This window comes from Medicago truncatula, chromosome 7 (assembly GCF_003473485.1).
Source record: "Medicago truncatula cultivar Jemalong A17 chromosome 7, MtrunA17r5.0-ANR, whole genome shotgun sequence".
NCBI classification, from domain to species: domain Eukaryota; kingdom Viridiplantae; phylum Streptophyta; class Magnoliopsida; order Fabales; family Fabaceae; genus Medicago; species Medicago truncatula.
Window position 1 is genome coordinate 2092880 of NC_053048.1, and position 52343 is coordinate 2145222.

The window sequence follows — 52343 nt, forward strand, 5'->3', positions numbered from 1 at the left end:
AAGAGGTGCAACCGCCGGTGAAATATTCATGGGAACGTGGGAAAAGAGACGTTACTATTCGTTTGAACAGGTCTTAGTTGCTACGGACACCCCCTCGCAGGGAAGGGGTGTGCTGCGAGTAATTTGCCAAATGCATCATTTTGGCTTGGTTTGTTAATGAGCCTAAGCAATTAAGTCCATGTCTTTGACCGGTCCAGAACAGTTAGGATTCTTCGAATCCCTTCTGTATACATGTTGTTGGATAGTAAGTAATATAAATGTCGGGTTTATTTATCTTAGGTAGAATATACAAGTGATGAGGTTGTTGGGACGTTCCTACTTAGGTAAGGAACCACCTGACTCAATAGGTTTTAGCCACTTAGTACCTAATTAGGCTTATCCCTCCGATGGCTAACAGCACCTGCTGATCGCGCGGTGATCATTACAACGGGGTCTTGCTGATTCAAAGGTAATTGAAACATAAACTTTATATTGGCTTTCGAGTGTTTCCGAAGGCAATGAAGGTAAAGGTTCCCTTAGGTCTTCCCATCTATGAATCTTAGGACACTTATAGCACTCTCTTTCTACGCTTTCTTACTAGTTCTACAAATGGGCAGCCCTAATCTACGTCTACCTTACTAAGAGTTTCAAGAGAATGGTCTTCTAAGGTTATAGCTTTAAGTCGGACAACTAGGTGCTTGATTCTCTAATTACTAACTAGTTAAATCCTAGCTTCGATAAGGCACCACCTGACCCAATGGGTTCTAGTCATTGGGTACCTACATCTAGGGTAAACAATTCCTATGGTATCTTTGGCTAGTTAATAATCACTTACTTCCTAGACATATAGTTATCAGTAAAGGGATATAAATATGAAGATATAAGCATCCAGTTAGTGATAGCAATATTAGGTCATGTCACAACCTAAGTACCTAATCTAGGGTTGCACCTCTCGCAGAAATAAAACTACTTCCTAATAAAATTTAATAGTGAACAAGAGAATAAATAAATAAAATAAACGACATATTAAATTAAATAAATATCCAACAAAAATATACAGAAGTTCATCTTAGAACTCTAACCTAAAAAGATTTAGTTATACATGGTAATTGAAAACAAATTACTAAAGATAAAATCATACCCTAGAAAATCATGGAGAAGATAGATTCTCTCCCGAAGCTTGATAAGTCATAATTGAAGTGGTTTTTAAGTGTTTATTTTAGTATAATTTTATGTCTTTTAATTTCATTTTAGAACTTTGGTACTTCAAATTTGTTTGTTTTTACAAGTCTGATTTGGTTCATATTTATGTGCTGATTTAGTGCAAATTTATGTTTCGATTTGGGTTGTTTTTATGACCTATTGTTGTGCCTTATATTGTGGAAGTATTTCCTTTCTAGGGGCTTTTTTTTTTTGGATAAACCAGGGGAGAGAACAGGCATCAAAAGGTAGCTTCGACATCCCAACTAGGTTGGCACCCCGGAGAACCTCCATCCTATGCCGCCAAACTCAAACTATTATTAAAAAAAAAAGGGAAACATATACAAAAGGGGGGACTAGGCCAAGACCCTCAAAGAAAAAAAAAACGAGAAAGAAAAGAAAAAGGAAACAAGAAACAACAGACTAAGGGAGTCTGTAATTGGGTAGACCTACTCTATCCCCGAAAAAATCCGCAGTCACCTCATGAGGTAACGTAGTGAAACAAACAGTGTCGTGAGCTGCATGCCCCATGGCTGCCAACTTGTCCGCACAATAATTGCCCTCTCAGAAAGTATGAGATGAAATGACCCGGATACTCCGGTGACGAGCATTGCCCACCTATTACGCATCAGAATCGGAACCAAGGAGGTGTTATGAAAAACCATAAGAGCACTAGTGGAATCACTTTCCAACCAGAGATGGGTCCACCCATTAAGAGCCGCAAACTCTAAAGCAATAATAAAACCCATAACTTCTGAGTTAAAAACAAAATCAATGATGAGGTTACAGGTGAAGGCGCCAAGCAAAGAGCCTAAATGGTCCCTGAACAATCCAACACAGGCAGCATGGTTGCCAATAACCGAGCCATCAGTGTTCACCTTAAACCACGGAGGGGAAGGCGCTTTCCAAATAACGGTAATAATGTTAGACACGTGTCTCTGGTGTGCTGCCACAAAGAAAGAATCAAGTAAAGGCCTATCAGAAGCAATAAATTTTCCAGACGACAGATTACCACTCATTGCAATGGCTGAATGCAATCGAACCTGAGAGGCGTGAAGGGTCACTATATCAGAAGAAAACCTTATAGAGTTACGGAGAATCCAAATAATATGTGGCGTATGAACAATCCCCACAACAAATATGTCAAAGACCTGAGAGGAGTAAGCAAGCGGAATACAGGAAAGCAAAGCTAGAACAGATGATTTATCAATTGTACAATCCAACTTACTTCCAAGCCAACTCCGAAGACTAATAGCAAAGGGGCACCTGAGGAACAAATGCTCTGAGGTTTCATCAGTGATTAAACAAAAGCAACATACTGAGACTATAACAAAACCCCGAGTGCGGAGGTTCTCATCAGTCGGCATCTTTCCATGAAACAAACGCTAGAAGATGAAAGAGTGAGAAGGAGGGACGCAATTCCTCCAAATCGAGTTCGGCCAATCCAACACATGAGCAGCCTGCTGCAAAAAAGAGAACGCTTGCTTAGCAGAAAGAGAACCATAAGGAGAATGAAGCCAAGCCAAAGTATCCAGGAGGTGCGAAACCGGCAAAATAATAGAGTTCACAAGGGCATCCACATGGGGGACAAGGCGCAAACAATCTGGAATGCTCCAGCCACCATCCACAATAATGTCTTCGACCTTTGAGTTAAAACCAACATGAAGAGTCGGATCAATGGGTAACAAGTCCGCAAGAGGCTCCCCCAACCAATTATCCGTCCACAGGTTAATAACATTACCGGAACCAACAATCCACTTGGAATTTAATAGTACCATGTCGACATGCGTCTTAACACCAGGCCATACAAAGGATTTAAAATAAGATAAACGGGGCTTCCCATTACAAAGAAAACACTGCCCACATAAAACTGCCCACTGAGAATTTGATGATATCAGGTTCCACGCCAATTTCAGCATAAATGAATCATTGATAAGACGGGAAGGCTTGATATCAAGAACCCCAGAGGACCAAGGTCGACACAAAACCTTCCAAGAAACTGTACAAACCTTTTTCGTGTGTGTATTACCACTCCAAATAAAATTCTTGAGCCAAGAATCCAGCAATCGCAAAAGACGACAAGGCCACATGTAAACATGAAAAGAATAAACTAACATACCTTTCTAGAGGCTGGCTTTTGCTATGTATAGAGAGGACAATCAGACTTGTAAATCATCTTTCAATCTTGGAATATTTGTGACAGTTGTTTTCCATTGATTTAAATTGATCAAAGCTTTATTTTCTTGTTCTTTAATTCCTTGTTTTTTACAATTCCGCACTTTTACATTCAGCAATCTACTTCCATGTCTTTCTATTCCGTCAATTTAATTTCTTCATCTACCATGACCATGAGTGAGTAGATCTCTAGGTATTGGGATTCTTGGATGAGTCTAATGAGTTAATTTCTATAAAACCAAGCCTAGAACCCTAATCTTATTTAAATCTATTTTCATTGTTTTCAAACTCAGTAACAAGTATTAAACAAAGGACCGAAATGTGAAGTTTAATAGTTGTTATTTCATCATCTCAAATATCAAACGAAGGATCGAAAGATGAAGTTTGATATTGGAACAAATGAAATTAGACAAGACGACACAAAACTTGATGGGAACACCCCAAATGAATAGTCTTATGAAGTATTGAGGCAATAAGTTTCGCTCTTAAAGGATTTCAATAACAATCAACCATGAGAATAGGCGTGATTTTTATTGAAACACACTCATGGATTCTGAAAGGAACCATAAAATATATTAGACAAACTCGTCTTTAGAAACGAATTTAATTTAAGAGGAAAATATAGGTTTGGATTGTGAGTAATTTGTCATTACGATGAACAATAATCCCGAGCCACTTTTAAATTCTGAATTTTATTCCAACGTTTTGTTAAACCTCTAAACTTTGATCTTTTCAGCTAATCATAATTAGAAAGAAAATCGGTAATTACAACAACTCCATGTTGAACGATATCTTACTACTTCAATAGAACCATGCGCTTGCGGATTCACATCAAGTTTTTTTGCGCCGCTGCCGGGGAGTTAGTAATATTGATCAACTTTTTAGTACCGGTTAGCTAAAATTTTTCTTTTTCTTTTTACTTCAACTTTTGATCGTCAAGCTAATGATGTTAAAAGAGCGCTGTGTGGGAGGCAACCCACGAGTTAATGTCATTTCTTTTGTTTTTGTTTTGCAGAATAATAAAAGAAAAGCTGCATAAAGGAGATGTCCCAGAATCAACAAATTCCACATTCAATAGGTGCACCCACATGAGCAACATTAAATCATGTGAATTTTTCCCTTTTTCGCAATTTTATCTTTTTAAGTCATTGATTACAATGCTTAGCCCAAATATGGGAGAGTCAATAAAGTGTCTTGTTTAAGTTTAAGTGTCTAGTTTAAATGCCTGTTTTTGAATTCCCGTTTATTTGAGTTTTTGCTTGTTTTGTAAGTGAATGGTGAAGTGTAAGCAACGTGTCTGTTTTGTGTTTTGTAATGTGATATATAAAAAAAAAAAATATATATAAGTTTCTTCCAAAAGGTTGTTTAAGGATGATTATGTACATGAAAACAAAAAATTTGTGTTTTGAGTGCTCTTGCTATACCCGTATCAGTTTCAATGTGAAATTCTCTCTTTGAAAAAAGCAAAAAAATGCAGTCTTTGAGTGAGTGTGTAGGTAGATATTTTAAGGAGCACGTTCTAACTTCAACGATAAATTAACCCTCAAAAGTTTAATTTTAAGAGTAAAAGTAGTATGAGTTTGTGTGGGGAACAAAAAGTTCAAAAATAAAGTGACCGTAAAGAAACCGATAATGGTTGGTCACCAAGACATTAATTAAATGATCAAGTGCCTAAAATTAGTTGATTATCAAGAGGGACGGAAGTAAATATACGAGATAAGGATACACTGTCTTATTTCATTTCATTGTCAATATTTTAGAGTACAAAATCATGATTTCAAAGTCCATAAAATTTCAAAAAGAAAAAAGAAAAATACAATTATTCGGTGCATGCACAAAAACCAAATGACAGCTCCTCGAATATTCCAGTATAAAGTATAATCTGCAATTATTTTGCTAGAGCAGAAACTCATTCATCTAACTAGCCTCTGCTGGCAGTGGCCTTTACGACACCTACCAATATAGTTTCTCCCATTTGGACAATCTTTATCTGTTATACAAGTTTCAGTATTTGCTACAAAAGCAGAATCACATACTATTAAGACAAGAAACAATGAAATAAATAGAATCAAAACATAAACAAACTTCAGAGTTTCAGCCATATTTTTCGTTCTTTGCATTTAAAAGATAGGATAAGATTTGATATAAATATAGTGTATAAAATTTATGCTCTAATAAAAATAATTAAATGTTTGAATATTTTTAAAATTTTAAAACCCTTCATAAAATTATAATAATAAATGTCTCTTCAGTATATAAGTGGGTTGTGTTTGTTCTTTCCACACCTAGAAAGAAGTTCAACTATTAAACTTGATAATCATAAGCATTGAATATTATTTGACTAATTTTTCGGATATTACTTTATCCTTTCGTTATAATAAAGGGAAAAAATATTTTTGAATATCATAATATTAACTACAAATATAATGCACCATTGAGATTGAGACCATATTTATGCACAAGTAGAATGCACTTAGGATCAATTTTATTTTTTTTATTTAATCATTGGATCTTAAATAATAAAGTTCATAACTTTTTTATCCTTTCGTGATAATAAAGGGAAAAAAATAGTTTTTTGAATATCATAAAATTATCTACGGATATAATGAACCACTAGGATAGAGACCGTAACGTCTGTTTTGATTAATTAATTATTTTGTTGAGTTTAGAATATATTTATATGATTTATGTGATTTAAGTGATTTATGTGATTTAATGAGGTGTTGTGACTTATTTTATTGTTTAATAAAATAAGATTTGAAAATAAAAAAAAAAATATTGAGATGAGGGGTTGTTTTGAGATTTTAGAGAGTTTTGGGGAAGAAAGAGGAAATAAGATAGAATAGATATAAATAGGTGAGAGCTAGGTTTAGAAAAGTTTAACGTACGATCAATTTTGGAGAAAATGGAGAAAAGTCAAGAGAAGAGAGAAGAACCAACAAGAGGCTGCGATTTCAAATTCTTAAGGTAAGGACGAGACTAACATTCAATCTTATTAAGTCTGTAATTCTGATAGTTGTATTTAACAAGTGTAGGATTAGTTTTAGACAATTGGAGAATCAGGTTAAAGTGAGGAATTGATGATTAATTGATGAAAAAGTGTTAGATTGATGTAGAAACTGTTTACAGACCTTAGATAATCCATAGTTTGATATTTGGAATCAATGTTAAGCTTAAAACCATGCCTTTAGGTGGATTTTCGTGAAAACTGCAATTATGCCAGAGCAAACATTCATCGCTCGCCTCCCGAGTGATGATCCTCGCCCTCGCGAGTGGTGATCTTCATTGTTCGCCTCGCGAGTTGCACCTTGCAGCTCGCCATAGCGAGTGTGACCAGTGAGTCGACCATGATTTTGTAAATTGATCCTTTAGTCGAGCTCTAGATGTTTTTTAGTGCCTGAATATGTATAATAATGATTAGGCAAGTTTTTAGATTGAGATTGAACCTGGGAAAGTTTAAAAATGGATTTTTGGATGAAAAATGTCAAATTCCCGAGAGCACCTAGTTTCTTGTTTGCCAAGGCGAATGCCTAATTCTTGAACTCGCCATAGCGAGTAGAGTGGCTCGCCTTGCGAGCTGCCCAGTTTCAGAATACCTTGTTTAGGGTAGGAATGGAGGTTATATATGATATTAATGATGATCTGTGAAGCTTTTTAAGATGATTTGATGTTGTTAATAATGTGATATATTTGTATATGCATTACATGAATTATATATGATGTTTGAGATGTTGTTCATTTGCATTGATATTGTTATATCATGAGCTGTTTTATATACTGCCTATGTTGTTGTTAGTTTATTAACTAAGCTGCATGAGTCGGTCTAAGTTGAAAGATGTTGTTCCAAATTATTGAATTTATATAAGAGGTCGATGTTTCTAAGATGTAAGTTGTTGAGTCCATGCATACTCATTCATTGTTGGGGGCTTGATGCCCTAGAGCTTTAGCTCAATTAAGTTGAGGGCTTGATGCCCTGGAAGTATATTAATACTTAATATGTTGAGGGCTTAATGCCCTAGATTGGTACCACATGCATGATTAAGAGGTCTAAGTTGCATAGTCAAATTGAAGTCACATTGTCGAGTCGAGTTGTTAAGTTTTGTTCTATACATGAGTTGTTAATGAAGTATGATATGATTATATTATTATCTATGATGAGATTATGATGTTGTTATGTTGTTAAATATAATTGATGAATTATATGCTTAATATTATTGTTTTGTGAAATCTCACCCCTTCTGCTTGGAAATGTTGCTCTTCGTATGAGTAATTTGCAGGTGATCGAGAATAAGTAGTTGTTGATTGCTGTCGTGAGTGGCTATCTCTCACTGTGTCTTTAGGTGCTCTGATTAGTAACGGGATGGGAACTTTTGTGGCTATTTTCTATTCCTTACATATTTGATTATGAATTTATATGATTAAGTTGTTAATTGGATTTTTATGAGATGTTTTGATGAGGCCTTCGTGCCAAGACTATTTATGTTGTTGAATTAAATCCGCTGCGAAGTTTTGAATATTTATGTTGATTGATTTATGAAGGATAAATTGTTATTTATTCCATTTATGAATTTTAAGAAGTGTAACATTCCGTTTATGTGGAAAACTCTGATTATTTAAATTAAATTTTTTATGTTGGAAAAACAGGATATTAAAGAGACCATATTTATGCACAAGTAGAATGCACTTAGTATCATTTTTTTTTATTTAATCATTGGATCATAAATAATTATCGTTGGATCATAAATAATATGAGACATTTGCTAAAATAGTGTGTCTGAACTGTACCACAAAAGTTCTTGACTATTACTTTTCTCGCCCTCCTCTGTTGTCGGGCGCCCTGCATAGAAGACACAAATACCCCTGGTCTGGATTATGTAATTCGAAATACATTGTTAACATTTCTTTTTTTTTGGTTACAACATTGTTAGCATTTCCGGAAAACAAAATCTGAACAGTTACATTATGTGATTTTTTGTGTTTTCTTTAATGTCAAATGTCTCTGTTGACTGTTATATAACCTCCGCATAAGCTGAAAAGCAATTGCAGGAGTTATATGAACGGTCAACAATGACCATGACACCACAAACACTCCTAAAAATCTAATTTGGATACAAATCAAAATTCAATTACAACTATTTTTATTAATGTCCTAAATAGTTAGCACATCTACAAAATTACACATGAGTGTATTTGCATTATGGTGAAAATGTTGATTGAAGAAGCTTTGACCGAACAAAACGATGTTCATCTGAAGTCTCTTCATTACTTTGATAATATTTGGTGATATGTACATCCTAAGGTTGATAGCCATTTCATTTTGACCTTGAGCACAAAAAAGTTTTGCTTCTTCAATCTGCCATCCGGAACCAGAGCAATAATCATAGCTAACTCATCAAAATTTGAGGCTTAAATAACGCCTAAATTAAGGTGGTTCGCATAGATTGTGTATGAGATAATTAAATAACATTGGCAATCCACAATGATGTAATTAAATGAAGCATCTAGCATATATATATATACGAATTTGTAGAATAAGATCATGTGATCTAGAAGTCCTAGCTCAACTGGCAAAAATGCCGATATTGTTAGGCCGGATGCCATGACCGGGGTTCGAACTCCGGTACCTCCACTTGTGTGTGTGAGTTTATAATGGCTTTGCCATTTCGTCTATCTACCAAAAAAAAGAATAAGATCATGTGCAAACCTATTTCATGTCACTCAATAAATACTATCCTTTTATGTGTGTTTGGTTTGCAAAACAGCATGTACTGTACATAACAGTACAATATAGAACAGTACAACACAAGGCAGAACAGCACATGATAAATTTTTTATGACATTGAGTAATTTTTTGTTTTATACGATTTTTTTAGGGACAAAATGTTATTTTGATATTTTAGACAACTTGTACGTGGGACAAAAAGTTGTGTTGTGGTTTGGTGAGGGACAAAAATATGAGTTTTTGTCCTGTCCCTTGCCTCCAGTTTATCTTGTACCTGAAACAGTTTTACAAATCAAACACTGAACAACTAGAGTTGTTCTGCACTGTCCTTCATTTTTTAGCAAATCAAATGCACCCTCGTGGAGTCGAATCTTCATCACATTGAAAGAGTCTAGCCTTTTCAATTAGATCAACCGAGTTAATTGTCCACTTTGTGTTTATTGTTTTGTTACTAACTAAACACTAAATAAAAACTAAACGGATAGGATGAATTCTTAATTAAATGTACCAAAAATAATAAGGGTTAAATATATTTTTTATTCCTATAAATATGTCAACTTTTTGTTTTAATCCTTTTAAAATTTTCTTTCAACTTTTACTCTTTATAAAATTTTCAATCACTACTTTTGATCCCTATTAATAAGTTAATTTTTGTATTTTTTTTTTTAATGAAATTGTGCAGAAATGTGTAGAATATTGTAAAAAAATATTTCCAAAAAAAAATTAGAATTTTTTTTTTTAACAAAACACAAATTAAATATAAATTTTTAACTGTACAAAATTCATATTAAATTCATATTTTGTTAAAAAATTCTAATTTTATTTGGGAGAGATTCTCATAATATTATGAATTTTTCTGCAAAATTTTATTCAAAAGTATGAATTGTACATATGAGTTTACTGTAAAGGAGGGACTAAAAGTGAAGATGAAAAAAATTAGGGATCAAAAATTGAAGAAATTTTTTAAAAGGACTAAAACGAAAAGTTGATATATTTACAGGGATAAAAAACATATATGAAATAGGGAGGGAGGTGCAACAGACAACAGGGTCCTAACTCAAATAATTAGATTGGTTGACATAAAAAACATTCATATCCACGTCACCCTGAATTTTCAGCAGTCAAATCAACCAATTAGAAAGAACTAAGAAAGAGACATTTATTTTGTTCTATTTGGAGCTAATAATTATTCTCTACCAATAAATTTGGCTAACCACCTTTAATGAATTTGAGACTTTACTTAAAAATTCAGGCTCAATTCCACTCAAACCAACATATATTTGTATTACATTTATATCAACATGTTATGGTTAATAGAAATGTTATATATAAAGACATTGAGAACTCTCTACTCATATCTAAAACATGCCTTAGAATTAATATAGTCAACCTTATAATTAAATTCAAAAGGTTCAATTCATTTGAATGGCACCCTCTTCAAGTTTTGTTCCTGTTGTTGTTTTTCTTGGTTTAGTTTTAGTACTAAGTTTTTTAGGGAAACATAATTAGTGAACTTATAATAGATGTTTATATTGAATATTTTTTATTTTTCAAATTCTGATTTTCTTAAAAATCATCATTTATTTACCCAAATATTAATTGGTGTCATAAGCATAAACGTCAAATAGTAGTGGTTACTAGAAGTTTGATTGACCCAACAAGGAGAGGGAGGAGATTCGAAGAATCCTAATCGCCATCATCATTCTAATTTAGCGGTACTTTTATTTACTTTTATGTTTAACAATAACAACTCTTTGCAACTCCCCTGTTTTTAATCAAGTTTAGTTTAATTGTCTTGCAAAAGCAACAATTCATGTGGAGAAGATAACTTACTACTTTATTAATTGATATGATTTGACGCGCTTTCCGAAATTATCATTGTCTAAAAATTTGAATGAATAAATATTATTTTTTTTTTAAAAGTAAGCTACAAATTATTTTTCAACTTAACTATTAAAGTGATATTTTTAGATGGTTGGATTGAAAGAAAAAAAAGTTTTATATGTCTGAAATGCAGATCATGGCAATACCTTTAAATTTATGACATAAGAAGACATCTATAAATAATTCTATTTCATGCCTTATTTCATTGCATTGCAATTATCTCATAGTATAAAATCATAATTTTAAGGTCCTTGAAAATAGGAGAAAAAATTATTAGGTGCTTACACAAATACCAAATGAAAGCTCCTCAAATATTCTAGCATACAATATATTGTACAATTCTTTGGTTAGAGCAAGAACTCTTTCATCTCAACCTGCTACTCATACAAAAGCCTTTCCGACATTTACCTTTATAATTCTTCCTGTTTGGACAATCTTTATCTGTTTTACAAGGACGTGAAATAGGGTAATAAATAGAATCACATCCTATTACGACGAGAAATATGGAAATAAATAGAATCAGAACATAAACAAACTTCAGAGTTTCAGCCATATTTTTCACTCTTTGCATCTAATGTAGGATATGATTTGATCTATTTATAGTGTATAAAATTCATGCTCTCATAATCTCATAATCATTAAATAGTTTAAACATTTATAAAATTTTAAAAACTCTTCATAAAATTAAAATAATAGTAAATGTCTCTTAAGTATATCTATGTGTTGTATTGGTCCTTGATCACACTAGGAAAGGAGTTCAAATCATAAAATTGCAAATGTGAAGAAAAAAGTAATGAGAAGTTATAATTTAAATAATATTCAATTCTTATCATAATCAATTTTATAATTTGAAGCAAGAGCCAACACAGCAAATTGATATCTTTAAGAGGTGTTGATGGTTGGATTAGGCAAGTGTGACAAATCGTTCACTAAGTAATACAATGATAAGTAGAGTATCGTATCCACATAAGTTGTCGTTTCATACAAACAATTCGTGTTACTTATTTTAGAACAAAATAATAAATAAAAGAGATAAGGGTTTAGAGATTAGTAATTTTTATATGTTTGCAACACAACAAGTTACCTGTTTTGATTACAAAATGTTAAAGTCGATTAGGATTCTTTGAATCCCCTCTATTTATTTGTTGGATTTACGTAACAGTCAAGTCTTATTCGAGGTAATTCATATAAGGACTATTTAATGAGTTCGTGGGACATGATAACCTAATCAGTTTGTTAAGTTGCACCTGCTGGTCGCACGGTGATACTTATGTGCAAGGTTTATACTATCTTGGTCGATTAAGGTCTATACCTCCGCCTGTTGAGTTGTACGTGTTGATCACACGATCATCTTTACGTGTGCGGTTTATCTCACTCAAGGGTAATTGAAACATAAACAAATGGTAGATTTCCTAGAATTCCAAAGGTATGATGGCCAGTGTTCCTGAAGGTTCTCTCATTTATGGATCTTAGAAGTTCATAACACACACACACACTCTCTCTCTCTCTCTCTCTCTCTCTCTCTCTCTCTCTCTCTCTCTCTCCCTCCCTTAGTAGTTCTAGAAACAGGAAGCCCTATCAGTGTATACCTTACCAAGGAAAGAGAGCGGAGTTATTGGGCTGATTTAAGTCGTGAAGTCATAGTTTCCTTAATTACTAACTACTTACTACTTGATTTCAACAGATGTTCATCAATATTAGGTATGTCACATCCCAAAGTACTTACTATTAGGTAGAGCTGTCAAAATGGGCCGGGCCGTAAGGGCCGGCCCGAAAGCCCGAATAAAATGTAGGGCTTGGGCCGAATAATTGGAGCCCGAAATTGAAGAGGGCTTTTTAGCCCGGCCCGTAAAAGCCCTTGGCCCGTTAGGGCTAGCCCGTCCTGGCTCCGGGCTGCCCGGAAGCCCGCAAAAAGTACAACTGTTTTTTTTTTTTTTTTTGTGGTCTGTGTGTGTGAGAGACTGATACGGGCTCGGGCTGGCCCGTTAGCCCGGCATATTTATGTATGTTCCGTACTTAAAAGAATGGAAAAGGGAAGAAAAAAATACAGGCCAGGGCCGGCCCGTTAGCCCGGGAGCCCGTATAGGGCCGGGCTCGGGCTCATTTTTTGCAGCCCATATTCAAACCGGGCTTTTTAGCCCGGCCCTTAAAAGCCCTTGGCCCGGCCGGGCCGCCCGTTTTGACAGCTCTACTATTAGGGTACGCTCGCTTTTGGTTTGTTTCACTAGTTAATAATTAATTACTTTCTGGTTAGTCATATATAAATATCAATATTAGTCCATGTCACTACATAAGTGCCTAAATCAGGGTTATACTTTAGAGGAGACAAATCTTACACACGACAATAAAACTCAATAGCAAACATAAAATAACTGAATAAAGGCATTAAATTATATGAATATCCAACAAATAGAAATAGAGGTTCATCTTAGAATCATAACCTAAAAATATTTATTTAGTGATGCAGGAGGAGGGTTTTTTAGTAATTTAGTAGTATTTATTATTTCAGCCTAATTTAATTATTTGTTTGTTTTATTTTCAGTTTGTTGTTTTTAAGACCATTATGGTTTGTTATCTCCCTATTTAAGCTTAACAGATGTAGCCCATATAACTTTTATTCAATAATATTTTAGAGAGTTTTCCTCAATTGGTGGATTCTTGAACCTTATTTTCACAAGTTTGTCGTTTGCAAACTTGTTTCTTTTCAATCAAGGTTTAGTGTTTGCTAACATACGCTTCCGTACTACGTCAGTTGGTATCGGAGCAGGTATCTCCTGTTCTTTTACGATGGTAGAATTTCACGATTTAATTGCGGCGGACAAAGCTCTTGCAGATGAGATGGCGGCATTATCCACAACAATGACGGCTCGAACGGAGACGTTGACGACGTTGACAATTGAGATCGACAAAATCAACAACAACAACAACATAAACAATCAGAACAGAGATGTGGACCAATTAGGCTTCCACGTGGTAGAAACAATCAAATTATTGACTCTACTATATTGTCCATTGATTCATTGTTGTTTGATAGGGACAACACGACGAAATCACAGGTGAATGACATAACTGCCCATGACCAGAACAACAAGATTAATAGCTCTACGGATAGTAATCCTTCTATCGACGAAAATGCATGCATTTGTAGAAAACAAAATAATATGCATTGGACTTCAAACATAGGAGTGAATAAAAAACTACGAGCCACTAAAAAAGATAAGTCTCATAATAAGAAAGGATCAGAAGAATATGGTGATGGCCAAACAGCTATACCTTCTCTTTCAATTTCCACTACATAGCGCCTTACCATTGGATTTTTTTGATAATGATCAAGGTTCTCTAAATGAAAATCCTCTCATGACGTTTAACTTTAGCGAGTATCGACCGCCGTCGGAACCACCTGATGTCACACTCGAATGTCGTCACTAAATCGGACTTTGTCGGTTACTACCAGAGGTATCACAACAATTCAATATCTATATGTGTTTTAATAATAATGCAGGGGGCAGAGGATATGTGCTTGTTTCTAAAGCTGTTAGTAATGAAATCCCTTCACTACTATCTTTCATGAAGAGAAAAAAAAAAACCATAACCGAAAAACGATGAGAATAAAAATAATTTTTTAAAAAATGGCTTTGTAATGGATTTGGCAATTAGACCCAGGCCCGATGGGTATCCGCAAAAATTAACCGCAATGGATAGGGTAAATCCCCGCTTTCATATATGGGTATGAGCATGGGTCCAGGTAATTGCCCGCAAACTTAAAAGGGTACGGATACGGGTATGGGCATTATACTACCCATCCCCGCAACCCGCACATATGTATTTATATAATATAATAAATAATTTATATATTAATTAATTAATTTACCTAACTATTTAATCTTAAACCTAAACCTAAAAATTGCTTATTATGGTAACCTAAACCTAGTCTTCTGCTGCATTGAATCTCTTCCGTATGCCTGCATTTCGTTGCTTTTTGTTATCCATCTCTTCTGCTTCTAGGTAACTATTTCTTGAATCTTATACTTCTAAAGGAATGACAATTGGATCCAAGTCCGATGGGTACCGGCAAAATACTACGATGCATATTGTTTTTTATTTGGCTAAATACTACGATTGATATTATTTTATGAGTTGATTTGAAATTTTTTGGATCATAATTTTATTTCAATTGCGGGTTTTTTTTTATTGTCTTTTCATAGTTAAAATGCGGGTAATGGGTGCGGGTATGGGCACTTAGGTGCCCATAGGGTATGGGGAAGGGCACTAAAGTTGTTGCCCACGATGGTACGGGTCCGGGTACGAGTATTTTTTACAAACGCGGGTATGGGGATGGGTACCATAGTACCCTTCCCATTGGGTACCCATTGTCATCCCTTTTGTGTTGATGAAAATAAAATGAATGTGAAATAAAAGTAAATAAGATAGAAGAGTTGCTACAAAAAATATAAAATGACAAAAGAGCAAGTTGTGGAACAAAGATAAATTACTACTACTTATTATATTATTGTCTAACCTATCCTATATTATGATGAAAAATTTGAAATGCCCCTTATATATTTATCCCAAAATAGTGTCATTCTAAGCCAATGATCTTAACTCTAGAAGACAAAATTATTATCTTCCTTTAATAAAATAGTACACTTTGCATCAGTTCTTATTTTGTAATCCTTGAATCACTTTATACTACTATCTCATAATATCTCTTTATCGTATATGGTCAACTTGTACTTAATGAAACAAATTGCATGTTGTTACTAATTGTCAAATTATATTGAGTAAACAAATTACATTCTGTCAACTTTGTTATTAACAACCCTTCTATATAACATCAACTATTCTCTACTCATATCTACAACGAAATCCTTTTCTTGGTTTAGTTTTTAGTACCAAGTGTTAGAGGTGAAGCTAGGCCAAGAACATTTTGTGTTTGGTAAATTCTCTTGTTCACAATGGGAACAACTCTTAGCTTACCACTGCATGTGGTGATTCCCCTCCCTATGAAATTGATTATCCAACTCATTGTCCAACCGGTCGATTCTCTAATGGCTGCAACATTAATTCCCGGCCTATCAACTAAGTTTTCATATTAATATTTTGGTTTAGATGCACTTGTGTTCGTCTAATTTTTAGTTATTCACAAGTTTAGTCTCCAATTTCTAAATCTTGAAATATTATTCCTCAATTTTAAAATTTTCATAAGAAACTTTTAACACTAAGTTTAAAGCTTATTTTTGCTGTATCAAGTTGAATAATGCAGTGAAAAATTACAAATCAGGGTGATAAAATGCATACTTTTTTGAAAGTTTTTGATGACTTGAAAAAATAAAACAAAATTTGGTCCCCCGTACTTATTGCTACGGCACTATATTACTTCTTAAGTCATTATTCAATTTGACGCATCACTAAAATTAAAACTTCTTGGCATAGTGATGATAACCGCAAAAATGTTGGTTATTACTTTTGATTTATACCCATAATTTAATAATGAGCGGGCACGACGCTCTTTCCCCACGAATTTGTACGACCAGCACAAACTACACCCAATTTGCTCTTTTTTTAGGCTTGCATAACTGTCAGCATAAATAAAACAACAAACTAAACGGTAAAACAAAAAGTAAGTATAGTCTAAACATTGTTGCTATAATCATTGTCACCATGGGTGTTACTACAGTCCAAAGAAATGTGTTTTCCAATGGGTAAAAATTAAAGTGTAAAGCAGTAAACCATGGAAGAGTTATTTAAATATATTATGTCATAGAATTGATTTGTCGTAAATGGGGTAGTAGTACACAACATCACTCGAAGATACATGTTTGTGATTTTTCATTAAATAAAAGAAAAAAATCATGTCGTGCAACATGCACGAAAAAGCATGTCGTGCGTTGTATCATTATCCATTTGGATAATTTATGCTCATTATGGTTGGTTTTATGGGTTGGTTGTGTGTTTGTTGCAAAGTTGTACAAAGATGCAGCCCCGGAGGCATAAACAACATCGTTGTAAGATTGCTAGTATAAGTAGTACGAATATATGAACGTGGGTATTTTTGAAACAAAATGAGTTTAACAATGCCTTTAAGTTTTGATGATAACTAGGTATTAAAAGTTCAATTGGATATGCTAATATTTGTTCAAGTGTGCAGGACCATAGAGTAAAATTTATAAGTCTTAAAACAAAGTATTGGTTCTGAAAGAACAATTGAGAGCAAAAGAATTTTCAAGAGAAGCTTAGTTGCAAGTCAGAATTTGAAAAAGTCAGAGTCTGAAGACTATTAAGAAGCTGGCTGTCAGAGTCTGAAGTTCACCCAGAGTCTAAAGATTCATCAGAAGCTGAAGTGAAGAATCTAAAGTTAGTTTTTATGGATATTTGAAGACACAAATGTGCATAAGTAATAGAAGACTAGAGCAACGGATATTCTGAAGAATTAGAAGGCTTTAGATGCTTATACAAAGAGAAAGAACAGTGAATGTCAGTGGTGCAATTGTACAACCACTACCTCCACTACTCCAACATTTCATGCGCATAGTAAAAGTTACAGTTGTGTCTTTATTGGAATGAAACGGTTAATTCCCTATCATGGAATGGTTTTCAAATTATTCTCTCCTACGATATTAACCATATCAAGCAACAAATCAATGTTGATTGATCAAGCTTCTACAACGACTCTTTGATATAATGGCACCTCTACAACATCTCTTTCATATCTCTATATAAAGGAATGAAGACTTGAAGATTAGTTGTGACTTGAAGATTAGTTGTGACTCTACAACATTTTAACTTGTGCCAAAACTCTGCTGAAATTATTGTGCATCAAAACACTTAGCATTTCTTATCAACTTTCATATCTTAAAAATTCTTAAGTCTTAGAGTCTGAACTGTTTTGTACTGTGAACACCACTGATTGTATATCAAGTGTTCAACCAACCTTATTCTTTGTAATTTGTTTGTTTAGGAAGTCTGTTGCTTTTGTGCTTGAGCATAGGAAATCTCTTGCTTGTGTGCTTCAGTATTTTAAGTCTCTTGCTTCTGTGCTTGAGAAATTGTAATCTTATGTGATTATAGTGAAAATCTCCTTGGAAGTGCAAGGGGGGCTGGACTACTTCCGAATTGTGGAAGGAACCAGGATAATTGCTTGTTACTCTTTCTCTTTTCAATCTGTTGCACAAGACTCTGGACTTGGTTTAAAAGAAGAAAAAGTTAACACAATTCAACCCTCCTCCTCTCACCTTCAGATACATCCTTGATGAGGCATGGATATGAAGTTTGTTGGGTCACCGATGATTGTCGGTACAATGAAAAATAAGGAATTTTTTATTCCAAATGTAATAAGGACGAATGCACATGGAAAATTACTAAAGGACATAATTTGGATAGAGACAAGACTTGTAATATAAAAGGACGATGACAATGTTCTGACAAGTGTCTGAAATTTGTCATCTTGTTTAAGCGGCGGTTTCCAACTAGGGTTAGCAGCCACTTAAGATCTCAGAACCCATATTCTACTCATCATTCATTTCATTGGAGAGCATGATAGCTCGCTCTTACTTAGTTGGGGTTTTAGGAACCTTGTGAGTGAGTAATGCAAAAAATCTCATTCTTTTTCATTGTGTTTTCTTCCATTTCTTATCTTATTTATATTTTTGTGTTTGAGCTTACCATGAGCTAAAACACTTTGTGCTTAAGACACAATGAGGTTATGATTATGTTTGCATAAGGTTGATTAATTGCGTGCTCATGCTTCTTTTAAACAAGTTTTATTAACTCTAATATTTAAAGTAAAACTTGATCACTTTTATCTTTATTGTCAAATTCCTTAAGCTTGACAGAGGAGGGGAACGGAACTACTTGTTTAATATGAGAAATGTTTTAATGTTAAGAAGATATAAAGACCTTGGAAATGGTAGAGATCTAACCTTAATAATGTTAATGTTCAATGTTAACTTGGCTTATATACAAGTCTATGACTATGATAAGTTGCTCGAAGTACAAGCAAAGTAACAAACCCTAACAACCATAAGCTAAATTCTAGGAAACTTGTAATCAAATAACAAACTAAAAACTAATGTGATTAACCTACTAAATATGATTACATCACTAACAAACTTGAATTGACCATTAAAACTAACAGGCCAAGAGCGTTTTTTGTATTTGGGGATTTTCTTGTCCACCAACTGCTCGATAATCTTATTCCATTTGCTTCAAAATGAGCAGAAAACAAATTTAATATAATAAAAGGAAAACAAACATATATAGTTTGGTTATGCTTAATGATAATGCAACCTTTTTCTTCAAGGCATATTGACTACGGAGTATGTAAAATTTCGCATTTGTGAGTACAAAAAAATCACTTGCTGGTAAATCAATTTTCTTGTAATTCTTACGTGGAAAAATATCTAAATCAGGTAAATCAATTTTTTACATATATGTTTACTAAAAATATTATATTGATCAACAATTTAAAACTTAATTTTTATTGATTTAAAAAAAATCAGAAGCTATTGTGTGTTTATTTTCCATAATGAAAATCATTTCTTTTAAAAGACAACTATAAAGAATTATTTTGTTTCTTGTTTGGAGCGTAGGTTTCAGACCCAAGTAGTAGTATGAGGTCTCTTAGCTATTGTTCTTAAAAAATGACCAGGTTTTGCCCATTATATTGCGGCAATTCTCCAAAGAAATTTTGACTTTTCGTTCTGACGAACGAATAGTCATTGAATCCTCCTCTTTCCAGACAACACATACAAAGAAATCCGCCAACCTAAAACATAATTAGTAAACTTTTTTTTAGGAAAACATAATTAGTGACCTTATGATAGATGTTTATTTTGAATATTTTTTATTTTTAAAATTCTGATTTTCTTAAAAATCATCTATATTTACCCAAATATTAATTGGTGTCATAAGAAATTTTGCCCATTGCGGTCTCTTAGCTATTGCGGTTTCAGACTCAAGTAGTAGTATGAGGTCTCTTAGCTATTGTTCTTGAAAAATGACCAGGTTTTGCCCATTGCGGCATTGCTCCAAAGAAATTTTGACTTTTCGTTCTAACGAACGAATAGTCATTGATCGAGTCCGCCTCTTTCTCGACAACACATACAAAGAAATCCGCCAACATAAAACATAATTAGTGAACTTTTTTTTAGGGAAACATAATTAGTGAACTTATGATAGATGTTTATATTGAATATTTTTTTTTTCAAATTCTGATTTTCTTAAAAATCATCTTTATTTACCTAAATATTAATTGGTGTCATAAGCATAAACGTCAAATAGTAGTTGTTACTAGAAGTTTGATTGACCCAACAAGGAGAGGGAGGAGATTCGAAGAATCCTAATCGCCATCATCATTCTAATTTAGCATTACTTTTTTTACTTTTATGTTTAACAACAAACAACTCTTTGCAAATCCCCCCATTAACTGTTTTTAATCAAGTTTAGTTTAATTTTGCAAAAGCAACAATTCGTGTGGAGAAGATAACTTACTACTTTATTAATTGATATGATTTGATGCGTTTTCCGAAATTATCATCGTCTAAAAATTTGAATGAATAAATATCTATTTTTTTTAAAAGTAAGCTAGAAATTATTTTTCAATTTAACTATTAAAGTGATTTTTTAGATGGTTGGATTGAGAGAAAAAAAAAGTTTTATATGTTTGGAATGCACATCATGGCAATACCTTCTAATTTATGACATAAGAAGACATCTATAAATAATTTTATTTCATGACTTATTTCATTGCATTGCAATTATCTCATAGTATAAAATCATAACTTTAAGGTCCTTGAAAAATAGGAGAAAAAATTATTAGGTGCATACACAAATACCAAATGAAAGCTCCTCAAATATTCTAGCATACAATATACCGTACAATGCTTTGGTTAGAGCAAGAACTCTTTCATCTCACCCTGCTACTTATACAAAAGCCTTTCCGACATTTAGCTTTATAATGTTTCATGTTTGGACAATCTTTATCAGTTATACAAGGACGAGAAACAGGGAAATAAATAGAATCACATACTATTACAACATGAAATATGGAAATAAATAGAATCAGAACATAAACAAACTTCAAAGTTTCAGACATCTTTTTCACTCTTTGCATCTAAAGTATGATATGATTTGATCAATTTATAGTGTATAAAGTTCATGCTCACATAATCATAAAATAGTTTAAGCATTTATAAAATTTTAAAAACTCTTCATAAAATTATAATAATACTAAATGCCTCTTAAGTATTTCTATGTGTTGCATTGGTCCTTGTTCACACTAGGAAAGGAGTTCAAATCATAAAATTGATAATCATAAGAATTACATTATCAATTTTATTAAATTGCAAATGTGAAGAAAAAAGTAATGAAAAGTTAAAGTTAAATAATATTCAATTCTTATCATAATCAATTTTATGAATTGAATTCCTTTCTAAGTGCGCAAGAGCCAACACAACAAATTGATATCTTTAAAAGACATTGATGGTTGGATTAGGCAAGTGTGACAAATCGTTTACTAAGTAATACAATGATAACTAGGGTATTGTATCCATATAAATGGTCGTTTCATATAAACAATTTGCGTTACTTATTTAAGAACAAAATAATAAATAAAAAAGATAAGGGTTCATAGATTAGTAATTTTTATATGTTTGCAACACAACAAATTACTTGATTTTATTGCAAAATGTTACCTGATAACCTAATCAGTTTCTCAAGTTGCACCTGCTGGTCGCACGGTGATCCTTACGTGCAAGGTTTATACTATCTTGGTCGATTAAGGTCTATACCTCCGCCTGTTGAGTTGTACTTATTGATCACACGATCATCTTTACGTATACAGTTTATCTCACTCAAAGGTAATTGAAACATAAACTTATGGTAGATTTCCAAGAATTGCAAAGGTATGATGGCCAGTGTTCCTGAAGGTTCTCTCATTTATGGATCTTAGAAGTACATAACACACACTCTCTCTTAGTAGTTCTAGAAACGGGAAGCCATATCAGTGTATACCTTACAAAGGAAAGAGAATGGAGTTATTGGGCTGATTTAAGTCGTGAAGTCATAGTTTCCTTAATTACTAACTACTTACTACTTGATTTCAACAGATGTTCATCAATATTAGGTATGTCACATCCCAAAGTACTTACTATTAGGATACGCTCGCTTTTGGTTTGTTTCACTAGTTAATAATTAATTACTTCCTGGTTAGTCATATATAAATATCAATATTAGTCTATGTCACTACATAAGTGCCTAAATCAGGGTTATGCTTCAGAGGAGACAAATCTTACGCACGACAATAAAACTAAATAGCAAACATAAAATAACTGAGTAAAGGCATTAAATTATATGAATATCCAACAAATAAAATAGAGGTTGATCTTACAATCATAGCCTAAAAAGATTTAGTTAGTGATGTAGGAGGGTTTTATTAGTAACTTAGTAGTATTTATTATTTCAGCCTAATTTAATTATTTGTTTGTTATATTTTCAGTTTGTTGTTTTTAGGTCCATTATGGTTTGTTATTTCCATATTTAAGCTTAACAATGTAGCCCAGATAACTTTTATTCAAAATAATATTTTAGAGAGTTTTTCTCAATGTTGATTCTGGAACCTTATTTTCACAAGTTTGTCGTTTGCAAACTTGTTTCTTTTCAATCTAGGTTTAGTGTTTGCTAGCATACGCTTACGTACTACGTTAGTTGGTGTCAGAGCTCGTATCTCCTGTTCTTTTCCTAACGTGATCAGTCATGGGAGATCAACCGGTTACGATGGTAGAATTTCACGGTTTAATTGCGGCCGCCAAAGCTCTTGCAGATCAAATGGCGGCATTATACAATACGACGACGGCTCGAACGGCGGCGTTGACAGCTAAGATCGACAACATCAACAACAACAACCGCAACAACATAAATAATCAGAACAGAGATGTGAACCAATTAGGGTTCCACGTGGTGGAAAGAATCGAATTATTGACTCCTATGTTGTCCATTGATTCATTGTTGTTTGATAGCGACAACGCGACGAAATCACAGGTGAATGACATAACCGTCCATGACCAGAACAACAAAAATAATAACTCTACGGATAGTATTCCTTCTAGCGACGAAAATGCATTTGTAGAAAACAAAAAAGATGCAAACTTATCACACATGGCGAATGTTCATATACCAATGCATGTGCCGTGGCATTACAACGTACCTCCATGTATGTATAATCTTCAAAATCCTAGTCAGCAAATGCCTTCATGCCAAGCATATCGTTCTTACCTTCAAAATAATATGCATTGGACTTCAAACATAGGAGTGAATAAAAAACTACGAGCCACTAAAAAAATAAGTCTCATAATAAGAAATGGGCTTAATACATGCTTTGGTCCCTTAACTTATTTTTGAATTTTATTTTGGTCCCTTAATTATAAAATGTCTCAATTTGGTCCCTTATCTTTACTTCCGTCAATCAAATTATTTCCAGGATTTGGGATCAATGACTGGATTTAAAAAACACACATGGTATACAATGGAGACACAAACATATAATAACTTCTTATTGTCTTTCCATATTTTTTTTTTAATTTCCTAAAAATAAAAAATAAAAAATTACAATAATTTTTATCGTGAAACAGCAAAATCAGGGTTCTATTTCATCAACTCAACGACCGTAGAACTTCTCCTCCCACTCTCATTCCTAATTCGAAACAAATCCGGATATTTCGCCACAATCTGAATCAAATAATCATCAGGAAACCCTAAACTATTCTTAATTTCATTGATCTTCATAGCATTCAAACAATTATTCAAAGAAAGCATGAACAATTTGGCGAGACGTTGAACGAAAACAGATTCCAGGGAATCTTTAAGGGATTGTTCTTCATGAACAAGTTCAATCATTCGTTTAGTGAGAAGAACATGATCTTTCTGAAACTGGAAGTAAGAAGGGTATTTGGAAATCCAATTAAAGGCTTTACCTTGAAGATCTAGCGTTTTGAATTTCTTCTGAAGGGTTTGAATTGGAATTTGGTTGTTAGGGTAACGGAGGATAATGTTTTTGATTTGGTTGTTAATTATCCAACCAAAGAAGGAATAGAGTCAGGAAGTTTTTGTAGGTGTTTTTGCATGAATTGGATGGCCATTGAAGAAGAGAGAGTGAGCGAATGAGGAAGAAGATGCAGGAGGGTATGTGCTGCTGCTGCAGGATGAATTGTTGTAATTTTTAATTTTTATTTTTAGGAAATTAGAAAAATATGGAAAGACAATAAAAAGCTATCATATGTTTGTGTCTCCATTGTATACCATGTGTGTTTTTTAAATCCAGCCATTGATCCCAATTCCTGGAAAGTGTTTAACAGATTTTTCAAAAAATTAACGGAGAGGACTAATATGATTGACAGTAGTAAAGATAAGGGACCAAATTGAGATACTTTATAATTAAGGGACCAAAATGAAATTCAAAAATAAGTTAAGGGACCAAAGCATGTATTAAGCCTAAGAAATGATCAGAAGAATATGGTGATAGCCAAACAGCCATACCTTCTCTTTCAATTTCCACTACAGAGTGCCTTACAATTGGATATTTTTATAATGATCAAGGTTCTCTAAATGACAATCCTTTCGTGACGTTTAACATTAGTGATTATCGGTCATGAAGCACGGATACAGACACGGACACCGGACACGACACTGATACGGACACATCGACACGGATAAAATTTTGAAAAAATGACATAATTCAATGTAATCACAAGTGTCGGTGTCGTGTTGGTGTCGGACACCAGGACACACGTTCAATCAGAAGTGTCTGAGCAATGCCGTCATCGGAACCACCTGATGTCACACTCGAATGTCGTCACTTAATCGGCCTCTGTCGGTTACTACCAGAGGTATCACAACAATTCAATATCTATATGTGTTTTAATCATAATGCAGGGGGCAGAGGATATGTGCTTGTTTCTAAAGCTGTTGGTAATGAAATCCCTTCACTACTATATTTCATGAAGAGAGAAAAAAAAAAAAAACATAACCGAAAAACGATGAGAATAAAAATAATTTTTAAAAAAATGGCTTTGCAATGGATTGTGTTGATGAAAATAAAATGAATGTGAAATAAAAGTAAATAATATAGAAGAGTTGCTACAAAAAATATAACATGACAAAAGAGCAAGTAGTGGAACAAAGATAAATTACTACTACTCATTATATTATTGTCTAACCTATCCTATATTATGATGAAAAATTTGAAATGCCCCTTATATATTTATCCCAAAATAGTGTCATTCTAAGCCAATGATCTTAACTCTAGAAGACAAAATTATTATCTTCCTTTAATAAAATAGTACACTTTAGCATCAGTTCTTATTTTGTAATCCTTGAATCACTTTATCCTATCTCTTTATTGTATATGGTCAAATTGTACCTAATGAAACAAATTGCATGTTCTCACTTGTTAAATTATACTGACTAAACAAGTTACATTCTGTCAAGTTTGTTATTAACAACCCTTGTATATAACATCAACTATTCTCTACTCATATCTACAACGAAAGCCTTTTCTTGGTTTAGTTTTAGTACTAAGTGTTAGAGGTGAATTTATTTAGATTTTGTTGATATCTAGTTATTTGGACAATTTATGCTCATTATGGTTGGTTTTATGGGTTGGTTGTTTGTTTGTTGCAAAGTTGTACAAAGATGCAGCCCTGGAGGTATAAACAACATCGTTGTAGGATTGCAAGTACAGGTAGTTGGGTCACCAATGATTGTCAGTATGATGAAAAATAAGGAATTTTTTGCTCCAAATGTGACAGGGGCATAACTTGGATAGAGACAAGACTTGTACTATATAAAAGGACAACGACAATTGTGCTCGTGATTTTCGGATATCAAACCATTAATTGATTTGAATCGTCAATCTTTGAACTCTCGATTTTTATTCGTGGGAAGGGAAAAAATGAGTAAAAACCCTCATCGAGACTTTGGATTCGGGGGTTGGTTACGCGAAGGGAAGGTGCTAGCACCCTAAGCGTCTACGGTATCCCGTAGGAACCTCTTACCTAATTTATCTTTGTGCTAAATTCATTGCTTATTTGAAATTTATTACCTAAAAAATCTAAGTGAAAGAATGGGGGAAGAAGTATGTTTTTGGTTATTTTTACTTGATTTGGAAGGATAAAAATCCTATGCCTACATACCCTTAAAGAAAAGGGATCAAAACCAATGTAGTTCACCTAAAGAATTTCTTTGGTGGGTTAGGTTGATTTTAATTTTTGAAAATAGTTTTAAGAAGAGATAAGAGGCCTCAAGGCATGAGATAAAATAAGGTGAGGTTGGTCAAATTTTAATTACAAAGAAGTCAAGTCTATTATGAATATTAATTCAATTAAGCATTTGATTAAGAAAATAAAAAGGAAAACACTTGGGTTACAAACCAAGGTTTATTAAGAAAATATTTTGGGAGTTTTGCATATTTGATTTTTTTTAGACTAACCTTAAAACTAACGTAACGGAGCAAAAATAAAATAAGCGGTAAATAAAGCGGCATAGTGTCGGTGCGTGTGTTACTACACTATTACATACCCTCCTAGATACATTCTATGGTCTCAAGAGAAATATAATAAGAAATAAAAAAATGCGCAAAATAAATTACATCAATTTCCTAATTATACACACTAAAAAAAAAAAAAAAAATTAATGACAATAAAATGACAAGAAATTAAAATATGCATGAGATGATTCTAAGTAAATAAAAAAATGGCAATTATAAAATAAAAACAGTAAATAAAAAATTAAAACAAACACAATATTTTTGTAAGTTTTTTAGATAATTTTCTTTCAGCAAAGGGGTGCAGAAAGCAAAAACAGAGGTGTAATTAATAAAACTGTAGTGAAATTAAAAAGGAACAACTGGGCTTAAGCAGAAACGGGTCGTGGGCGGGTCGGTTAGACCCGCCCGGTTCGAGGTTATATAAATAGGGTGTAAGACCCATTTCTTTCACTTTCTTCATTCATTTCTCTCTCTTCACTTCTCTAATCTCACGTCTCCCTCTTCTCTGTTCTTCTTTTCATGAGTTTTCCGGCGCGGTGGCCGGTGGTGCACCACCGTGCCGGAGTTTTCAAAACCCTCCTTTTTCAAAAACAATTACATATTATTATATCCTTTTTCGCATAGGTGATAGATCCGGACTTAGATTTCAAAGAAAAGCAACAACACGTTCTAGATCTACATTCAAACAACACGAAAATAAAATACTACCTTTTTTTACCTCGGATTCCGATCTGCTTCTTCTCTAATCTTTGAATTCGCTTCTGTTCATCAAACTCGGTTCTGATACTTGTTGAAACGGAGCGATTGAACCTTTGTTTAAATCGGATCCGTTACTCTTATTGTTGTGGGTTCGGATTCGAGTTTGTAAGTGACGGATTCAAAAGAAAAGGTGATGTTTAAGTGCGAAACTTGATTTATTTGAGGTGCTTATGAACAGATTCGGTTTGAATAAAGTGTTGGTTGAAATCGGTTTGGATTTGAGTGTTTGATTTTGAAATTTTTTGAAAGAGAAAGAAAATTAGGGTTTGATGATTGCGGCTACTGATTGGTGATTCTGTGGTTTCTCGGTTTGCGGCTGTGGAAAATTGTCTGTCTTTTCTGTATTTTGCAGGTTTGCTTTTATAGCATTAGGGTTGGATTGAATAAGGAAATAACTTGCAGAAGTTACTACCGCGTTCCCAGATTTGGAAACAAAAAATTGACCCTGTGAAATTGGCTGAACACGAGGCGTACGGAGGAGAAATGAAAAAAGAAAAAAAGGGACCCTTTGTTGGAATTTTTGGACTTATTAACTTTATTGGACAAAAACTGGAAAATAAACATTTATTAACTATTAAAAAAAAAGTAACTAACTTTAAAATTAAAAATAAAAGATGGAAATTAGATAATGAAATAAAACGAGAGGAAAGTGCCTGCAATCGGAGCAAAAAATGAGGTATTTTAAAATACCTCCCTGCCGAAATTTTCACTGAATCATGAGATCGGCTAGAGTCAAACGACACGCGTCCGTGGGATCCTTGGTCAAAATTTAGGGTATGACAGATGCCCCTATTTAAGTTTCTCCGTCACAGGGATTTACAAATATCAACTTTAGAATCCATGGGTGGGAGAGACTTAAATATTAAGTACGCTAATTTTGACCAATTGAAATGCTAAGAATGCCATGCTCATGACTGTAATAATATGAATACTTACGATGCACTTACGAATGCAAGGATAGTGAACACCTACTGACTGGGGGACATACAGATAAATATTATTGGGGAGGAAAACCATTTACCATTATGCGGAGAGAAAAATTGTCTATTACCCTTACTAAGGTAAAGACCGACATACGGAAGAAAATACTGTCGATTACCTCAACACGGGTAACGACCAACTTACAAAAAGGAAATACCGTCAGTTACCTCAACACGGGTAACGACCGAAATACGAAAAATAAATACCGTCAGTTACCTCAACTCGGATAACGACCAACTTATGAAAAGGAAATACCGTCAGTTACCTCAACACGGGTAACGACCGAAATACGAAAAATAAATACCGTCAGTTACCTCAACTCGGATAACGACCAACTTATGAAAAGGAAATACCGTCAGTTACCCCAACTCGGGTAACGACCAACATACGATAAGAAAAGGAAAAACCGTCAGTTACCTCAATTCGGATAACGACCAACTTACGAAAAGGAAAGGAAATACCGTCAGTTACCTCAACACGGGTAACGACCAACATACGAAAAATAAATACCGTCAGTTACCTCAACTCGGATAACGACCAACATACGAAAAATAAATACCGTCAGTTACCTCAACTCGGGTAACGACCAACATAATAAAAGTCAACTGCTACCAGTACGAGGATAGCTTACAAAAGTTACTGGGGAGCTAAACTGAATTGACACAAAGATTGCTCGGAGGGACCTGCCACTTGAAATAAGCTTTAACTGGTGACAACCTTGAATTAAACACATTGGGGAAGATACTTTTTACGGGACACACTGAAATAAGACACCTGGTAATAATGCAACCATACATGAATGATATTTGTATGCGTGCTATCTATGCATGAATGAATGAATATGTATGAGACACATATGACAATACAATGGCAAGATTTTTGAGGGGTGATTGGGCAGGTCCAGAACGGAAATGGCCCGGTACCATAGTACAAACAACCCGGTAATCTTCATCAGGGCACAACCCTTTAAGCAAAACACTGATGGGGCAATGAACCAATAGTCAGACCACTAGACGAAGTCGCCATTTCTGGATTGAACTGGAGTACTTTCACAAGCTCATGCTTCAAATAGTCATTGCTTTTCCTTTGGTATACTTTGAAATCCCTAACTTTTGCCTGGACTGCCCTTTCGGGTTTTCAATCCACCGGGATGCTCTTTTTTGCCTAAGCCGCCCTTTCGGGTTTTCAACTTAGCGAGTTCATTTTTTTTCTTTTTTTTTTTTTTTTTTTTTTTTTTATATTTTTTTAGCAATGACCATACCCGTGCTTTTGAATCGAACATTGACACATGTTTCTACGATACGTGAATTAAAGATAAAATGTTTGTCAATTTTGCTTTTTCCAAAAGAAAACATAAAGATTTTTTTTAAAAGGAATTTTCAAAGTTTTTACCTCAAGTATTAACAGTAAAAATGGAAGAGAACTTGCACATAGAATAAATAGGAACTTCAAATAAAAGGCACGGGCTCAAATTGATTTAAAATAAATGGTAACCAACCAAAGGTATGGCACCACAGATCACAAAGTTTGGAACATGGTAATTAATATGGGGAAGGTACATTGAACACAATAACCATCATACTTCCTACCAACTTTGGATTCCACTATTTCGATTGCTTCAATATCGAAGATCTTTTGACGGCTTAGGTGCCCCAAGTGAGTGATGCTTCATCTGATGCAGTTACTTGTCATAATCCTTAAATTTTGCATAGATCGCCCTTGCGGGTTTTCAATCTATCAGGATATATATATATATATATATTTTTTTTTTTTTTTTTTTTTTTTGTCTCTAATTTTTGCCTGGACCGCCCTTTCGGGTTTTCAGTCCACCGAGACGCTCATTTTTGGTTTAGGCCGCCCTTTCGGGTTTTCAACCTACCGAGCTGTTCTTTTATAAACATTTAGACAAAGTATTTCTTGACTGCATCAGAATTCACAGGACGAGGTAAATCCTCTCCATCCATGGTTGTAAGAATTAAAGCACCACCAGAGAAAGCTCTCTTCACTACATAGGGACCTTCGTAATTAGGTGTCCACTTGCCCCTAGGGTCTGGTTGAAAAGACTTGATACTCTTGACTACTAGGTCTCCTTCTTTAAATTCACGGGGACGAACCTTCTTATCAAATGCTTGTTTCATCCTTGTCTGATATAGTTGTCCGTGACACAAAGCAGCCATGCGCTTCTCCTCAATCAAATTCAACTGATCGTACCTATTCTGATACCATTCAGCCTCTGACAACTCAGCTTCCATCAAGACTCTCAAAGACGGGATTTCAACTTCTACAGGAAGTATCGCTTCCGTACCATACACCAAGGAAAAAGGGGTTGCCCCTGTTGAAGTACGCACTGAAGTACGGTAACCATACAAAGCATAGGGTAACATCTCATGCCAGTCCTTATAGGTGACCACCATCTTCTGCACAATTTTCTTGATATTCTTGTTTGCAGCTTCGACCGCACCATTCATCTGGGGTCTATAAGGAGAAGAGTTATGATGCTCAATCTTGAAATCATCACATAATTCCTTCATCATCTTATTGTTCAAATTCGTACCATTATCCGTGATAATCTTGTTAGGGACACCATAGCGACATATGATATTGTTCTTGATAAACCGGACCACCACCTGCTTGGTCACATTGGCATAAGAAGCCGCTTCAACCCACTTGGTGAAGTAGTCAATGGCCACTAGTATGAAACGATGTCCATTGGAAGCTTTTGGTTCGATCCGACCAATCATATCAATGCCCCACATAGAGAACGGCCACGGAGACGAGATAACGTTGAGCATAGACGGTGGTACATGAATCTTATCTGCATAAATCTGGCACTTGTGACATTTCTTGGCATAGTGATGGCAATCAGCATGCATTGTTATCCAGTAGTAGCCTGCCCTCAATGCTTTCTTAGCCATTGAATATCCACTAGAATGGGTCCCAAATGAGCCTTCATGTATCTCATGCATTAATAAATCTGCTTCTCGTCGGTCCACACATCGGAGCAAAACTGAATCAAAGTTCCTTTTGTACAAAACATCTCCACTTAGAAAGAAGTTACCAGACAATCTTCTTAAAGTTCTCTTATCTTTACGGGATGCCCCAGGAGGGTACTCTTGAGTTTGAAGAAACACCTTAATATCATGAAACCACGGCTTATCATCGAAAACTGCTTCGGCTGCAAACACATAAGCAGGCCTATCAAGGAATTTGACACTGATCAGCGGCACGTCATTGCCATGATTCACTTTGATCATTGAAGATAAAGTAGCTAGGGCATCTGCCATTTGATTCTCATCCCGAGGAATGTGGTGCAGTTCCACCTTGTTGAAGAAAGTCAACAAACGTCTTGCATAGTCTCTGTAAGGTACCAAACCATCATGGTGAGTTTCCCATTTTCCTTTGATCTGGTTAATCACAAGAGCTGAATCTCCATATATGTCAATATTTTTGATCCTCAAGTCAATGGCTTCTTCAATACCCATGATGCAAGCTTCATATTCTGCAATGTTGTTCGTGCAATCAAACCGGAGTCTTGCAGTGAAAGGAATGTGAGTACCCTTTGGAGTAAGGATAACCGCCCCTATTCCATTACCATAGACATTAACGGCCCCATCAAATATCAAACCCCACTTAGAGTCTGGATCAGGACCTTCACCAAACAATGGTTCGTCACAATCTTTCATCTTCAAATACATGATCTCTTCATCTGGGAAATCAAACTTGATAGGCTGATAATCTTCAATTGGTTGATGAGCTAAATGGTCAGCAAGAATACTACCTTTGATGGCTTTCTGAGTGCGGTAGACAATGTCATACTCGGACAATAACATCTGCCAACGAGCAATTCTTCCTGTTAAAGCCGGCTTCTCAAAAATGTACTTGATCGGATCCATTTTGGATATCAACCAAGTAGTGTGATTAACCATATAGTGACGAAGACGCTTAGCAGCCCATGCCAAAGCGCAACAGGTTTTCTCAAGCATAGAATATCGGGACTCACAATCAGTAAACTTCTTACTCAAGTAGTAAATGGTGTGCTCTTTCTTTCCAGTCTCGTCTTGTTGACCCAACACACAGCCCATAGAATCTTCTAACACAGTCAAATACATGATCAAAGGCCTCCCTTCGACCGGAGGGACAAGAATCGGAGGTTCTAACAAATACCCTTTGATGCTGTCAAAAGCTTTCTGGCAATCTTCCGTCCAAACAATCCCTTGATCTTTACGGAGTAACTTGAATATCGGCCCACATGTGGCAGTCATATGAGAGATGAATCTGGAGATGTAGTTCAGTCTTCCTAGAAAACCTCTAACTTGTTTCTCTGTCTTTGGAGCAGGCATTTCCCTGATAGCTTTGACTTTGTCGGGATCCACTTCAATACCCTTCTGGCTGACAATAAAACCCAAGAGCTTGCCGGATCTAACACCGAAGGTACACTTGTTAGGATTCAAACGGAGTTTGTACTTTCTCAACCGTTGAAACATCTTCGACAAATACTCAACATGTTCTTCTTCAGTGCCTGATTTGACGATCATGTCATCCACATACACTTCAATCTCTTTATGTATCATATCATGGAATATTTTAGTCATGCCTCTCTGGTAAGTGGCACCAGCATTTATCAACCCAAACGGCATTACTAAGTAGCAGAACGCGCCCCAAGGCGTGATGAACGACGTCTTTTCTCTATCTTCTGGAGCCATCTTGATCTGGTTATACCCGGAGAATCCATCCATGAAGGAGAATACCTTGCATCTAGCAGTACTATCAACCAATACATCAATGTGAGGTAAAGGGAAATCATCCTTCGGACTAGCTTTGTTCAAATCCCGATAGTCAACACACATTCTGACCTTACCATCTTTCTTTGGAACGGGCACTATGTTGGCCAACCATTGAGGATATTCAGAGGTAATCAAGAAACCTGCATCAATTTGCTTTCGCACTTCCTCTTTGATCTTGAGAGCCATATCTGGATGAGATCTTCTTAACTTCTGCTTGACTGGAGGACACTCGGGCTTCAAAGGCAAACGGTGTTCCACAACATCATGGTCTAACCCCGGCATGTCTTTGTAGGACCATGCAAATATATCATCATACTCTCTGAGAAGCTCAATTATCTTTTTCTTGACAGACGCCTCCAACGACGCTCCAATCTTAATTTCTTTTTTATCATCCTCAGTGCCCAGGTTGATTAACTCTATTTCTTCCTTGTGAGGCTGAAAGGCTTTTCTTTCTTGCTCTAACATCCATCGGAGCTCATCGGGAATCTCTTCATCCTCTTCTACCCAAGCTTCGTAAACTGGGAACTCAAAGTTGGAAGGCAGCATAGGGTCACTATGTTCAACGGGCTCATGTATGTTCAGTCTGCATATGATTCATGATTGATTTTTTAGCAAAAGAGTGAATGCAGACCTTTGAAATTGATATTTTTTTTTTAAAAGAAAAAGAGAACAAGTTTTTTGGTTTTTTGTATTACCATTTTTCCAGAAAAAGCACTAAAATAAAATAACGGCCGTGACAGAAACGACAATTTTCATTAATACTGAAAATAAACTCAAAGCAAAAACAAACCCTACAAGATTTCACCTTCGTCTGGGGTAGGACGAAAGGAGTTTTCTTAAAAAAGCAACAAAAAAGACAAACACATTACTTAGAAAGAGGTATCGCAGAAGGGATGTCAACAGCAATCCAATTGCAGCAGTTTCCACCCGGAGTCACAAAGTCAGGTGCCACCTCTTCTGATTGATCTTCCAAGATTGCATTAGTTTCAGGTGGCGCATTAATGAATCCAGCACTGTGAAAAGTACCTCTAGTTGGGTCGAACATCACTTGATTATTGCTGGAGAAACCCAGACCTTCCTTGCGCTTGTTCTCAGGCAACTGTACTAACTTCCCCCAACCTTCTGCTTTTCCTTCTTGAATTACTCTCTGAGCATCCTTTAGAGAGGCCATGCATGTTTCACCTCTTGTAGTACCGCTTTCGACCGAAAGCCCTTGGAATGACGTTCCATCCGGACTTTCACCACCAATGAAGGAAAAAGACGACAAATGGCTAACCAAAAAAGCTGATTCCCCACTTACTGTAACAAGTTTTCCACGACTCACAAACTTTAACTTTTGATGAAGGGTGGATGTTACTGCCCCGGCTTCATGAATCCACGGTCTACCAAGTAAACAGCTGTAGGAAGCTTGAATATCCATTATCTGGAATGTAACTTTAAACTCTTGGGGCCCAACAGTGATAGGTAAATCTACTTCTCCCCATACCGTCTTCCTGGATCCATCAAATGCCCTTACTGATACACAACTAGGCCTAATGAATCCATCTGAATATGTCAATTTATCAAAGGTCGTCTTTGCCATCACATTGAGGGAAGAACCGGTATCTATCAAGACATTGGACAAAGAATCTGTTTTGCACATAACAGAGATATGCAAGGCCATATTATGGTTCTTCCCCTCCACTGGGAGGTCTTCATCACTGAAACTCAGATTGTTGCATGCCGTCACATTTCCAACAATGCTCCCAAATTGACCCAAAGTCACATCATGGTCTACGTAGGCTTGATTCAACACTTTCATCAATGCATCCCTATGAGCATCAGAGCTTGTCAATAGTGACATGATAGAAATCTTTGATGGAGTCTGCAATAACTGATCCACTATCTTATAATCACTTTTCTTGATCAGCTTCAAAATCTCATCATTATCAGTTTCACCAGGTTGAACCATACTCTTACCCTTGCTAGGATCTGGTATTGGCACTGACTCTATCACCGGAGCTTTCTTCTTTGCTTGCACAACTGCCGGAAGGATGCGTCCACTTCTCAGAATTTGACTATTCTCTGCAATGTTACTCACGGAAGTTGAGGGACTCCAGGATATTTCTTTACCATTCTCTATGCTTGTAGGTTCATAATTATACGGCATGGCGTTTTGAGAGAAAAACGGCTTGGGTCTCGGCACACAAATTACCAGAGGAGCGACAGCTGGCTTGGAACTGTCCTTGAACACCGGAGTAACACCATCAATTGGTTTCGCACTATCCTTGAACACAGGGATTACAACACAGACACTCTTCTCTTCCCTTGTGACAACCAGCTCTTCCCGATCCATTAGCCCTTGCACATCATCTTGAACTTGCGCGCAACCGCGGGGATCCACAGAACATACCTCACAACTATTATGATTATGGCTAAACATAGCTGCCTCACACATCTTCACATGTAATGGAACCAACGGAGTTTTGATATCCTGAGAGCGAGTGACAAGACCCCCTTCTTGATAATCTTCAACCATGTTAACAGTAGGCCCATGGGGTGGCAGAGGATGGTCTGGAGCAGCAGGGTTCGGGTCAGTGAAGGATAAATCTTTGTTGTGAATCAACTTTTGAACTGCCTCTTTAAGGGGGTAACAGTGTTCAATGTCGTGTCCTGGTGCCCCTTGATGGAAGGCACAATTTCGATCAGCACGGAACCAAGGGGGTAAAGGGTTCTGCACACGAGGAGGTGGTAGGGTCTGAACAAGACCTCGGGCAAGCAAGGAAGGTAACAAGGCTTCATATGTCATGGGGATAGGGGGAAATTGGTTTCTTTGAGGGCGAGTATGTTGTTGTTGAGCTCGAGGGCGAGGCTGTTGTTGTTGAGGTGGTGGGGGATAGTATGGTTGTTGATAAAACGGTTGGGGTTGATAAGGTTGTGGTTGATATAGTGGTGGATAATATGGATGGGGTGCTTGAGGCCTTTGTAGTTGATAGTTTGGATTTTGTGGAGTTAGGGTAGGTGGTGGAATGTTAGCAACATACGGGTAGCTAGGGTATATAGGCTGGGATCCGCCATGGGCCACCATACCAACCTCTTGAGCGTTCTTCTTTGAGGACCCATTTCCGAACTTCCTATTACCATTAGATGAACCACCTGAAGAAGCACCATCTTTACTCACACGTCCCTTACGGACCCAATCTTCAATGCGCACACCCATATCTACCATATCAGTAAACTTTTGTGAGGCACAACCAAGCATCTTCTCTGAGTAGAAAGGGCTCAGAGTCTCATAGAATAGATCGGACACTTCTCTTTCATCCAGAGGCGGACGGATTTGAGCAGACTTTTGAATGAAGCGTTGAGCGTATTCCTTGAAAGATTCCTTATCACCCTGAGTCATAGATTGCAGTTCTTTCCGGTTAGGTGCCAGATAAGAGTTATACTTGTACTGTTGGATGAAAGCATTGGCCAATTCCTCAAAGGTTGTGATGCCCTTCAAATTCATATACCATGTGTGTGCGGGACCAGTCAAACTGTCCTGGAAACAGTGAATAAGCAGAGGCTCATTATTCTTGTGAGCTACCATCTTCCTGACATATGTGACTAAGTGCATCTCAGGGCAAGTATCCCCTGTGTACTTTTCAAAGATCGGCATTTTAAACTTATGAGGTATCACCACATCTGGAACCAAGCAGAGGTCATTCACATTCTGACTGAACATTTCTTTACCACGGATAGTCTTTAACTCTTTGTGCACCGCCTCAAACCTTTCTTCCAAGTTTCCTACCCTATCATCACCAGCCACACTATTAGAGTGATAAACCTGTTCTACTTCTTGATGACCAGCATGAACGAGGGGTCCAGCATAGGTCATAGTGGCCTGAGGAAAAGGCTGGCCGGACTGATAAAACGGTGTTTGTTGATGTCCAAAAGGGAACTGCATTTCTGGTGCATTATGACGAACACCTTCATTATTTGCGAGTGGCATGCCCCACGGATAGCCTGGCGGCATATGATACTGAGGAGGAATAGAAGAACCAAGAGAGCCAGTAGGACGAAACCCTGAACTATACATATTTGTCATATCACCAGAGGAAAACTGATTCACCAAGGGCTGTGTAGTACTAATAGTTGCAGTAGAACCCGCAGGCTGAGAGACTTCAACATCTCCCTGAACAGTCTGAACAATTTTTGCTTGAGAGGCTTGTGCCTGTGCGGCCATCATGTCCATCATCATTGCAGTTATCTTTTCCATACCTTCTTTGAGGCTACTAACCTCCTCCCTAAGATCATTGTTCGTTTGTTCAGCAGCTGCCATTTTCTTCTTGATGTATGCTCGGGTATGATGAACACGGGTAGGTTTGTACTGAATACGCCGGGCCACCTTTGCTTTTCTCCTGAGGCAGAAATGAGGAAAGTATGAGACTTGGCTTTGACACTTTTTATGAATGCAATATGATGCATGATATGCTATATGCCAGAATATGCAATTTTTATATATATATTTTTTTTATCGAAGGACCTATAGAAGCAATTTTGTAAACATATCAACCTAAACAATTCACTAAAAAACAAAGTTGATCACAAGATAATTCCCTTTCTAACAACAAAGCCAAGAGATAGACTTTAAAGTAAAACACAAATAATTCCCTTTTAACAAACTGAGTCAAGGGATAGACTCCAAAATACATAAAGAAAAACTAAGAAAAAGACATGAAAAACAAACTGAGACTCTCAAGCTCCTGAAGCGGACTAATCCTCAAAATCAGAATGTGGACCATCAAAGAGATCCATACGCTTCTTCTTTCGCCCGGGAATTCGATCAAGGGCGGCATCCTTCTCCTTGATTCTTTCATTCAGCTTGGCGATTATCACATCTTTCTGTCGGCTATCATAGGCTTCTTGCTCCAGCAAGCCCATTACAGTCTCATAATCCTTATCCTTCTTCTGACACTCCCTTTTCCACATATGTATCTCACGTTCCGCTTCGGCTAAACGCTCTTGGTACTCTTCCTTGGTTTGTGGGAGTAGAGGTAAAGGTATTTCTGGAACGGTCGAAGATAAGAATCTTGGCAAGGTATAAGGCATACCAAAAGCTGTAGCTCTATCAATCACCCACTGTGTATACGATTCATGTGCAAAGCTCTGTTTTCTTCCCAATTGGATTCCATCAAACTTACGAATAGAGTGCCAAGCTTGCACAAACCGCATCCTCAAATTTGTATGATCATTTTTGTTAAGATAAAACTCATTGGACAGAGAAAGACTGTCAGGTCTCCCCTTCATAGGGTATCCGTACTGACGCATAGCAAGAGTAGGGTTGTAAGTAATTCCTCCACACGTACCGATAAGGGGCACATTTTCAAACTCTCCACAACTGCCAATAATTCCTGCGGTGTTAGTACCCGCATGGACCCACACAATGTCAGCTGGAGTGAGAGGCATGATCCTCTCAGACCAAGAAGCTTTCCCGGAGTTCTCTTTGGAGAAGACAGACTTAGTTAAATGTGAAGCATACCATCTGTATAGCAGGGGTGCACAACAAACAATCAGTCCACCCTCTCGGATATTTCTGTGGTGAATAGAATGGTAAGTGTTTGCAAGTAAAGTGGGAACTGGGTTCTTGGCTAGAAAAATCTTAATTGCGTTGAGGTCGACAAAGTTGTCCATGTTGGGAAACAAGAAAAGGCCGTATATGAGTAAGGTGAAAATAGATTCAAAGGCATTGGTCTTTTTGGCTTTCACAAAGTCGGAGGCTTTTTGGTAGAGGAACTTGGCGGTTAAGCCTTGGAGGTTGTTTTTAATGGTGAAGTGAGGATGAACCAAGTCAGAAGGTTTGAGGTGAAGGGCTTCTGCAATAGTTGCATTTTTGGGGCTGGGTTCAAGGCCGTTGAAAGGTTCTCCCTCGGATACTGGTAAGCCAACCCAAAAGGAATATTCTTCAAGAGTGGGGACCAACTGGTAGTCGGGAAACGTGAAGCAGTGACAAATTGGGTCGTAAAACTGCACCAAAGTCTCTAAAATTCCATCTTCGACCTTCACTTTGAGGAGGTCAAGTAATCTCCCATGACGTTCTCGAAAATCTCTTGGATTAGTCACATGAGATGCTAACTCCCTTAGCCTTGTCAAATCCGGTTTCTTGAAAGTGTACTTCTTAATACTCCTCGTCTTAGAATCCATCTACAATATTTACAAAAAATGCTTGTCTAAGTCCTTCGACAATTTAATGGATGAAAAAAAATACATTTATGAATGAATGCATGGATGCATGCTTATGCTGAAGTACATAGAATACATAATGAGGTTAAGTCCACAATGTTGGAGTCAAAAGGTGACAACGCCATTTGGTAAGGACTATGGTTTCAAATTGTACCTGTATCACGGGTTCTACCAAGTTCCCAAATTACAACTTCCCTTATGAACATATCGGTGTATAGGACCGCTCCTAGTCCAATAACATCCATAAGTAAGTCTAGTTTGAGTGTAGTATCGCGTGTCGACCAAAGTCAAGACTGCTCTTGGTTTAGCCACCGCACTACGTCCTAAAAAAAAAGCCAAGATGGGTTAAGGGTGATCTAAAGGTCCTCAACGTTTAGCGGACTTCAAAAATAATAACGCCAATCACGACTGCTCATGACGACATATTATTACTTTTGAAAGACCTATGTTGAGTGGAGTTACATCACGTGTACACATATCGCAGGACCGCTCCTGGTATGGCACTATGATCGTACTCCGTCCTATCTTATGCTTCACTCAAGCCCGGGTGTAGGACTTATCTCACCACTCACGTAACAAGGTATGCAAGCAAATATGCACAAAGCATAAACAAATAGTACAGCACAAAATAAAATAAAAATAAGGTGGGTTTAACCCGCGTAGAATTTAAGTCCCCAGTGAAGTCGCCATTTCTGTGCTCGTGATTTTCGGATATCAAACCATTAATTGATTTGAATCGTCAATCTTTGAACTCTCGATTTTTATTCGTGGGAAGGGAAAAAATGAGTAAAAACCCTCATCGAGACTTTGGATTCGGGGGTTGGTTACGCGAAGGGAAGGTGCTAGCACCCTAAGCGTCTACGGTATCCCGTAGGAACCTCTTACCTAATTTATCTTTGTGCTAAATTCATTGCTTATTTGAAATTTATTACCTAAAAAATCTAAGTGAAAGAATGGGGGAAGAAGTATGTTTTTGGTTATTTTTACTTGATTTGGAAGGATAAAAATCCTATGCCTACATACCCTTAAAGAAAAGGGATCAAAACCAATGTAGTTCACCTAAAGAATTTCTTTGGTGGGTTAGGTTGATTTTAATTTTTGAAAATAGTTTTAAGAAGAGATAAGAGGCCTCAAGGCATGAGATAAAATAAGGTGAGGTTGGTCAAATTTTAATTACAAAGAAGTCAAGTCTATTATGAATATTAATTCAATTAAGCATTTGATTAAGAAAATAAAAAGGAAAACACTTGGGTTACAAACCAAGGTTTATTAAGAAAATATTTTGGGAGTTTTGCATATTTGATTTTTTTTAGACTAACCTTAAAACTAACGTAACGGAGCAAAAATAAAATAAGCGGTAAATAAAGCGGCATAGTGTCGGTGCGTGTGTTACTACACTATTACATACCCTCCTAGATACATTCTATGGTCTCAAGAGAAATATAATAAGAAATAAAAAAATGCGCAAAATAAATTACATCAATTTCCTAATTATACACACTAAAAAAAAAAAAAAAATTAATGACAATAAAATGACAAGAAATTAAAATATGCATGAGATGATTCTAAGTAAATAAAAAAATGGCAATTATAAAATAAAAACAGTAAATAAAAATTAAAACAAACACAATATTTTTGTAAGTTTTTTAGATAATTTTCTTTCAGCAAAGGGGTGCAGAAAGCAAAAACAGAGGTGTAATTAATAAAACTGTAGTGAAATTAAAAAGGAACAACTGGGCTTAAGCAGAAACGGGTCGTGGGCGGGTCGGTTAGACCCGCCCGGTTCGAGGTTATATAAATAGGGTGTAAGACCCATTTCTTTCACTTTCTTCATTCATTTCTCTCTCTTCACTTCTCTAATCTCACGTCTCCCTCTTCTCTGTTCTTCTTTTCATGAGTTTTCCGGCGCGGTGGCCGGTGGTGCACCACCGTGCCGGAGTTTTCAAAACCCTCCTTTTTCAAAAACAATTACATATTATTATATCCTTTTTCGCATAGGTGATAGATCCGGACTTAGATTTCAAAGAAAAGCAACAACACGTTCTAGATCTACATTCAAACAACACGAAAATAAAATACTACCTTTTTTTACCTCGGATTCCGATCTGCTTCTTCTCTAATCTTTGAATTCGCTTCTGTTCATCAAACTCGGTTCTGATACTTGTTGAAACGGAGCGATTGAACCTTTGTTTAAATCGGATCCGTTACTCTTATTGTTGTGGGTTCGGATTCGAGTTTGTAAGTGACGGATTCAAAAGAAAAGGTGATGTTTAAGTGCGAAACTTGATTTATTTGAGGTGCTTATGAACAGATTCGGTTTGAATAAAGTGTTGGTTGAAATCGGTTTGGATTTGAGTGTTTGATTTTGAAATTTTTTGAAAGAGAAAGAAAATTAGGGTTTGATGATTGCGGCTACTGATTGGTGATTCTGTGGTTTCTCGGTTTGCGGCTGTGGAAAATTGTCTGTCTTTTCTGTATTTTGCAGGTTTGCTTTTATAGCATTAGGGTTGGATTGAATAAGGAAATAACTTGCAGAAGTTACTACCGCGTTCCCAGATTTGGAAACAAAAAATTGACCCTGTGAAATTGGCTGAACACGAGGCGTACGGAGGAGAAATGAAAAAAGAAAAAAAGGGACCCTTTGTTGGAATTTTTGGACTTATTAACTTTATTGGACAAAAACTGGAAAATAAACATTTATTAACTATTAAAAAAAAAGTAACTAACTTTAAAATTAAAAATAAAAGATGGAAATTAGATAATGAAATAAAACGAGAGGAAAGTGCCTGCAATCGGAGCAAAAAATGAGGTATTTTAAAATACCTCCCTGCCGAAATTTTCACTGAATCATGAGATCGGCTAGAGTCAAACGACACGCGTCCGTGGGATCCTTGGTCAAAATTTAGGGTATGACAACAATGTTGTGACAAGGGTCTGAAATTTGTCATCCAATTTAAGCGGTCGTTTCCAACTAGGGTTAGCAGCCACTTAAGATCTCAGAACCCATATTCTACTCATCATCCATTTCATTGGAGAGCATGATAGCTAGTTCTTACTTAGTTGGAGTTTTAGGAACATTGTGAGTGAGTAATGCAAAAATCTCATTCCTTTTCATATTGGATTATGTTTTCATCCATTTCTTATCTTATTTATATTTTTGTGTTTGATCTTATCTTGAGCTAAAATACTGTGTGGTTAAGACATGATGAGGTTATGATTATGTTTGCATAGGTTGGTTAGTTGCGTACTCATGCTTCTTTTAAACAAGTTTTATTAACTAATAGTTAAAGTAAAACTTGATCACTTTTATCTTTATTATCAAATTCCCTAAGCTCGACAGAGGAGGGGAATTGAACTACTTGTTTAATATGAGATATGTTTTTATGCCAAGAAGATTCAAAGATCTTGAAAGGATAATTGAATGTCTATTTAGATTTCTTGTCATATGAGAAAGACTAAACCCTTCCATGCAAGATGGAAATGATAGAGATCTAACCTTAATAATGTTCATGGTTAACTTGGAAATCGCAAACCTCGAAAGAGTAGTACCCCTAAGTTAACCATGATTGTTGTGTTGAAAACCCCCTAAGGCCACTTTGGCCTCCAAAAAGCTATACGAAGTTGCAACTCTCTACATCTTTGCAAACTAATATTCATAACCGACTCATTGTTATATTTTTTTTGGCATAATACATGCTTTGGTTCCTTAACTTATTCTTGAATTTCAATTTGGTCCCCTAACTTTAAACTGTCTCAATTTGGTCCCCTAAGTATACCTCCGTTTATCCAACTGGTCTTTTCTGTTAGTTTTTGTCAAAAAACGTTAACTTTGTCCGTGTTGGCTACATGGACAAAGTTAACGTTTTTTGAAAAATACTAACAGAAATGACCACTTGGGTAAACGGAAGTAAACTTAGGGGACCAAATTGAGACAGTTTAAAGTTAGGAGACCAAATTGAAATCCAAAAATAAGTTAAGGGACCAAAGCATGTATTAAACCTTTTTTTTAAGCTTTGACACCTGAGATCTTTTAATGTGTTAAGTATCTTAATATTTAATTTTGTGCATGATTTCAAATTGAAACCATGCAAAAAGCTACATCACCTTAATCCATATGGGTTTGATTTTTATATACTATTACTTAAGACCATGTATATTTGCACTAGTTAGACTCTGTAAATACAATAGTGTTTCTAGTGCTACCACATAGCATATTCCTTATGTAAATAATCCTATTAATTTTGTAATCCCATATATAATACAACTTTCGAATTCGGACACACATGTTTAGCAAATGTCTTTCATTATTTTTTTTAATTATTCAATAAAAAATAAATTGATCCTGCAATACATTCTAATTGAACATAAATATATTCTCACCCCCAATGGTGTATTATATTCGTAGATTATTTTACCATAGTAAAAAAAATTAAAAATCCTTTTCTATCAAGTAAAGTCAAAAAATTAATTAAATATTTTTGATGGAACGTAACAAAGTAACGAAAAGTTATAAGTTAAATAATATTCAATTCTTATGATTATCAATTTCATGTGTGTAAGGGACAACACAACACATTGATATACTTATGAGGCATTTAGCAACTATTTTAATTTTATGAAAAGTTTTAAATTTTTTACAAATGCTTAACTATTTAATTATTTTTATGAAAGTATGAACTTTATGAAACTATAAATAGATCAAATATATCCTATTTTTTGCATGCAAAGATTGGATAATATGGCTAAAAATGTGAAGTTTATTTATGTTATTATTTTACTTCTTTTTATATTTCTTGTCATAATAGTATGTGATTCTGCTTTTGTACCTAATTCTGGTCCTTGTACAACAGATAAAGATTGTAAACAAGTGAAAGGTTATATAGCTAGGTGTCGTAAAGGCTATTGTATGCAGAGTGTGAAGAGAACTTGGAGTTCATACTCTAGATAAAGAATTGTACAATATACTCTATGCTAGAATACTCGCGGAGTTCTCATTTAGTTTTTATGCATGCACCAAATAATTGTATTATTTTTTTTCTTTTTTCCTAATGTTGTGGATCATAAAATTATGATTTTGTACTCTAAGATGATGGCAATAAAATGAAATAAGGCATTAAATAGTTTGATTTATAGTGTCTCCTTATCTCGTAAATTGGACGGTATCACCATGGTCAGCATCCCAGACATATAATACTTTTTTTCAACCCCACCACCTATAAGAATCAATTTAATAGTTAATTTGAAAACTAATTCGTATCTTAATTATTTTTTAAAATAATATGTATTCATTTAAATTGGTAGAGTACATTAAAAACAACACAAATTCAACATTGTTAAAACTAAAATAGAATATGTGATCTACGACGCCCAGAAACCTCTATAAATAGGTGTCCCTGTTTTCATCACCAGTAAACCGGACCAAAAAAAAACCATGGAAAACTCCGTCGTTGATCCGAAAACCAAGCTAGCTGCAGTTTACTACAACGGGGGGAAAACCACCCCCATCTATTTGGGATTCACACTAATGTCACCCTCTTTGGGTTGAAGGGTCAGCTGGATCAAATATACCGCCAACACAACCACAGAGACACACGGAGGGTGGACGGTGTTGAGTATCGACGTCCATTGATCGACTCAGTCAGGAGTGTGTGGTTCAGCCAGATGAAGTTCGTGAACGACAACAACATGATAACCATGTTCTCGATCTTTGGTCATTACAATACTAGAGGACCGATCGAGTTGGACGCTTCGTTGGTAAGATCTTTTGAACAAATTCAGAAAATTTTGATCCGACCCATGAACTATAAAGAGATCAGGACACTGCTGGACACACCAGACGAATACATTAGTTTAGCTGATACGTGATCTGTTACGTTATATTTTATTATATGTGTTTTATATTGTTTTTATTACGTGTTTAATGTTGATGAATTATGTTGTTAAATTCATTATAGATCTATGTTTAGTTTTATGTTGTTGAATTATGTTGTTTTATTCTGTTTTAAATAATATATAGATATATGTTGAAGATCTTTAGCATGTCGAAGATCTTCATCATGCTGTCAAAAAACTCTCCCCTTAACTTTACACTAAAGATGAGAATTTTAAATAATAGATACATATATTCTGAAGATCTTCATCATGTTGTCAAATATCTCTCTGATGAACTTTGCGTTTAAGATGTTCATTTAAACACACACACACACACACACACACACATATATATATATATATATATATATATATATATATATATATATATATATATATATATATATATATATATATATATATATAAATTTGAAGATCTTCATCATTCTTAAACACATTCTTGTTATGTTCAGATTATATAATCCAAAAATATTCTCTCAGTTTATTTTGGACGGTGGCGTTTCATCAAAAGTTTGGACGGTTTGTGGAGTGTTTAATGCAGCTTTGGACGATTGGACCATAGAAAAACGCTTCCTTTGACTGTAGTTGTGATCTAGGACATGTTTAAGACTATAAATAGGCTTGAATCTTCAACAAGTTCCTGCATTCTTCACTTCACCTCTTTTCTTACTTTTTCTTAAACATTTTTATAAAAAAATAATACAACAAAGAATTTACAGTTCGTAATATTTCGGATTTTAATATGAAAATGCTAAAAATCTGGTTTCGGGTTATATAATCCGAACCAGAGGTGTTTTTGTCATTTTTGCAGGGCGCGTGAGAATAGCATATGGTGGACGAAGTAACTCTCAAATTGATTTTGTTTTATAGTTGTGCTTGAAGAACAAGAACTAAAAGTTGGTATAATCATATAGGCTATCCAAAGCACATGAAAAGAGAGAAAAAAAGTAGTTCTCCTTATTATTACGAAAAGCAAAAATGGTTTACTCTTTTTACTTAATTCTTTTTACTTTTGCTTTGAATTTTCCTGAATATATGACTTTTGTCATGATTGTTTCTTTCCTGCTTTTTAATAATCCAAAAGAGGGAGAGTTATGTGATTTGCATGTATCAAAGGGAGTGGATTTTCATTGTTTGCATATAGTGAGGAGGAACTAAATTTGCGCTTATCTCTATCATATATTTTAGTATTTGAGTATTATTGGTCTAACCTCTTCATTGAGCAAATCCCTCCATGAGTTGTTTGTCATCATCAAAAAGGGGAGAGAATGTGCATATATGTCTTGCGAGAAATATTTTAGTTTTGATGATTGACAAAAAGAAGTCCTACAAGCACTACTAAAAAAACAAAAATTAGTGAGGAAAATCTAGTGAGGGAAAACATGAAATCCCTCTCTAATTTCGTCACTAAATTTTGCGACCAAAGAATATGTGAGGGATTTTATTTTTTCCGTCACTAATTTCCCTCGCTAATTTTGCTTTTCCTAGTAGTGAAGAACAACAATGCAAAAAGTGGAAAAGAAGATTCAAGCTTTCAAGTCCTGAGTTTTGTTATTATTTTTATCGGAAATGCTAAAGAGTGCTCTTGAGACATTGGATAAAAGGATAAAAAGAGAAATATTGTATTGAAAAATGGTAAAAAATAATGAATTTAATTTTTTAATAATCAAAATATTGTTGAATGCAATGCAAACATATACATTTGGTTTCCTTAACAAGTGTCTTTAAAATAACCTTTCTTCATTAGAAAATTTTTGAAAGCGGTTAAAAGACTCTCATGAAAATAAGTCACACATTCACGAAGATTTTCATGTACAGTGATTTTAAATGAAAATATCTTTCGCATGATAAGACATAATTTTTATGAAAAGTGATAATTATTTTTACCATAAAAAAGCATGCATTGAAAAGTGATTTTTTTTTTCGCTCAAAAAAAGCATGCATTGAATTCATATAATAATAGTCGTTCCCGTTGGAATTAATTTTTTTTCCTACCGTTAGTTTGAAATATTTGTTTTTGGATCATTATGAGACAAGATTTCAGCTCTATGTTTTTTCAAATCATAGTTGACCATGCAATAATTTCAAATAGTTGACCATACAATAAGTTGACCATGCAATAATTTCAATTTTTCTTAGTTTTATGAGTTTGAATCCCGAACCTTACATACATATATTATGCATTATCATACTTCCTACCAACTGAGTTAAGATCATGAGGATCCATTACTCCCTACCCCGTTTATTTTTAACGGCTTGTTCAAAAAAATTAATTGACCAAACGGCTATTTGTTTAACAACATGTTGTTTTCATATTTCACTATAAATATTTTGTTACACAACTCATATTTGCACTCAAACATTGCCAAAACTTATTATTTCATCACTCTCATTATTTTTACACTTGCTAATAATTTATACTACATAGTTCAATAGTATAATTTGTTCGACTTATACACCCTAAGTTTCCATGTATTGTTCCTTTCAATAGTTTCTACTTCTTCTGTCATTCCAACCTTCCATGCTTCATTCTTTAGAGCTTCATGATTTATCAATAGGCTTAACATATGCTTCTTTAGAGCTTCGTGTTTAGTTTTTAATATTTACTTTTGTGTTCATGTTTTTCTGAATAAGTTGATATGTTCCTTCATGTTAATGCATCATTTATATGATGATTTAATCAGCTATGTTTATGTTGTGCTGAATTTGTGTTAACTTGTAAAATTCTCATATGTAACATATGGCATCTTGTTCTTAAGTATGTATAACTAAGTAATATGTTTTAAGATATTAATAAGTTTGTATATTATTTTTTTAGTTGTTTTAGTTGTATGTTTTATATTATATGTGAATGAATGCAATACTTCACAAAGTATCCAAGGATTTTTAGTGAAATCAGTTGAAATGATTATGCAAATACACTTACAGAGCTGAACAATAAGGAAGATTATGATTTTTCATGAATATAAAACCCTGAACCTTCATGATATTGTGTTCCTTCACTTAGGATATAGGAGCAATCATTTAAAATATGGTTTTGTTCAAGTTAGGAGAGATAAGGAGGTTTGCTACTATTTCAAGTAATAAGGTGGAAATCTGAAAATCTCAAATACTATCTTGACAACCTTTGAAATTGAAAAGAAAAAGAAAAGAGAAAAAATGAATAATTTGTATTAATTGTTTATCACCCAAGGGTATGTAAAAATCAAAAGAGAAGATGTGTTTTGTGTTAAAAAGAGAAATATATGAATGCTCTGGACTAAGGCCACTTTGTTTCAATTGCCTATATATGACATTTTTTTTTGGTAGCCTAGCAACAATACAAACCCTTAAAAGACCTCAGTGATCTATGCTTGAATATTTTCAAAATAGTATGCTTGGATGAATGCATAACTTGATCAAAATGTTATCAATATTGTCTGATGTGAGTTCAAGTTCCTGCATAAATTGTTTTAATGCTTATCTACTTATAAAGAAGTGTGTTAGACATGATTCATTATATATTGTGTTATCAACCTGGGATGTATGACCTGAACTTTGTGTCTTGAACAAATTTTATGTTCATGACTTTGTTCCAGTTTAGTGGTAGACATAAGACTTGCTCGTACAATCCAATTTGAATTATGCATCTCAAACTTATTTGATTCACTTGAAATTCTTGTAAATTATTTACTTGCATTTAATCAAATGTATCTATTTGAAAATTTTTGTTTCACGACAAACAAAGTTTTAAGTTAAGAAGATTTGATAAGTGTTAAAATATTGTTTTTTTCTATAGCACTTATCAACTTGTTTTTTCAAGAAATCAATCATAGAAAACCCCCAATTCTATACAATTATTGTTTATATTAGTATAGTATTCAAGAAAGCTATTACGTCCAATTATTATACACTTTTATAGGTTTAAGACAATGATTGTACCAATGCGGAGTAATTAAAGGCGAGCGTACACGCCAGAGTATACCAAAACATATGAAGACAACCACTGTTCGCTAAGCATGCATGCCAAAGTGAAGGCGAGTCTAAATAGATGATTCTAGAAGATCTAAGCCAAAATTGATTTGCTAAGCACATGAGTTGTGCTTAGCGATCAAAGGTGCTTACTTCACCTGGAAGGAAAAGCAAAGACAGTTCCATAAGCACAAAAGTTATGCTTAGCGAGCAATGGTTAACTATATATATATATAAAAGGGTCTTGCTAACCATTGCCATCAGGGCAATGGTTAAAGAAGTCAAAAGTAGCATGTTTACATTTGTTTCAACAACATTTTAACTTTTAAAAAGTTAAATTTATCATTTTTCACCATTTTCTAATGTTATATTTCTATTTTTATCCCTTATCAAATGCCCTAAGGGCAATGATTAGCATTCTCAAAAAAAAAAAATGGAAGTGGCATGTGGGGCTTTAGCCCCACTTAGCCCTTGAATAGATTTGCCGCCCCTGCATCATACATAATAGTCGGATGTGAAAGACTATATAGAGAAAAACTCAAATTTAATATATAAAAGAAACAAAAGCCTAAATTGATTTTACGAGACACATCTCACAACATCTATAATAAGGAGTCATTTACTTAATAAGAACCTCAACCGATTAAAGATTTTCATTGGAGAAAGAAAAAAGTAGTTATCTATTAGTTATCGACAACTGTATAAGAATCCTTTATCACTTTAGCAACTAACAGGTTACACGATTAAAATTGAAAAAAAAGTAGATAAAAATTGATCGTACCTTATCAAACTCATGTGATTGTTGCTCTTTTCAATTTCTTTTTATTTATTTTTCAAATATACATATTAATGAACTTAGTTAAAGACTCTTTTTAGTTTATTATCATTAGAATTATTGGGCTTTAATTGATACTTTTATTAAAAAGTTATAAATAAATGACTTATACACGTGAAACTAATTTAAAAACTCATTTTAGTTTACTACGATTGTGATATTATGATGCTACTTAGACCATCCATAATGGTGGGTGCTTCACCTATTTAGCACTATATTAAATAGACACCCTATTGTGAAGTATAATACATGGGTGGCTACGGAGAATAGTGGCTATAGAATCACCCTCTCTCTCTTATTTTTCATGGGTCCCAGTTAATAAATCTTAATAAAATAAATAAATTTTGTTGAAATATAATAATATAAAATTATTTGTGGGATCTATTTAATAATTTCTTTTAAGGTGTTAAGTTGGAGAAAATTAATACTTATTAAATATTACGATAAAATAAATGTTGTGAACATATGAATTTACTTTAAGCACCCAATTTTAGGATCTTTTGTTGTGGATGGTGTTACCGGCCGCACTTATGAGATAGATACACATATTTTAAAAGCTTTAAAGTTTGTGTAAAACTCTTCTTTATATAGTGATGTAAAATAGATAAGGTTGATTAAGTACGTCGTCAGTGGAACAATTAAATTAAATATTGAAGATTCTACGAATAATATCGACAAAACTGAGAAAAGAATATCCATTTTTAAATTCATAAAATCCTAGTTAACAGAATCCTAGATGATTTGTTTATTACAACCTCAATAAAATAATACGTACAAGATTCTAATTATACTTAACAACAACATAGGTGAATCTAAGATGACCAAGAAAAACAAAAGAAACCAGCAGAAACACACAACACTTGGGTCAATATCTTTTTCACGTGGGGACCTCAAAGTTATGTCACTTTAGGTGCCCAACATAGCACATTCCATTTGTCCAATTAATTTTCGGTAAAAGCTAATCTTTTTTGAGAGATATTATTTTGACACGCAATCATTCATTCGAGTCAGATATGATTCGTAAATTTAAGGATATCAGACTTCATTTTAAGAAGGATTCAAATTCAAAATCTCTAATTACCTGTAAATATAAAGATATCAGATTTTATTTTACGAAGGATTCAAATTCAAAATCTCTGATTAAACTGAAAAAAATACATTAACATCTTATTATTGTAATTTTCTTAAGATAAATTATAATTTGAAATAAAAGTTTTGGCTATTTTGATTTCAAACGACATCATTTGATTTTTATGCATGTATATTTTTAGATAGACGAAATAAAAACGGTCATTAAAAACTCACATATAAAATGAAGAATTCAAGTGCCGATAAAATAATTTTAAAATTAAAAACTCAATCAAAACATCCGACCTATTAATTTTAGCATTTTTACCTGTCAATAATACATAATGTCTTGTACAATGAATCTATATTTTGATTTTCAAATACAATTTTTTTCTTCTTAAAAAGCAAATCCTTTTGGCTCCAAGATCACCCAAAAGTCATTCACCTCATAATAATGGTAGAAATATATAAATTATCATGAGGATGTCACATTATGATAGTGACACAGAAAGCAGCAACACAACAATCTAAAGTGGGTTCCGTTTTGATTCTTCTTTAGGCATATAATTTACAAAATCCTATTTTACAAGTTCAACTTGTGAACCTTTTCCCACCAATCTTCTTCCACTAAAAGTTTACCATCCCACTTTTCATTGCATATTCCAGAATCTCCCAAACAAATCCTATGTCTGGAGACGTATGCATCAATCATAAAATCAAATTCAAATAACTTAAAAATTTACATATTTTTTGACTAACTAAAAATGATATGATAATTTATCATATCCATTTGTCAAAAATTTATAATATCCCATCTATTTTTAATATTATCCATTGGTTTGATGTTTTTTAAATTTAACTAATATAAAAAAAATCAAGTATCATAATTATTTTAAAAAATATTAATATATTTAAATATGTTAGTTAAAAAGTACAAATAAATATTGCATGATTCATTCATTGACAAAACAATAATATTTGTGAGAAAAAATATTTGATTTTATTTAAGATTTTAAATAGAAAGGAATAATATATAATAACTCTTAACCCAACTAGTAAAAATATCAAAATTGTTAGGTCCAATAAGAATTTTTCAAATCAATTTAATTAATTTGGTTTTTAATTTTTATACCACTAATCCAGTTGGTAGAGACATTGTAATTTGTAGGGATCGATATTCAAACTTCGAATTCTCCAGTTATTTAATTTAAATGGTCAAATTCACTATTAAATTACTTGAAAAAAGGTAAGAGTTTTATTTAATAAACTTCTATTTAAAATTCTGCTTCAACATTTTCAATAATACATTCAAACTCATAAATTTCGATTAAACTAATTACAAGTTTGATATCTCGATTCATTTACCAAAATCAA

At 34.6% G+C, this 52343-nt stretch overlaps 1 protein-coding gene across 1 annotated transcript; it reads right to left on the bottom strand.

The window, feature by feature from the left end:
* Positions 1-5267: 5267 nt before the first annotated feature.
* On the bottom strand, positions 5268-37322 carry LOC112416454 (uncharacterized). The gene is made up of 3 exons (XM_024770281.2): positions 33892-37322; positions 30148-33605; positions 5268-5389 (listed from the first exon to the last, which is right to left on the bottom strand). The coding sequence occupies exons 1-3, from the start codon at positions 37320-37322 to the stop codon at positions 5268-5270; spliced, it is 7011 nt and encodes a 2336-aa protein (XP_024626049.2).
* Between the last annotated feature and the right edge of the window lie 15021 nt (positions 37323-52343).

Coding starts and splice junctions, on each gene's coding strand:
- LOC112416454 (XM_024770281.2), bottom strand. CDS start 37,322: ATGGCAGCTGCTGAACAAACGAACAATGATCTTAGGGAGGAGGTTAGT. Junction 33,606..33,891: donor TCTGCGATACCTCTTTCTAA/GTAATGTGTTTG, acceptor AATCATATGCAG/ACTGAACATACATGAGCCCG. Junction 5,390..30,147: donor TGATGCAGTCAAGAAATACT/TTGTCTAAATGT, acceptor TTGTCTTAATAG/TATGTGATTCTGCTTTTGTA.